This window comes from Magallana gigas, chromosome 4 (assembly GCF_963853765.1).
Source record: "Magallana gigas chromosome 4, xbMagGiga1.1, whole genome shotgun sequence".
Taxonomy (NCBI): domain Eukaryota; kingdom Metazoa; phylum Mollusca; class Bivalvia; order Ostreida; family Ostreidae; genus Magallana; species Magallana gigas.
The window spans coordinates 22199489-22271577 of record NC_088856.1 but is presented as its reverse complement, the minus strand read 5'-3'; the positions used below and the strand labels follow the sequence as shown (position 1 = coordinate 22271577).

At 33.7% G+C, this 72089-nt stretch overlaps 2 protein-coding genes and 2 long non-coding RNA genes across 5 annotated transcripts; 1 reads left to right on the top strand and 3 right to left on the bottom strand.

Moving 5' to 3' along the window:
* Positions 1-105: 105 nt before the first annotated feature.
* Positions 106-6063, bottom strand: LOC105339365 (uncharacterized). Its single transcript, XR_004596935.2, has 4 exons — positions 2125-6063; positions 1895-1972; positions 1157-1568; positions 106-318 (listed from the first exon to the last, which is right to left on the bottom strand). It is a non-coding gene; the product is annotated as an uncharacterized lncRNA (long non-coding RNA).
* Positions 6064-10375: 4312 nt separating this feature from the next.
* Positions 10376-11737, bottom strand: LOC117683083 (uncharacterized). The gene is made up of 5 exons (XR_010713659.1): positions 11644-11737; positions 11416-11482; positions 11225-11322; positions 10587-10808; positions 10376-10496 (listed from the first exon to the last, which is right to left on the bottom strand). It is a non-coding gene; the product is annotated as an uncharacterized lncRNA (long non-coding RNA).
* A 32920-nt stretch (positions 11738-44657) lies between these two features.
* Positions 44658-46436, top strand: LOC136274556 (uncharacterized). The gene is made up of 2 exons (XM_066081636.1): positions 44658-45014; positions 45206-46436. The coding sequence occupies exon 2, from the start codon at positions 45249-45251 to the stop codon at positions 46434-46436; it is 1188 nt and encodes a 395-aa protein (XP_065937708.1). The 5' UTR covers positions 44658-45014; positions 45206-45248.
* Positions 46437-63794: 17358 nt separating this feature from the next.
* Positions 63795-71819, bottom strand: LOC117682604 (methyl-accepting chemotaxis protein TlpB-like). 2 transcript variants are annotated; one of them, XM_066081634.1, is made up of 10 exons: positions 71407-71819; positions 70667-70772; positions 70381-70447; positions 70182-70279; positions 69879-70094; positions 69735-69779; positions 69496-69648; positions 67014-67155; positions 66713-66827; positions 63795-66477 (listed from the first exon to the last, which is right to left on the bottom strand). In XM_066081634.1, the coding sequence occupies exons 2-10, from the start codon at positions 70695-70697 to the stop codon at positions 65992-65994; spliced, it is 1353 nt and encodes a 450-aa protein (XP_065937706.1). In that variant the 5' UTR covers positions 70698-70772; positions 71407-71819; the 3' UTR covers positions 63795-65991. The 2 variants fall into 2 exon arrangements, with proteins under 2 accessions (XP_065937706.1, XP_065937707.1); XM_066081635.1 differs by lacking the exon at positions 71407-71819 and adding an exon at positions 70881-70908.
* Between the last annotated feature and the right edge of the window lie 270 nt (positions 71820-72089).

Below are 72089 nucleotides of genomic sequence, written 5' to 3'. Positions count from 1 at the left end.
CTTATTGTTGTTGAACCTGTAAGAAGATTTTTTTCTATTTGTCACGACAGCCGTCGTGACTGTTCAGTCAAACACAAGATTCGATTGTTATTAACACTTTTTTTTATATAAAATAAAACCAAACAAATATACATAATATATACACATCATGGACAATAAAAATGTTAAGTTCTCTCCTAAGTCTCCCTCACGGGCATGTAGGACAATAGAAAAACCATCCTGTGAGGAAACGGACGAGATGGATGTAAATGGCATGGCGTGAGACAGTGGCGGACAGGTATCACCATGGCGATAGATTGCCAGAAACTGGATAAGGACCTTATTAAATTAAACAATGAACATATTTTGAGTTATATGATTAATATATCTTATATTAACATAGGCTATGTCACGCGGACTTAAATGTAACATTATAGCAACAACAGCGCGCCATACAGCAGCACGAAACCACAGTGAATACGAACACTGCATAACGTTAAGAGAATCACTAACACACTGCTTAACAAAGAAAGAAAAAACCCACCTCTAAACGATAGAAAAAATACCCCGTACTACACGGCAAATATACAAGTATATCATGCATTTATATCCCAGTATAAGGCACATACATATCCTGAAAATGTCAATGAAATTGGTTAATTATTATCGACTTAAATTGAAAAATCTCGATCTGCCCAGCTTTTATTTTGTCCCGGCCCGGGTTTGTCTACTCATTTTACAAAGACTCGTATGGAATACCGAACCCAAAGCTATAAACTGATTGAAACACGCCTTAATTCCTTTATTATTATTTTCTTAATAACTCAGATTTGAAACATAATTACCCTATAATTTTTGCAATTTATATGTTCCTTTCCATAAGTATGATTTATGCTAAATTCATTGAATTCGACTGAGTTCTTGAGAATAAGGTTTTTAAAAATGCATCCCCATTTTTTCTACAGTTTTGAGGTTTTCTCTGCTTTGAATAAAGATCGGTCTTTCATTTCTTCAATTTGTATTCGCCTTCCCATAAGGGTGCTTAATACATGTAGTGCCAAATTTGGCCGGTTATTTAATCAAAGTTTGTCTTTGTTGTTCTACAATATCACAGCTAGCCTTTGCTCACCATTTAGGCCAAGGATGGTTTGAAGAAATTTAAGGGAAAAGTACTCACTGCTACAGTCAGAAAATTGGCTTGCATTGCACCGATTTTCTGTGTGACTTTCCAAATCTGTAAGAAAACGTTGCTTTGTAGAATTCTAAAACAAACAAATGACATTGTTATTAATAGTATCAAATCATCATTTAATGTTGATTTTATACTTTTAATATTTCCAATCTGAGTAAATTCAGATCCTCGATCCGCTCCTTCTTAATTTCAGTGTCGCTACACGAGTTGTCACGTAGTGACAATAAAAAAAGTTAAGAGCGTACGGAGGATCTAAAATTAAAAAAATAAATTATAATTGTTAATATTTCCATTGATCATTTAACAAAATGACTATCTTAACAGGCTCTTCTCGAATTGCAGCTGTTTGCAGAGGGGATGATTTCTGAACGGTCGTTTGTAGTGCTTTGAACTCCAGCTAAAATATATGAAGTTATAATTAAGTATAGACAGACAGAAAAAAAGATCAATTCTGGTAGACAATAGCTTATTCAAATAGTTGGAGGCTTAAGTCAATTGACAATCCAGTGTTTGATGAAATACAGGTAATTTTACTTATGCCAGTTTCACTACATACATGAATTTAATTTTTGAAGATCGACTACCTATATTATATTTATTATCTTAGTTTATATCATGCTACCATCACATACACTCTTCTACGTTTCATTTTATATGTCTTGGCATTGAACATGTTTAGATTATAGATTTGAGTTAATAATTCCATAAACATTATTGTTTTACCTTCTCTTTTATTGGTTCATCTGTTGCCTCTTGATGCAAGTGCTTTTTAGTGACTTATCCTACATAGTTTACAAATTCCTAAAACAAAAGCTCATAAAATATTATAATCAAGCTGCTTTTAATTCATGAAAAAATCTTACATTCTTTCAGGTATTTTCATTACCCTATTGAATCAGGCTCTATAAAAGCTATTTTACAAAATATCAGAGGAAATTCGAATTGAGACTTACCACTTCCAACAGGAAGAATGACTTGAAAAGGAAAGCATATCTCCTTGGAAACATTGAACTGCTTTACAACTTCCATTGTTACGTAGCGAATATTTGCACTTATTCTTGGCACGTGGTTTCCAGTAGATCCCAAGTGAATCGCGATGACCCCAGCATATCAAGAGTAATCGTCCGCATGATTTTTCGACATCAAACAAACCCGATCTGCACAAAACAAGATCTGTCTCTTTTGCACAAATCCTGTCACCCCCAACTTTCCAATATCTTCAGTGACTTGTAATATCGTTTTGGCAATTGTAAAGAGTTAGCAATTTAATATTAAATATACCAAGATAAATTATATGTATCTTCATGCATATTAGTTATATCTGAAAACAATTATGTAAGTTTAATGCAATTACATGTAAGATATGTTTTCTACAAAGGGATAAAACTCAACCAACTGGATTTTAACCTTCGTTAATTAGCATGTATTGCATGTTATCGTCGTTTTCCCACTTATTTTTTTTTTTTCAAATTCAGTATTTATTATCTTTTTAATAGTACTTTCAAGCATTCATTTTATTACAAAACACAATGTATTAGAAATTTAAAAGAAAATTAGCTTTCAATTTTTTTAAAAGATCACACGAACTCTTTTGTTAGCATGAAAAAAAAATTCTTGAGAAATTGATGAGCGAGCACGACTATGACAACTGCCTGACATTTGCCAGCCTCTTAAATGATAAATCAGGTCGATCAGTCATATATTTGGGAACTTGTTTATATCCCAGCTATTATTATGTCTTGGATTACGAATGTCGTATTAAATATACGTTCAATGTGAAGCTCAAAGATCAGACAACAAAAAATGCAAAATTATAAAGTCTTCTTACAGATTTCACGTTCGTCAAATTATATATTGGAATTAGGTTTTGGGCATCATATTGATGCTCATTTTCATAAGCCGAATCAATTAGAAAAATATAAATTGGGATTAAGAATGATATCAGGTTAAAAGCATCTACCAAATAAATGCATGTGCCTACTTTATCATGCCATAAACAGTAATAATAAACATTGTTAAGTGAAGGAATATCAACATTGTTTCGAAGGAAAATTTAGCTATAAATGGGTGGGACGGATCAAAAGGCAGTTACACAACATCATGCAAAATCCTCCTTGAATTTACAATTGATTATTCAAGCAATACTGTAGGGATACCTAACCAGTTAGACAAAACAAAACTTATTAAATCGACAATAATATTAAAACTCAATTTCAAAATTTTCAAAATTGGATGTTTATACAAAAAATATATATAATTCAGATGTTGATGCCCTGTTATCATAAATATAATATTTGATTTCCTGAAAAAAAATATACTCATTATGCATATCTATTGATCATATTTGATAAATCAATTTATCAAAATCGAACAAAATTGACAATAAAGATAAAAAAACAACAATGACACCTATTTCCAGAAACAATTGGAAACATTTTAAAGTAAATGTATCCATACCTGTTTCCATTCTGATTTGAATGTTCTCATTCATAAATACATTTGAATTTGAAAGTGTGATTTTTTACATGCGCGATGGTGTTGTTTTCTTATGTCGATTGTCATTAACTACACTAGCTGCAGGACTGTAGCTTCCGGTCTGAAAAAATTCGGATGGACGACCTGGGAGTTAGTTTTGCGCTAGTTTTGGACTGATTTATCTCATTTACGAACACATTCTGTACAAATCTTTGATCCCAAAATATTCCTCGGACATTTTACTACAGACATCGTCACTTCACTTGCTTCTGATAGTCTTTTAAACACCATCACCAGCCCTGTAAATTAAAGTGGTGCAAGTTTGTTTACATTTAAAAATGGCGACTCTCGATCTCGACGTAAATTAACATACTTCTTTTTCTGAGGTCGGTTATCATGTTTAAGAGAAAATCTGAGGCAAGTAAAGTGACGATATCAGTAGTAAATTTGCTGAAGAATATAATGGTACTAATTATATTTACAGAATTTGTGTGAAAATAAGGTTAATAAGTCCAAAACTAGCGCAATTTTTTGTGCACCGTAAATTGCAGTTTTTTTCTATGGGAGGCACTGTAGTTCCCAGGTCGTCCATCCGAATTTTTTCAGACCGGCAGCTACAGTCCTGCAGCTATAACTACACATATTGCTCTCTCTCTCTCTCTCAGAATATTATTTCATTTGATTTGAGTGATTTCATTAGATGTTCTAGATAATGTCAAAGTTCTTGTTTATTTTCCCATTATTGTGAAAGCCATGGTGAACATTAGATGTTAGTTTTCGTTTTTAACCGTACAAAGTTGACCGAGCAATGATAAATGACTTATCGTCCCAAGGTTTTGTGGCATTCGACAAACTAACAGGTTCTTCATATGCAGCACATTGATAGATTGATTGATTTTCTTTTTTCGAAAAGCTCCGCATCTTGTGTGCTTGACAAAGCAACTTTGTTCATGCTCGACAAATTATGGTACGTGTCTGAGTGCTCATTTCTTGATATAAACTCTGTTGGTGATTGAACGTTTTTTTTCCTTTGGCCATTGGGACAACTTACACTCCTTTTCAAATGTCGTTGTACTATTTTTTTAACTTTTACTATAACGCTGCTCGGAGAGACAGTGACAGAATACGTTAACACAATGTATTTTTGGTTTGGTCCTACAACAGTAGTTTTTTTGAATTTGAAATAATCACGTCACTTTGATCAAAGAATTCTTCGACAAAAATGGAGAGAGAGAGAGAGAGAGAGAGAGAGAGAGAGAGAGAAAGCCGACAAAGATACTTATTTCATTAAAATGTTTCTATAAAAAATTATGGCAAGTGGTATGTAATAATCATGTGATTTAGTCCCGGAAAGGGAGAAAGTAATAAACCAAGACTATGTATAAATATATGCTGTTCTCAATATTAAATTCTAATAAGATAAGATTATAATGAACGACAGTAACAAACCCTCGGACGTTAACATTAGAGAAAAGAACATTGTAATGAGGAATAAATGTGTATGCACAATGCGATTGGCTGAATTCGGGTATGTAATAATTCTGAATTTGAAACAAAAATATCAGTTTTTAAATCAAATGATGGAATGAGGAAATATTTAAGAAATTATAAAGACTCTAGGAAAATTGTAGGGTCGGGGATGATTGCTTTTTTATATCTAAAATGTCATTTACTGCCGATCTCTATAAATTGTAAACGCCACACGGGACCATATATTTTGTCATTTCTGAAATGGCTTGGAATGAAATTTCAAATGCTACCAAATATTTGGCTGATCTGATTATTGTAAAACACTGAGAGGGCATTCGGTTTGTATAGAGTTCTGTGGGAAAATAATTGGTACACTTTTCCAATGCAATTGACACTTACAAGTATCAATGTACTTTACGTTTAAAAAGGTAATGGACGTTGAATGTTCATATAGGTTTTGTTACTTAATATGGAATGATAGATAGAAAAACTCCACTTTTCAAACATTATGGTTAATATGTGAACGTTAAGATGCTCCTTTTAATTAAGTTTATAAATAGATTTAACATATTATATTGTTAGAAAGGCATACTCTTTATCTGAAAGGTGTTTATACTTTGCCCTTTAACGAAGGATGATTCATAGCAAATTTGATTGATCTTTGATGTATGAAGATGATGAATTTGTCAAATCTTGTCGATAATTTTAATATATCGGACACTTTTCCATTTCTCTCATTACAAGATGAACCTCTGCAACCAACTGTGACTGTTAACTACATGAAACTGGTCGGGAAAAATCATTGAATGGCAGAGCTCTGACAAACAAAACTCTGTCATTCAGTAACCTTTAAGTGACCTATTAGTCGCCTTTCTGATGTCAGAATGACGTTTAACATCACAAGCTACGATGTACCAAAATGATAACAAGCGCTTCAAGAAATGTTATCTGATTTTCAAGATTTACTAATAGCCAAGAGAGAGACGTCAAAAATATCAAAAATATTAAATTAAGAGTTACCTAAATACGCAGTGTTTACTTAAGCTTTATCTTTGTCATAACATGTATCCTTTATATTCACCTGTATCGCTTTATGTGTAATAATGACAATACAAACATTCAGCAATAATTATTCAAAAATGTGCTATAATTGTTAAGTTTACTTTATTTATTTTTTTTTAACGTTCGATTTTTTCTGATTAGACATGCTTTGAAATCTCAAGTGCTAATACAAAAATGATATAAATCATAATAAGATAGAATCATAAAAGCATTTAGCAAAGGCCAAAATGAAACACACAAAAAAAAAAAAAAAAGATTCATGAACATAAAAAAGCAGTTGAAAATCAACAAGCACATTTATTTCGCACTTATATTTAATCGTAAAAATATGTGATTGCAAGAATAAAATGAAATCATATTTGTGTAAATATGCAGCATTAAATTAACATTGCAATCAATCGTATAGGCATTTTAATGTTAAACAAGTCAGTGTTTAGATGAATATCGAATCGATACAATTTTTGATATAACACCACTAATGCATGTTGATATTTGGCAATATATTATTCTAGGTAAAAAATTATGACATAACGCATTTCATTTAACATATTTTGATTATTTGTTCCGTATGCTTTCCTATTTCATTGCTACGGAAGTTTTAGTCATCGCACGAAATATAATATATTTTATAAAAACAGACAATGTATATTGAATAAAAATTATCTAATATCTGATCCATTTTTTTCATCCGTGTTTCATATTGCTTACCATTTTATGATTATATTTCTCGCTACACTAAAATTATGCTTATGGAACATATGGAAGTTTTGTGAAGGTTCACTATATAATTTACACTTTTCTGTTAGGTATATCCTTGAATGTTCTATTTCATACATTTATTCACATTGATGTAATGGTAGCCTTACGTCATCTATTATTGAAGTATACCATTCGATATAATAACAAAATCATAAATCACAATCGACAATAAAACAAACAGCTTCATGTTACGGCAGAATGTATAAAATATTTAAGATAAAATTAAATAAAAAAACTGTGACATTGTATACTTCTAGTTTACGACGAATGTTTTAAAATTGATATTTCGGTAGGTTTTGTAAAAATAGCAGCTCATCTTTTTGTAAAATCCTGTACAAAAGCTACAAATTATATTTTTTTTTTTTTTCATCAAACGTACAGGTATAGTTTTGAATTTATGTTTTGATTACTTTTAAAGCAAATTGATTTAAATCACTACTTACCGTCTTGATGAAATGCCATTATGTACATATTTCTTTTCATGTATATACTTTTCAAACCGCAAAGCAACTCATTTTTTTAATATCCATAGGTACGTGCTTTGTAAACTTGTTTTATTTACAGTCAAAACTGCCGTAGCGGTCAACCCTATTAAGCAGTCACCTTTCGTATGCGGTCATTTTATTTCCTACCGATTAAAAATCCTATATAATTGCCCTCTAAAGAGCGGTCACCTGTCTAATGCGGTCAGCGTATTTTGATCCGAAACTGTACAGTCGACATGCATTAGGCGGCCATCTTGACCGGTCACATGATTTACACCCGGGGATTTTAAACATGGCTTCCGAATGTCGGGTATAAAATGTAAACAATAATTATTCGCTTGAAGCGAGAGAAACCAAATTAATCAATGTATTTATAATACATAATTGGCAGATCAGATACGAATGGGAATCAAGTGAATTGTTTAAACAAGTATTAACAATATGTTTGTTTTAGAAACATGAATGATATACAGGTGTCAAAAATGTCCGCGGCGAGGCAAGAGAAAATTGCTTAATTGATTTAATATGATTTTGAGTTCTGATACGGTCGGTTAAAAACGTGATTTTTGATTTGTATTTAAAGTGTTTGTTTTCTATATATACGTAGTCATGAAAATAGTGTTAGTGTTATAGTTGTGAAAATGTCGGCGACACGGTTTTCACGTAATGACTTTTTGAATAATTTAAAGAAATATAAAAATTGCATGCACAATGCATTGTAATGTATTTCTACTTATTTGTAAATATAATAGATACTGTAAAAACATCAAATCAATTACTTTATCTATCATTTTGATACATTATGCTAAATATCAAGTATATAATTGAAATGAAATTGAATAATTGTTCTAAAAATGGATTTGATGTTGGGAAATTCACAAGTCTCTATTCAAAGGTCACCTCTCTTAAGAGGTCACTTTGGGTGCCTCCCACAGGTGACTGCTTAATACAAGTTTGACTGTATCTAGACATTTGTCTATACAACGCTTTACAGATATTCATCTTTATAATTTATCATTTAGTATTAAAAATGACTTCAGGTTATTCTTATTTTTTGACTTAGGTTTATGATCATTTCGATACAAACTTATGCATTTTTAATCTAATACACGCGAGTAAGTTTCTGTTGAAATAAAGGGAATGAAAATGTTATTATAAATTTGTTCCGTGGTTATCTTTAGTAATACATTATTCAAAGGGAGTAATCATTTAATGAATTGTAAGCTCTTCCGAGAGATCACGTTTACTGTTTGCATATTTAATCTATATGAAAAACGATTTAAACATCCTAACTTTTGTGAAATTCAATAAACGTACAAAGACAGGTGTATTGAATATGTATGTTCAAATCAAATTTCAAATATCATTAAAGTTCCATTCCAAATATAAACTAGAACTTTTTTTGTCTTCAACAAAAAGTAAGGGCTTTTCGACATCCCCTTTCCCTTTTTTGATTGTAAATGTCGTGTAAAATCGTATCTATTTTTTGTTTTAAAATTCTTCACCGCCTTGGTATAATCAGTTGCCTATTAGAAATATAACCTTATAAATAATGCAATGTCAAAAAAAGATAACCTCAGCACTTTAAAAGTAAATATACTTTTAATTTCCAAAAGAATATTTCCAAAAAATCATAGAAAAGTAATTATTTCTTTCTCAAATAGAAAACGTGGTATGCCTAGAGTATTAATGTTCTACGTTCATTGAGCAAAGCGAAATAACTCTTTCTAAATCACTTTTTCAACTTTTAAAAAGTTGCAATATTCAAAACCTTAATACTCCTATAAGAAGTCAAAAAATGGCCCTACGGACCATAATTTTTAAATTGTACTCTTTACTCAAAACTTAAAACCGAAAAGATTTTAAAAATCAGATGAAAAATAAAAAAAATACAGCTAAAGGGTTGTTTTTAGCTTTGACCCCTCTAGATCCCTTATCTTTCAAATTTTTTATCTCAAAACATTTTCCGGTCTGCAAATTAGATCCCTCAATATGAATATTAAATATGGAAATATTTACTTGAAAACTGTTTGAGAAAAAGTGGCACGCGTGAATTCAGTTTAACATTAAAACACCCATAGACGATTTGTTATCAACTTATAAAACCGGAAGTTCTCAATTGTTTCAAACGAAACTTTAAATATATGATAATTTTGACAGTTTTAACATTTTCCATTCTTCATTTAAAAAAATTGGTGGTTATTTCAATTTTTAGTTTTTCATCCCCCCTTTTTTCATAGTTTGAAGTCTGATATCTCAAAAACAGCAAGAGATACAAAAAAGTTGTCGCTTACGATTTTGTATATCGTACTATGAAGTATCTAAATCCAAAATTTCTTAGTTTATAATCAAAAAATAAAATACATACAAAAGTCCCTTTAATATTTTGTTTTTTGCATGTGTAAACCGGAAGTATATAGACCGGAAGTCCAAAAAAGGACATACGGGAGAACTAAACAATTGCTAAAAGAATCTAACATTAAATTTTTATTTTTCTGTTCCGTTTTCAAAAAATCCATGACGAAACTTTGTCGAGAAGAATAATAATAATAAAACAGAACGAAAACAATAGGTCTTTTCGACCGAAAGTCGAAAAGCCCTAAAAATGGTCGAAAACAAATTATCTAATGTTGCATGCACTCATCATCTTCACATTTCGAATTCTATTCCAGCTGAATTAATTAACATTTGCAATCAAATTGAATCTTTTATTTTTCGTTAATACGAGAAAGTTAATATTAGAAAGAAAAAATGACTTCTGATGTGTTTGAACATTTCAAAGTGCTGGTACTAGTACCTCTTGATATATCTGTTGAACACTCCTCTGGTTTGCATTCCTTCATACTGCAATGAGCCCTTGGGAATTCATATTCTCGTCCTTGTTTACCCCTCATTTGCTTTGGAAATCTTGACATCGTTATAGCTCCCAGTTATATAATATAAAGAAAGAATGGAAATTTATTGACACCTTTTAAATAAATGATATTGTTTTGTATATTACTGATGTTATTGACCTATTGTCTTACCTGTTGCTTTAGGTTCTTCGTCCCCGCTCGTATTGGTTACCATACACTCTGTAAAATTGTTTTAAGTCGTTCAGTTTTCATCAAACTATAAATTTTAAAGTCATTACTATCACACAATTATTACTTTCAATATTGTACCTTGAAAAAATATGTTTGCTTTATATTCATCTAGATGTTGGCAATAATATTCCAAGTGTACTATGGTTTTTTCACACTGTTCTCTACTCATAGACACGGTTAATTTGGTTCTACATAGAGGCCTCCGATGGTCGTTGTGGATTATGTATTTTCGTATCTCTGTTAATGTAGTGTTCTCCAAATTGCAGGACGAACTCGTGTTGTCGATAACCCGTGATATCGCTATGAAGTAGATGTAAGTCAATATCATATAATATCATATAATAGATAGCAAAGTATTTATTTAAAAAATAAATTCACTTTCTTTTACCTTATAGAAATAAATAGAAATAGAGTTTGTTGGATGTATCGCTCAAAAGTTGAATCTTGGTTTTCAGCAATTCAGATGTACATAGTATCAACAAAATTTCATATTTCAAATAAAGGCATCCTTTTCACAAAGAAAGCAAGAATGCTAATGCTTTTTGCGAAACTATTGTATTGATAACGTTTACCGCTCTTGTTCACCACTACGATAAATTGTACATATATTAAAAGTAATAAAATATTTAGATACCCTTTACCTTTTCCATGGATCGGCATATAGAAAATATGATTAAGATTTCAAATAAAATAGAAATATATTTTGAAATAATTACCTAAATGCATCTTGCTCACAGATGTGTTATCTATATCAAAACAGGTATCCTCCAAATCATCTGGACTTTTTGGGTCAGTATATATGAATGATATAAAACTGCAAAACAGAACAGAAATGAAAGTACAATGGGTTTTTTTTCAATAAAAGAATATGAATTTCCATTTGACTCTAAAAGTATGATTTCATTACCTGAGAGTTTTAACTGCAAACGCATTTTCTGGTTTATATAGGAACATAACGAAAATGTAATACAAACCTAAAACAAGAACATAATCAAATAAAACGGGTTACGTGAATCGGAAAAAGTCGCCATGATATGAGAAAAAAAATAAACATCCGCGTTTACAAAACTGAAAATAAAATGGGAAGAGTTTAAAACACAAAGTTCCGTAAGTTGTCAATTATAAAAATACTTACACATACTCCAGGGGTTAGCTGTCTGTGAAAAAAGCATTTTACTTCGAACAATGAATGGTTTGTCTTCGTTAAGATTGTTCCACGTAACACACATTGAGTGAATTCCCCATTTTTATAAATAAGGATAAGTACTCTGGTTCAGTGTAAATGAATGATGCATTTCCTGATAAAAAATATAGTTCATGCCATAAAAACTGACAAATATAATTCCAATAATTGTTAAACTATTTCCTGGAAGAAATGTTTTATGTTTTTTCAACCATCAGTTCTTTATTAATGAAAAAGAAAATGTTACTACACATTACTAGATACATGTTTATACCAACATTTTTTAATGTACATATTTTATAATATTAGATAAATATATAATAGAAATGTCAAGGACCCTTTTGAATATCAGACATATATCATCCTATATGGAATTGATATCTCGGATGATCACCAAAAAATGCATAACATGTGCCTTTCACTTTCACCTTAACATGACTTTTTTTCCCTTTACAGTAATTTATTTTTTTTAACAAAAATATTGCTAATAAAGTCCTTCGTTCTTACAATATTCATAAAATACGATTTGACACAAAATAAAGTAATTTACGTGATACAAATAATGTAAAAACTGTATATTTGTTATTGTTTACTCCAGTTACCATAAATACTCTTTAAGCATAAATATGATTATCATAAATCAATATACAATGTTGTTCGATTTCTTAATTACATCTGAGAGGTTAACTACATTTTCTACGATGACATTGTCCATCTTTACTTCATAGTGCTCTATGATCACAAGAACAACAAGTATCGATTTTTTAAGTAATTATTACATGTTTCTATTTTGTACATGAGGTTTTATGTAATGATTGAATAAAGTAGCATCTCTTCCGTGTAAAGCTACGAAAGAAAAATATCAAGAAATGTTCCTGTTTTATCGCGATTTCTTTCTTTATTGATATTTCTTTACAACGGTCAGAGATAGCAAGAAAAAGCCTTTTTACTCTTCAAAGCAGCTTAGATAGGGAAAACACAATGAAATCTGAGTGAACTTTATAAAATGGCGGAGTTACAAAACGAAATCTTAGAATGTAGACAATGTAGACTGTTCGGGCGTAAAAAAGTAAAATATATGGCATTAAAATGTTTTTGGAGCTATATGTAATGACTTAGTTAAAACACTTACTTCCTTCGTTGTATCAAATAAGAAAAGATTGACAATGTATGTCTCTTGACCATCATTTTTCAGATTGCAAGAACGCAATAGCATAGTGTTTCTGTGCAATTTGCTGATATAAATACCAAACATATATCTCTAACATATCGCACTTCTTATTGGCATGATGATTTAAAGAACACCAATGATCACGTGTTTGTAAAATGCGCCTCGTATTTTCTTGTACTCATTAATATTTGATGATTTCCAGAAAAAATCTCTATTGATATTAGAACAAGGATTCGGTTTTATGGCAGGAACTTTATTTCAAATCAATTACATGGGTAAAATCAGAAAATCTATCCAGAAATAAAAAAAAAACCAGCCGCTCAATATTTTTATGGCATAGGAAGAAACAAATGTCAGTCTTCTTTTATCAGTATGTGCATGTACAACAGTACTTGTTATGTTTTTATGTCATCTACTTAGGAATTTTTAAAAACCTTTCGAAAACAATTGGCACAGTGTTATACTATTGCATAACACATGCTGCTGAATCATTTTATTCATGCCAGAATAATTCTGATGATTTCTTAACTAACAACCAACATTTGGATATCTAACTTGAGCACGTCTAATTATACTATACCCCAACGCGGAAGAAGAAAAGGGTATACTGTTTTAACCTTGTGTGTCTATCTCGCAGTCTATCTGTTCGAACAAAACATTTTCACATTTTCTAAGCAACTATTCATCGCAAGTGCTTGAAAATAATACAACTCTTTGTTTGAGCATGTCATATGGTTGGATCTAAAATGTTAAATGACGTCGACTTTGTTTATTTTGAGGCTTAATTTTCAAACAATTTTTTTTATGTTCTGAGCATTTCTTAACTGCCGATGTTTAAAATTCTAAAACACTTTTTGTTAAGGCATGCTACTGTTGGCTCAATTTTTGTTGAACGCGTGGATACCTCTCATCCATGAATTAGCATCCTCCACGAATATTTAAACTAGGGTAATTAAGTCATATTTTCTTTTGTAGATATAAGAGAATATACAAATTTACGTCCACGCGAACTTGTAAAATATGACCAATCCACAAAAATTGGCCTCAGCGGATTTCAATTCTCCCTCAGTATTTAATAGGATATTTTTGTACTAACTGATATCAATATTCTGTTAAATATTGGCTTTGCTTATTTTGTTAATTCACATCAGAGCATGAGTATTACTAGAGGGCAATGACACACAAATATCGTGTTTGAGTATTCTTAACATTACACACCTCTGATTTGTCTACCAATATCGATCGTATCTCCGGTTATTTGTGTATCGTTATCAATGAAAATCAATGAAAATAATACATGTACGTAACGCAGCACTTGAAAAGAAATATGTATTAATTATTTAGAAGAATAGCCTGACTGATTGTATCTAATGTAGTTTTTAATAATTTGGAATATATATATATATATATATATATATATATATATATATATATATATATATATATATATATATATATATATATATATATATATATATATATGTGTGTGTGCGTGTGTGTGTGTGTGTGTGTGTGTGTGTGTGTGTGTGTGTGTGTGTGTGATAGTATCAAACATATTTCTATATGTATTTATTCGTTTTATCTATCTTATTATCCGTTTGTGTTAAACACAGTCTTAAATTCTAAATAACCGCCAGTTACACTGCGCAACCGGATTGAGTTGGCTGAGTAAAGTCTTTTGTTTTTCATTGGTTCTCTAATTTCATTAGTCTTTCTTATTTTCATTATCCAATAAATTTAATTCTCTATTTGATATAAGTAACCGTTCAAACTAAGTAAAATTAGGCAGTATTTCATTTTCAACATCATCGGTCAATCCAGCGTATATCTGCTGCATCTTATGGTATGTTAATATTATATTTACTTATATATTTCTTTACTACCATGTTAGTGATTAGGGTATTTTATTTTAATTGCAAAGTTTATACTTTATCGTATTTTTGCAGTTAAACTTGTCATAGTAATTTCTAAAACTTGTTTGTAGGTTCAAATGTAAAATTGTTATAAAACATGTTTTTAAATTATAAATGAATACTGAAGTAACGGTTGCTTATTGTCAAAGATTTCAGAAACAAAACATAGTAAATGTACATGTAAAACTCTATTTTATGTCTAATGTATTATTTCTTTGTTTATAGGTCAATGCTCTATTTATATATTTAATAAATCAACTGAAATCACCATCTGCCTCCTTTCTGCTCGGTTACATCATGGCGCTGCGAGAAAACATATCCAAGCATTGACCACCGTAGGAATTTATTTTCCAAATATGCAGCTAAGTTTCTAATTAAAGTGAATTTTATATCGGAAAGAACTTGTTCGACTTGCTATTGTGTCAGTGAGTTGATATCACGCCGATCGATTCCCTGTCTGTGTTAAAGCCCTAATACTTTCCGCTTTGTGAATCGTTTTCATGAGTACTGTTGATACTACCATGAAGAATGCTGAATTACAACACCGTGTCCATGAATTGGAAATGGAATTACTAGAAGCAAAATATAGATCACAATCGAAACAAGTCATTGAAAAGCAAACCTTAATCCTAGAAACGAAGAAAAATAAAGACATTTTGTGGCCGCCCAAAATCAAAATTTGACATATCTGTTGATGACTGGATTGATGACATAGAAATTGCGTTTTCAGCAAGAAAATATTCAGATACTCAAAAAGGTTGACTTGATATATTCACATTTAGAGGGTCAAGCAAAAGAAGAAGTCAAATTCCGACCAGATATACGACAGGATCCGCACGCCATATTGGACTGTCTTAGTGTGGCATTCGGCAATCCGGAATCTGTGACGTCACTTCAGCAGAAATTCTTTGAACGAAATCAGCTAGAATCGGAAAATATTCGACACTATACATACGCATTGCTGGATTTATATCAAAACGTTATCAGAAAAGACAGAAGTGTATTTCCAAATAAACACATTATGCTGTGCGAGAAGTTTGCGAATGGTCTACGGGATTCGTTGTTAAGAAAGGAAGCAAAGAAATTATTACGTAATGAACCTACAGACTTCCACAAGTTCCGAGACGAAATTATACTGTTTAGCGAGGAAGAGGAAATGATAGACAAGGATTCTGCTAATTCAACCCATTCGAACACGATCAGCGTAATTTAAACACCCAGCCGAGCGACTCTCCTACAACAGAACAGCTTTTGAAAATCATCGGAGCACAGCAAAAGCAGATCGACTTTCTAACCGGTTTGATCAGATATCGCGGAACCAGTCAGCATACAAAGGAAAACCGGGATTTTTATCGTTCACTACCTGTGTGCTATGAGTGCGGTAAAGTTGGTCATATGCAGAGAAATTGTCGTTCTAAACCAAGTGAAACAACAGCCGGGTCATCGGAAAACAAGTCACATCTATTAAAGGGAGTCCGTTAATAGATGGGGGTTTACAGGACTCTACATTTTCGTGTCGTATCATATGACAGTGTCCAGTGGTTAACATTTGTGGGATGGATTTGAATATCAGATGCCTAGTTGATACTGGTTCGATGGTTTCTACAATAACCGAAACATTTTATCGAAAGTATATCGAGCCGCTTGGAAAGATGTTGAACCCAACATGTCATTTACAACTAAAAGCTGCCAACGGACTAGTTATTCCTTACATTGGTTACATTGAGCTTGACGTAAATTATAACGGGAATATCATACCTCAACGTGGATTCCTAATAGTGAAAGACTCGAGTGATGACGCCACGCGTAAACGTAAAGAATCTGTTTCCGAATAATTGGAATGAATATTCTTGGTGCCTGCACGGACATTTTAGGTGATGTTCGTAGAGACGGAAATTTAAGTGAAGTTTTTGTGACAAGTGATTTAAAACAGAAGTTTGTTTGTGGGTTTGCCAGAGTATTCGGAACTGTACCAGTGTGCATTCCTGCAAATAACGCCATTGTTATTCCATGTACCGGACCGCATGTTAAGGGCGATGTTATTGCTAATCATTTGACCAATGGTGCCTATTTACATAGGAATGTCCGTACTGTGAATACTTGTGTCAACATTTATAACGGTCGTATGTGGGTTCGTGGAGCTAACATTGGTGATGAAGATATTTATCTTAAACCACGCAGTATGATACGTACAGTGTCTTTTTGTGATGTTGAAGGTGATAATTCAGATATTGGATTTAATCGCGTGGGGAACACTAAGTAAATCTTCATTCAACCAAGTCATGCAATCAACGAAATTACTCTCTCTGAGACACCGTTTGAGTTACCTGAAGATATATTCCAGCTTGACTGTAGTGAAGAAGAGAAGTCCTTGATCACATCTTTATTCCGAAAGCACAGAGAAGTCTTCTCGAAGGATGATGACGATATTGGATGTACAAGTACAGTTACACATCAGATTCGCCTCACGGACAACAAGCCTATCGCTCAACAGTACCGACGAATTCCTCCGTCCCAGTTTGAAGAAGTCAAATAGCATATACGCAAGTTACTGAAGAATGGTGTCATTCGCGAAGTACAAGTCCGTTTGCTTCACCGATAGTGCTAGTTCGCAAGAAGGATAACTCTTTACGTCTTTGTGTGGATTACCGCAAACTGAATGAGAAGACCATCAAAGATAAGTTTCCGTTACCAAGAGTAGAAGAAACGTTTGATGTTTTACACGGATCGTGTATGTTCTCAACTATGGACCTTACCTCGGGCTATAACCAAATAGCAGTTGCCGACGATGACAAAGAGAAAACTGCGTTAACCACCCCATTCGGACTTTATGAGTTCAACAGAATGCCGTTCGGACTTACCAACGCACCTGCAACATTCCAGCGAATAATGCAGCATTGTTTCAGAGAGGAAGTGTTCAATACCTTATTAGTGTTCTTGGATGATATCATAGTGTATTCCAAAACATTGCGTGAACAAATAGACCGTCTCGACAAAGTGTTTCATATTCTTCGCAAGCATGGTTCAAAATTGAAAATGCGCAAGTGCAAATTTTTTCAGTCATCTGTGAAATACCTAGGTCATATAGTGAGTAAAGATGGAATATACACCGACAATGATAAGATCAAGTGTATCGAAAATTGGAAAGTACCCGAAACAGTCAAAGAGCTTAAATCATTCCTTGGATTTGCGGGATATTACCGGCGATTTATCCGAAGTTTTTCGCAGATTGCAGAACCTTTATTGGAACTTTCCAAGAACAATGGGAAACATCCGAAAACAAAGTTTGTTGATAAATGGAACAGTGAATGCCACAATTTGTTTGAGAAGTTAAAGACTGTCTTATCAACTGCACCGCCATTGGGATACGCCGATTTTACCATTCCGTTTATTGTGGAAACTGACGCCAGTGCGCATGGACTCGGTGCTGTGTCATCTCAGAATCAGAATGGACGTATTGTTGTGATTGCATACACCAGTAGAACTCTTAGACCAAATGAAAGATCCGCAAAGAACATGAGCAGTCTCAAACTGGAATTACTAGCCCTAAAGTGGAGTGTTACAGAAAAATTCAGGGAGTATTTACTGTGAAATAAGTTTGTAGTGCTGACGGATAACAATCCTCTGAAATACCTATCTACAGCAAAGCTTGGAGCATATGAACAAAAATGGGCAGCACAACTCGCTGATTTCGATTTCGAAATAAAATACAGACCAGGCAAAGAGAACACCAACGCTGATGCATTATCAAGGTTAAATGTGGATACTAGGGACATCATTAGTGAATGTATTCATGGATCAATGATTCCACCAGAAATTAAAGTTGCACAGTCTTCGACGATATTCATTGAAGCTACGGACATGTCAAGTGCAGAGACTTTCCCTACTTATTCCAATTTTGATTTGAAAAACATGCAGTTTAATGATAGAGTGATAAGTAGATGTGTTGAATTTGTGAAATCAAAGACTGTCCCAAAACAAAGTTTTCTAAAGAAACAGGGTAAGAGAACTCAAGTGTTATTACGGCAGTTAAAACACATGGACTTCATCGATGGTGTTATTCACAGAAAGATCAACGATCCGAAATTAGGTGACCTCACTCAGTTATTACTTCCGGAATGTCTAAAGGACATCGTTCTCGAAAGTCTACACGACCAAAATGGACATCAGGGAATAGAGAGAATATTTAATTTGATTAGACAACGATGTTATTGGCCAAAAAATGTTTATGGACATTAAGAACTACTGTAAGAAGTGTGAACGATGCGCTGTGTCAAAAATTCCCCCACCCAAAGTACATACGAGCATGGGACATTTTACAGCATCGGAACCTTTAGAGTGCATTGCTATTGACTTTTCCGTACTAGAAAAAACACAAGGGTACGAAATGTGTCGGTTATACTACTACTATCTACTTAGATCTCTACCCCCAGCGAGAAAACGAAAATGGCCAGAATACATCAGGGAACTGGTGTTTTCATATAATGTGACGACGCATGCATCCACTGGATATTCGCCATATTTCCTTATGTACGGACGCGACCCCTATCTACCTGTAGATTTCCTACTCGGGAGAGGCAACGCTACTTCAACAACCGATCTAAACATGGACCGATGGATCGAACTACACTCTGAGAAGTTACAGTTTGCGTACAGTCGGGCCAAAGCAGAAATCCAAAGCAATGAAGATAACCTGAAGAGAAGACACGAAGCGGGAAAAATTGACAGTGAATTACAGATTGGTGATCGGGTGTATTTACGCAACAAAGGAATCAAAGGACGCGACAAGATTCAGGATAAGTGGCGAAAGGAAGTGTACGTCATATTCGGAAAACCATATCCGTCAGTGTATAGTGTAAAGTTAAAACCAGTGATTCCGTAATTAAAAATGTGAACAGACTGGAGTTGAAGCCCGTGTTCTAGCGTGTGGTCATATTTTTCATGCATTTGCTTAAATGAACGTTTGTGTGTTTATAAATTTTGTGGTTTATTTATTTTGTGGTTTCTATATATATTTATTATTTATTAAAATGATACATTTATAATCTAAGGACAGATTAACAATTTTCCGGGGGCGTATGTGATAGTATCAAACATATTTCTATATGTATTTATTCGTTTTATCTATTTTATTATCCGTTTGTGTTAAACACAGTCTTAAATTTTAAATAACCGCCAGTTACACTGCGCAACTGGATTGAGTTGGCTGAGTAAAGTCTTTCGTTTTTCATTGGTTCTCCAATTTCATTAGTCTTTCTTATTTTCATTATCCAATAAATTTAATTCTCTATTTGATATAAGTAACCGTTCAAACTAAGTAAAATTAGGCAATATTTCATTTTCAACATCATCGGTCAATCCAGCGTATATCTGCTGCATCTTATGGTATGTTAATATTATATTTACTTATATATTTCTTTACTACCATGTTAGTGATTAGGGTATTTTATTTTAATTGCAAAGTTTATACTTTATCGTATTTTTGCAGTTAAACTTGTCATAGTAATTTCTAAAACTTGTTTGTAGGTTCAAATTTAAAATTGTTACAAAACATGTTTTTATATTATAAATGAATACTGATGCTTATTGTCAAAGATTTCAGAAACAAAACATATTAAATGTACATGTAAAACTCTATTTTATGTCTAATGTATTATTTCTTTGTTTATAGGTCAATGATCTATATATTAAATAAATCAACTGAAATCAACATCTGCCTCCTTTCTGTTCGGTTATATATATATATATATATATATATATATATATATATATATATATATATATATATATAGAAACACAATAAAATCCACAGTGGTCGGCGAGTTAATGATAGAAATTAAATAAGAAAACACGAAAAACGTTCAATATAGCTTAAGCGCTTTCATTTTGAAAATGAAAAATGAAAGCGCTTAAGCTATATTGAACGTTTTTCGTGTTTTCTTATTTAATTTTTATCTCTCTCTCTCTCTCTCTCTCTCTCTCTCTCTCTATATATATATATATGAGTATTTTTAGTTAACATGATATGATGTAATTGTGACAAATTTTGTTGCTTCCCAAGACTTTCCTCTGTCGTTGTTGACGGTATACATGTAAACATTCGTCTAGAACAACACTGCTCAATATATATATGTTTGAAGCTTACATTTAACACGTATCATTGGTTTAACCAATTTCTAATGTGGTGTGGGACATCTGTCTATGTTAATGTAAATTTTTAAACATTTAAACATCCACAGCGAGATTCATACCTTAACTAGAAAATTGTTCATAGAATCTTTTTTTATGTGTCGCTTTGATACAGCATGCCATTTTCCGTGCAAACTGTAAAAAAGTTGAGACGATTTCAGAGAACTGGATGAATAACTATATAATGGAGAAGAATATAGGATTGACGCAGTTTATTTGTAAAACTGACATGTTTTTCCTATAGGCCTACTTGTCATGTGTTTTTTGTTTTTTTAATTTTTTTGGAAACCACGGGTTAGTGTTGTTCTATTTATCTTCAAATTAATAAATATACGAAAGCTATATATAGCTACTGTATCACGTGATAATTCACCGATGTGACATTAACCTACTACTTAAGTTTAGATTAAGATGCTAAATTCCTGTATGATTCCGTAACTTTCCCGCGTCGCTGATACTGAAACATCCGAGAACATGTGCCAATGCTCTGCCATACTACTCCAGTTTTGTTTGTTACCCGAACATACCGTTTCATGCATTTGCTCTGATTGGTTAAAAAAAACTCATGGACATTTCTAAATCAGAGTTCACCAGGAGTAACCTCAAACAAGGTTTCTTCAGTTCCTTGTGTGGCGATAAAAGGAAAAAAAGACAAGGAGATAAAAAAAGTGAAAAACAAGATGGTCTTCTTTGAAAGAGAAAGACCCTAATAATAGGAAGAAAGAAAACAACGAGAACAATAAGGTCACCCGTTAAAAACGGAAGACCTTAATTATAATGAAGATTAAATTGTTTTAAGTATTATTTTTTTCATCTTTTTTTTTTTTTTTACAGTTTCCAGCCTGAAAAAGACGATCTTTGTACAATAACGCTTTCACTTCTACTGCAATTATGCCATGGTCTAGCGATCAGAACGTATACGTGATCTCCAGTATTGACATGCGTGACCACAAATCCCGTTCCAAGAAAGTCTCTGTCGGAATATTGGGAGTGCATGAAAACAACCTATACTTTCGGCATTCACCATCAATTCTGTTGTGGAAAGACAATTGCCATTCTCTGTCGTTGTCCAGGTAAAAACATACGTCCCGGTCTCTGGAGTAATGAAATACCCGTCTTGAGCGTTGTATCCGTTTCCAATATTTATTGGTACGACATCGAAAACCAATTGATCACCTAACAATGGATAAGAGAGAACGTCTTTGGCTATATATGCATAAAAAGCTATTGATGATGAAGTGATCACAGTTTGTTGGGTAGTTGGGGGAAGAAATCTTTCTGAAAAAAAGTAAAATATAACAGCGCTGGCGCTCTATGCTTTCTCTCAAATGTAAACTAAACTAAACAAAAAGTCAACGTTAATATTACATACAATAGTTAATTTTTCAAAATTATATTTATTACGTAGAAAAAAAGTCTAAATTTAATATCAATATATAAATGTTATACGTAATTGCTTGGTTATAAACCACCAAAAAAAATATATATATACCTAATAAAAACTCCATAAAAAGATGGAAAATAATATCATTGGAAGTAATAAAATGTCTTACTTTTACGGGAGACCACATTTCGTAGATTAGCTGAGACATTAGTAGACTGAACTTTTTCGTATAGATTATAGACATCGTCTTCTGTCTTTTTATCTTTCTCGTTATTATCTTTAGGTGTCATAATGCCAGCTTTCTTGATTTGAATCAAATCCTTTTTTAAACTAAAAATATTTTTACCTTGGTCAGTAACAATAGCCTCGATCTTCTCAGTACGTTCGCTACAATGTACTTGTAGTTTTTTTTGCTTTGAAAGTTCCTGGACAGTTTCTTCCAAAGATTGAATCTTGTTGTCACATGTTTCTTGCAAGATTGCCTTTTCCAATGTTTTAATTCGATTGCCCATATCTGAAATCCATCTCTCATTTATTTCATCACCGATTTCATTTGATGATACATGTACTACTCCTACACCATGTGTTTGAGGATGTTCTCTTCTTAACTTCTGTTCCAGAAGGTCTAACTTTGTTGTTAGCTTTTTAATTGCATCAATATCCATCGTATTCGATGTTTGCAAAATTGCATATGAATTAACGCAGAGATAAAAAAGAATAAAACGAGTAGAAATACGTATGTTCATGATTTTTTCAAACACAATCATAAAAGGCAACCTTCCCAATAATCTCTCGATTCGTTTATATCCACATTTAACGCTTCCACGCCCCGCCCTCCGTAGGCGTTCGAAATCATGTGATTCTATAATTTTACAACCGTTACGATAAACACGTTTTACAACATCTCTCTCTCTCTCTCTCTCTCTCTCTCTCTCTCTCTCTCTCTCTTATATATATACCGTTATTTAGAGGGGCATGGTCACGATTTCGGTAAAAGAATTATTTTTCCAATCTAAATGTTAACAATGCTTCACTAAGGCATTGTTAAAAGGCAAGTTAAGTTAAAAGCGAGTTACTAAGCTTACAATTCTTTGCTATGTAAACAAAGCTTTTGTTTACATTTTTTATATTGAAGTGAAAATTCAGTTTTAGATCTAAAATGAATGTGTTGAACGTTAGGAACTATCTATTTATGCTCAAAACGAATTAGAAGATAGAGAAATCAGCTCGAAAAAGGCATATTGAACCTACGTAAACAAAAACATGACAAAGATTTGTAAGCCCTGTTTTTATTTCTAGCACATACATTTTTGTTCAATATATGTAATAAAATATTGGTCCTATATTCTCTTCAACTTTGTGGTAACGTTTTTGGTCACGATAAAGGCCATTGTATGTCGAGCATCTGTCGTTGTTATTGTATATTTAGCAACGGATTGATTAATTTTCAAAAATACTAAATCTGTAATATAATCTTAAGATAAAATCTGTTATATAATCCTAATCACGCGTTATTGAACATTTCATGGTCCTGGCAATTATATACGGTCCGCGCAACTGATGTTTCAAGTTAGCCCCTGCTCAAATTATTTGTTTGGGTTGATGTTATGGTCATTTAAGGTATTATATGATATAATTTGATTCGCTTTATATTTCCAGTTTGCTGCAGTTCATATAGCTTTAGAGAAACGATTTTGCATACACAAACCCATTTTAACATGTAAATTGCCATGGAAACTGACATCGTGTATCAATGCTTATACGTGTATCTCTTACATTTCTATACTTTCTTATCATGTACTCTGTATAAGGCAGTTGCATTTTCTTTCAATCTAGGTAGTAGATTTTTTGTTTGTTAAGTTCTCTCTTAAATGGCTGTCGGACGCTTGTTATTATTACTTCGGAAGGTACTTTACGTACAGTGGTAGTAACAATTCAACGTACTGTTGACTGCATGTAACGGCAAACTCAATGCTGATATATGATAAAGGAACGATTACACCGGATACACGTACAATTATTACTCACTAAGTGAATTTTCACGATAAAGAAACAATAACGATATGGAAAACAATCTAAAGATTTACACAATTTAACAAGTAAAATTAAAACAATTTTTAAAGGAGATTAAAAAAAGGATTGAATTAATTTGTACAACAATGCTTGTGTTTTATGAAAAAGGGGCATGTGCAGTATCGATGTAATATTTTATTTTTACGAGATAAACGATAACACAACAGATGCAAAGGGAATTTCTCGAGACATTTTCAAAAGCGAAAAAATCCCAATATAAATATACGGTAATGACTTTTCTGAGAGTTGAGCCACATCTCAGTATATTCAAAGATATATAATAATATTGACTATAATTTACTCTCTCTCTCTCTCTCTCTCTCTCTCTCTCTCTCTCTCTCTCTCTCTCTCTCTCTCTCTCAGCATAGTTTCAAATTAGCCTGTACCACCGGCAAAACTGGCAAATATTTCAAATGTCCGGTGATTTTCCTTATCTAATCGGTCAAAATTATCGGTATAATAAAAGCTACCAAATCAAGAATTTAGATCGTCAAAAGCAGGATTTAAATGTTTAAACGCCCTTAATTTAACAAAGCGAGTCATACTTGAAAATATCTTATATAGTTAGCGTATTGTAAGGGTAGGCTTATTAACGAACAATTTTAAGATGAGATACACTGTACTTACGATTAGGTCTTAGACAGTCATTCCTTGACATCTAGATCTATGATTTCCAATTTATTGTACACTGAAAAACTATGTTTTCATTTCATCAATACAAAATGGTAACAGATATACCTTAAATATCATACTTTTTTCCTTAATTTTTTATATTAAACATGGTCTATTTTAATAAAACAAAACTATGCATACATTTTAATTGAATAGGAATGAAAAGTAAAAGTGGTCATTCGGGAATTTTTTTCTACTTTTAAAGTGATTTTTAAATAATGTTTTGTATCTTTTATTTAAAAGCCAAATCTGGACCTGTGAATATTTCTTCAGACTAACAAATTTCATCAAATCACAGGTCCACTTGACAACTAGTTTTTTTCTTCAAAAACTATGTTTTTTGGTCTCTCTCTCTCTCTCTCTCTCTCTCTCTCTCTCTCTCTCTCTAATCTGAATATTTACTAAAAATGGCTAACGACACGAACAATAAATGTTGTAAAATTTTTGGGACAACCAGTCCCCTCTTCAGGACAAAAAATAAATTTAATGGGTAAAAACAAAGAAAACGAAATCTAGCGCTACTTCTAAAACCACCAAAGAAACTATAAAAAAGAACAACTACATTATATACAGTTTTTGTTCACATTCTTAAAGAAGGTGTTGACAATGCGTTAAATCGATCTCGTGAGCACATTTATTTGCTTTAATCAGTAGCAATGCTTGTACAACCCTTACCAAAATATTGACCTTCTGGCAACACATTCTGGCATTATTGCAGCAATACTGCAGCAAATTGTGGCAATACATTGCGGCAAAGTTGCTGCAGTAGCGTTTTTCGTATGCAAATGAGATTGCGGCAATATTGCCAGAAAGATGTTGCCGCAAAAGTTTTGCTGCAACATATTGTTGGGACAACACCTTTCTGGCAATACATTGCGGCAATGTTGCTGCAGTAACGTTTTCGTATGCAAATGAAATTGCGGCAATATTGCCAGAAAGATGTTGCCGCAAAAGTTTTGCTGCAACATATTGTTGCGACAACACCTTTCTGGCAATACATTGTGGCAATGTTGCTGCAGTAACGTTTTTCGTATGCAAATGAGATTGTGGCAATATTGCCAGAAAGATGCTGCCGCAAAAGTTTTGCTGCAACATATTGTTGCGACAACACCTTTCTGGAAAAACATTTGCTTAAGAAAAATGACACTGCAGAAATATCGGTTCAATGCATTTTCTGTGCTCTGGTATCAATGGTACAAAATATGCAATATTTATAAATAATAAATGTATACAGTAAAGCAGTCATGTATATTATATTAATCTACAACCAAAATGAAAAAAAAATCTTTAATTGCCATTACAGTTTTATTTTTTTAAAGATGCAAAAAGGTTACAACAAAACTAACATTTTGCATTACATTAAATTTGGACTTTTCAAATATAGAAAATAAAAAACGGTTTGTGATTACACAATACTAAAGAAGTAAAACAATTTTTTTTTTCAATGTAACATGCACAAAATAAGTATTGAATTAAAAATATAATGCATAATATTAAAGACCTGAAACTGGAATTTCAACATGTTTATAAAAGACACCAGTTAAAATTAATAATCTTTAAATTTAACACATTTTATAAATACAATAAACACAAATATGATGAACAAATCATGATGAAATTTGACTAAAAGTACTAAGCCAATCAGTGACAATCTATTGCTGCAGAATAACATGTATTGCAGTTTGATTGACACAACGCGCACAGACGGATTGACACAACACGCACAGACGGATATGGACAAAAGTTCACTGTTTACCGTATGCAAAGCTCAAACCATATAGTTCACAAGTCCTGCACAACCACTTGCTGTATTATGATTGATCAAGGCATTCGTCCTAGGCATTCCAAATGTCCTTTTTTTGACAGTCTCGTGGGCATTCTGATTTCACATATAAACAATCACAAAAACAGCATATCACAACAATATCCACATTGGAATTCAGCACTGTTGTGTATATGTTCCTCTCCATAATCTTAAACAAATTACGTCATCATTCTTTTTTGGTTGCCAGTTGCACCATTCATTTAATCAGTAAGGTGACAGCTTTTTTCATGGTTTTCTTCAGGTCTGTGTAACCCAGGGGAGACCTACTGGGAAGATAGATGGATTTCATATAAGCACATTGGCAATTGTTTTCAGATTTTGAGCAGTTTCAAGAGGGGTCAGGAGGGTCCAGACCCCCTCCCCCTTCAAATTATTTTAAATTACATTATAAAATTACCAAAAATATGCATCGTAGCCCCTTCCCCTGGTAAACTCAAATAACTGTCGGACCCCCCCCCCCGAATAAAATTCTAGATCCGCGCATGGTTCTTAAACAGTGTTGAACCCATTGGTATAATAGTAGATCGCAGTCTTTCGGTTTATATTCTTATAACAAACATGTTTAAACTGCCATTCAATGAATATAATTTTATTGCTAAACTTACTTTTTCAAAAACGTGCTCATGCAGATGGTGCAGGGGATGTCAACACTCGATTCGTTCATTCAGATTCGTCCTCAGTTCAGCCGTTGATTCTTTTTTTTTTTACAAATAAACACTCCATTGACAGTGTATTTTTTAACCTTGTTTACAGATAATTCCCATATTTCGGCATTTCACCATCTCCAGTGATGGCAGGAGGCTTGATGGCAGACAACATGGCAGCTTCGAATGTGAAAATTGGCGGCTAGCGATTTGATCGACCAATCAGCGCGCGCGTAACGAAAGTAAAAGTGGAAACAAACAGCATACGAAAATTCTTAATTCAACATACACCCAGCAGTTTCGATACTCAAATCTAAGACTTAAAGTAGACTGATATTTTTACTTAATAAAAAAGAATATACCGTTACAAATGAACAGACAGGTCGGTATTCACGTAAAACATGAGTTGGGGGGGGGGGGGGTGATTCAAACTGTCTTTTATAGTGAAACATCGTAATTAACCATGCATAACAGTTATATGCCATTGAAGGGAATATCACAGGATTTTTTTTAATTGAGACTTTCTTAGTATAAGACTTTTATCATAAAATATTTATTAGATTTAATTTTTTCGACTTATTATTATTTTTGGGGGGAAAACATGTATACAAAAGCAATCCATGCAATGATAATTGACAGTTTTAGACTTGTGCTGAATGTGTAAAATTTTATAAGTCTAAATTCTGCTAAAGCTTTTGCAAGCTCGGTAAGCATAATTAATTAGAGGAAAAAGAAAAGTTTGTGGTAAACTTCTGGCAAAATTTGAGGTGTTATAACTGAAATCATATCTAAATAATAATTTTTTAACCCCCCTCCACTGCTCGGCTTCTCCTTAAATTATAATCAAAGCAGAAATCAAATATGATGCCTAGGAGTATTACCAGATCGAATTATATATTATGTATAAATTAGTTCATGATTTAAATGATCAAATACATGTACACTGTAGATGTTACCAGAAAATTATTTCTGGCAGTATGATACTGAGTGTAGCCAGAATATTACCAGAAGTCGTTGCAGCTAGTGGCAATATTCTAGGTGCATGTTAATATAATTTTTTACAGAAATAACTCTAATAGTATTGCCAGAATGTTGCCAGAAGTTATTGCCGCTAGTGGCAACACTCCAGTAGTATTGCCAAAATGTTACCAGAAGTTGTTGCAGCTAGCGGCAACATTTCACTAGTGTCAAAATCTGGTTTCTGGTAACAAAAAATGTGTTGCTGCAATATTGCCGCAATATTGCGGCATTGTTGCAGCAATAATTTTAATTTGGTAAGGTAAGATTTTTTGTATTTGAACTTATTATTCCACACATTTACAAGTAAGTTCTTATATTAATGTCACTTGTTGGTATGGATGCTTTACGCGATGTGTTCCTTAATGTGGGAGGATAACGCAAAATTTGCAATCTTTTTTAAAACGTGCGTGATATTTTCTGAAGTACATGTAAATGTAAACATTGCGGTAAAGAAGTTGCTAATCCGGTTAGTGTTCATACATGTACGTCATTTTATAACTATTTTTTTTTTGGGGGGGGGGAGGGGATGTCATATTGAATTTCGGAAAATGGCACTGGTGTCAGAAATGCAAATTATAAAAAAAAACCTAGAAGTTGTGTCGATTCTGAAATGTAGCCCTAGAGCTTGAACATAATCATATAATAGAATATTGTCAGTTGCTCATTAACAAAAATTGCAATACTTGTTGTAATTTGTCTAACTGACATTCTTTTTTAAATCTGTAACCCTCCCTACCTCATTTTGGGCATAATATGTCACCAGTACACACGTTCTTTGCAAAGAATGAACTTCATCTACTTTGCACTACTTCTGTTCGTATGTACTTCTACTTGTGTAAAATACACAATTCTGAATAAAAAATAAAAATGCGTTTTTACAAAGAAAAAAGGTATGCCAACAGATGGATTCGAACCAGGACATAACAAGACTTCTGTGTTTTACAGCAAGCTGTTTAACCTTCTGAGCTAACTACATGTAAAAGTTCCTCAAAGTGATGTAAATATAAACCACTATAAAAATAGAAATCAGTTTTTGAAATTTTTGCGTTTTTCTTTTTGCAAAATTCAACCCCAGGGCCGAGGTGCCCCTAAATAAATTGTATCTAAAAAATCTTACAAGTGATTTTATCTGGTAAATCCATCTCCCCTATAGGTCGATTTAATTGTTATTTTCAATACATCCTTTGAGACTAAGAGGGGTCTTAAGTCCATAGATCTTTAATTTTCTCATGTAATATATGATTAGGGATTTAAGCAGGCTCAAAGTTCATAAGTTTGATCCTTTTTGTGGAGAAAAGAACCTCGTTGAAAAGCAATACAGAAACGTATTACGACTATGCCCATTTTTCCATTTCATATTGCGTTGTCGGAAATCAAGTTCAATGTCATATCGCCATCGAAAATCGGACGGAAGACCACTTCGTTGATCGCAACGAAATCGTGTCTAGTTTTGATTTTTGTTTTTTTAATAACTTTAACAATACCGCTTAATGAATTTTTAACTTTGTAAGGTACATGTAACAGTGATTGACTTTCCATTTATTTCTCGATAAACAGAAATTTATCATTAACATCTACACGTCTATATGATTTATTTTATTTATAGTGCCCTGTTGTTGAAGCGGGAAATGAAGAAAATTTTACAGTAACGTATAAGTCATATTAAATACGCATCACTGGTCTATTCGTATGTATGTAAATGTCCCGGAGGTCGGTCAGTACAGTTTATTTGTCAAATTTGAAAGATATTACAACAAGGATAGTCTAATATTAAATAGGCTGATAACAATAATGATGTGAAGTTTATTTATCAATTTTTTTACTGAAAACCGACGAAATACAATGTAAAGAAAGCTCCCGAGCACTCCGAATAAAACGAATATCTTTCGTTCGTATAGCGTTAACATGGTGTTCACAGTGCGTTCACCGTTTCATTTGTGCTCACGTTTCCACTCCGTTTGCATTCTGCGTTCGCTCACTGTTCATCGTTCAAAATTGATCACCAAATTCCGTTCTGCGTGCCACCACCGTTTTTTGAGCGGTGCATGCGCTCACCGTTTTTCGTATGACTGTTTATTTTAACAACTCAGTTAATCCTTTGATCAATCGAGTTAGTTTTGCATGATTTAATCAGTCAATATCAAGCATCCGTCGTATTTTGACACACAATTATAATCGTTTTAATGCCAAGCCAGAGGGACACGTTGAATAATGCAATCAATCTTACATTCCTTGATTAAAATACAAGAATAATTCCCTTATTTATTTTTTAATGCAAATACAATGCACATTCCTCTTCCGTTACATTATATAAACATTCCGTTACATTGTAATAATATTCATTAAAATTTTGAATTGTTAAAACCCTTTAGAATTTAGAAAATTGGAGTTCAATTATTGTAATAAGTAAAAAAAAATTCTTAAGAACTTAACTGTATTTCGCACAATTAAATCGTACATAGGAAAGTGGATTGCATTAACATCAACTTGTATGTAAATTTTGCAAATAAATTATGCATTATCTTCATTTTATTTACGCTAAATATTCTTTAACTAGTGATAGCACTTTATTACCTGTGGAGACAAAACAAAGAACATGGTACACTTGTGATCGAAATCGGCCTCGTCTCAAAATTTTATCATATATTTTGGAAACAGTCTCAAAAACGTCGCTTGAAAAACAGCTTATTTTTTATCCTAGCATTAATGGTTTTCAGAGAGCTTTCAGTATAGCTAGAGCTGTTGAAAAATACCATTGTTTTTCGTGTCAGGTGTACCAGGAGCGTCATGACGTCATTGTTATTTAAATTAACGTAGCATTTATACAAATTAGGCAGTATATATACTTGACACAGCGGGGAAACTTTTTCATTCTGCATTTGTTTTAAATTTGCGTATATAAATTGAATTTCATAAAGCTTAGCTAAAAATTAATAAATAAATAAAATTAAGCTAGTCATGATTAATACATCGTTCTTAAATCTAGACCTGATTAATCTAATTTCAAATATCATATGCTGGTGACATTCCTACTTGCTAGAATAAACCGTTTATCCGGTAATTTTGCGCGATGATCTTTTTTTCGCTTTTTTCACGATCTCTTTTTAATAGCAAATAATTCAAAACGCAGAAACTAATATTTTCTAAAAGAAACTGTTTAAATCGCAAAACATTACTGACACAAATAAAAAAATAAATGTAATAGATTTTCCCTATTTTCCCAAATTTTGTGACACGCAAAAAACCCCTCGGATATAGGTTGTATCACTTATGAAAATATTTTGATGAAATCAAATGCCTGTTAACGATATTGCAATGCTTTCGCATTACATGTAAAAGCAGACAACGAAGTATTTGCTTATGCTATCGATTAAACTACGCAACATCGGATGATTCGACGTATTCAAACAAAATAAAAACTGCAAGATATATCAGAGAAAAAATCGATTGCATTTCAAGCATAATATATGTTTCACAATAACCATATCTATTATTTACGTTAGGCTGCTTGTATCTACATATCGAAGACAATGCGGGGAGAAATGAGAAATGTTAATATATCCTTGTTTAAACATGTTTAGATGATTCAAAATGTCAGATCCATTTTTGCATTGTTAATAGTAAAATGTTAAACCAGCTTATATTCAGCAAGACTCTGCTCATGACTTGGCGATCTGAAGAGCAAGGCATTTAAATGAAGAAAAAAAAACCACACAAATAATAAAAAGTTTCTTTTGGTGTTGTTGTTTCAAAATAGGGTACCCTATATGACCGACAAATGGTAGAGAGCCAATTAATTTTTTTATGTTACTCTGCATTTCACCGGGGGAAATTATAAAAACTGAAAGAAAAACATATGCCTAAAGGAAAACATGAAAAATCTGTTGCACAGACCGATTATGAATGGCAGGAACATGAAATTTGAGAACATGCGTGGTTAAACATATATTACAGATATCTATATCCCCGTTGATAAAATTTTACGGAGTATAAAATCACGTGATTTTAATTGTCTTCGGTGGGGAGGTCCTTAAAGCGTTTAACATAGATAAGACGTGGCAGACATCACGAATACGTTACAACAGAGAATCATGAATATTTGTATCTCTACTCTTTTATGTCTTTCCTATCTGTGCGTTAAATCTTCTGCAGTTTCATCGATATGGAATACAATGGGTGTTGATGCAATCCAAATGCTAACCACAAAATTAGACTTTCTGGAACAGAAGTTGAAAATAGAGCATTCCCAAATACATCATGAAGAAGAAGTATCATCAATTGAAAATGGTGCAAAATTAAACGAGAGGTGGGTTAGAGATTTGGACAATCGAATGAAAACATTAGAATATACAATCTTGCAGAAAGAATGTGATAAAAAGATTCTACCTTTGGAAGAAACTGTTCAAGAACTTTCAAAGCATGAACAACAACAGGCACAATATACGGAACTTGCAGAAAAGCTAGAAGCTATTGTTGTTGAGCAAGAAAACAGTATTATTGAATTAAAAAAGGAATTAATTCAAATCAAGAAAGCTGGCATTATGTCACCTGAAGATAAAAACGACAAGGATAAAAAGACTGAAGATGATGTGCATAATCTATCTGAAATAGTGCAGTCTACGCATACCTCAACTGATATACAAAATGTGGTTTTCCGTAAAAGTAAGATATATTCAATATTTTAGATTTCTTGCTTGTTAATTTCCGAGAATGCACCTAATTTAGCATTCACAACATTATTTTAGGTTGAATGTTAATCAAAAAAAATAATGCATCGTTTACCTGTTGTGGCATATTATGAAGGATCATTTTTTTTCAGTTTAAATATGGAAGAAAGCTTATAACGTGCAAATATTTTAATATTTTTTTTTTATTTCCAGAAAGGTTTTATCCCGCCACTACCCAGAAACCTGTAGTCGCATCAACAATTATAGCGTTTTATGCACGTATGGCCAAAGACATTAACACCAGACCACTATACAATGTTGATTTGCTTTACGATGACGTACACATTAACAATGGTAGCGGTTATCACGCGACAACAGGTTATTTCATTGCTCCAGAGACTGGGGTATATGTATTTACCTGGACAACGAGAGAGAGGGGTGATTGTCTTCATTCAACCAGTTTGATGGTAAATGGTACAGGAATAGGATATCTTCCCCTGTACTCCGCATTTCACGAGGAAGACTATCTTGCAACGGGAGTCGTGGTGGAACGTATAAATGCTGGAGATCATGTACACGTTTTTATCACTGGAATATCGAAGCCTTGCAATCTTGGTCGCAGCTTTATTGAAGGGTCGTCTTTTGGAGGCTGGAAAATTGCTTAAATAAATGATATGTAGAAAAGAACCTATTAAAATTGATATACTGGATGTTAGTTTTCTTTACATTAATGGTACCTTAATTTCCACTTGATCATAATCAAGCTAAATGACTTATATCGATTGATATTTGTGAAAGTGCAAACAGAAGTACTGTCTTTAATTAAAAAAAAAAACTATTTGGCAAATGCTATTCAGAAAACATAAGTCAACATCTGACATTGTTTTATTAATCTAAATGCACATGAAATAAATTTATAATCTTTTAGCTTCACTAACGTTAAAGTTTCTAATGTTTATGTTTTAATGCACCAACATACATATTGTTAGTTTGCCTTCACTTTAATCAGAGCGTTATATAAATTTAAAAATATTTTATAACTGGTTACACAGACAAGTGTAGCAGATTTCACGTTTTTAAGGGAAATCCTCATTGTTGTGAAAAAAAAAACAACAACTGCCTCCCTGAAACAAAATCAAATTTATCTCAACGTTTAGAGTAAGACAATGTTTTGAAAACTGCCATTTCGAATTTCTGTTTCATAGACTGAGGCAAATTAAAATCTTAGTTTCGAAAAAAACATTAATGCCTTTGAAATCTGAGTACGCTGTTTTAAATTCCCTGCTCAAGGCCAAGTCTACATTGGTCGGGTGGTAACGCAGTCTAGAATAAACTGTATCCGTATCTGACTTTTTTTAATAGACATCTTCACGATTTGTAAGAATATACTGCGAACATACAATTCGCTTCACATACCCACATGCGCTTTTTAAATTACTCAATAATGTTTTATGTATTATCACTAGTGATATCCTGTGGAAGCGCTAAAATGAACAATGAACACATTAAAATGATACAAGGCTCAATATATAGAAACATATTATTTGTTCATTTTTTAGTACACTGTGTCTAAAATTTTACTTAATCGCTGTCTTTACATACTCTTTGAAATTGAAAAAAAAATCGAAAAACAACTGCAATGCTGTATACTTAGAGCAGCTGGCAGGAATAAAAATTCTTAACTGAAATGGATGATACAATCTGTATATACATGTACTGTTGCTACATATGTTTTTCAACTTTCCCATTTAATGCATGCATATCATTTTTTTTTTAATTTCAACGTTGTATCATAACGCTACACCACTATATCATAACCTCCATCACTACAAAATAAAGTCATACCTTTGACATGTGGAGCTTTATGACATTTAGTTTATATAGATTTTTGAGATTTTTTTCCAACATGCCCTAGCCAAGGTTTTACTGGAAAGTCTCCTACTCTACCTGGGGAGTAGCCCGTGTCCCAGTCTGTATAAAAAGAAGAAGCAGAAAGACAACTTCCAAAAGACTATTTTTCCTTTAAAATATAACATTTTAATTTGATATTTTAGCAATAAATATTAATGTTAATTTCAATTTCATTAATTAACATTAATATTCATTGCAAATGTCTCTGAATTTAACTTATTAGGTGTGTTACTGTCTATTTACAGAATATGTGGACCCCACCAGTTTCTGTAAACAGTAAGTAACAGACCTAATACATGTAAGTGCTTTGTTTTGTCAAAGACATAAAGTTTGATATGTAAGCAAACAAATGATAATATATGACAGGTAAATTCTTAGCCTTATTCTCTTATCGTAGGTTCGTAATATTACGTCATCGGCAAAGGGAGGGGGGGTCACTTTAAATATTTTGGGACTTGAAAATTAAAGGTATGGCTGAACGTTTGTGTAAAATAATCAGATAAAATAACAATTACTGTGGAATCATTAAAACTCGTGGGGGCCAATTTTCGTGGATTGCTTCAATTTTACAGGTTCATGTGGACGTGATTTCGTGTATTCTCTGATACTTACAAATGGAAATATGACTTTACAGTCCTAATTTATTTATTCGTGGAGGATGTTAATTCGTGGGTGAGAGGTACCCACGAATTCCATGAAAATTGAGCCACAACGAAATCTAATGATTTCACAGTATTTTCTTTTCGAATTTTCTCAGTAATTTTGTGATTTTTCCTTATTGACTACTGGCTTCAGTCAGACTGCTGACACCAAACTGATGGTAGCTACTGGCACAATAAGAAACGACCTATGTGCGAAATTGAAGGTTTCAATGATTATTTTGAGAAAAATCTTGCTGCAGATTGCAACTCTCTACTAGTCTTTCTACTAGATTCGATAATTTCAAGGTAACTAAATAGCTATCATAATTACAAACGCCTTGGTATTTTTTTTTGTACGACTCTCGTCAAATTAAAATCATTTCTAAATATCATGAGTAAGATCTGTTACGCGGTTGTAGAATATTGCATTTACATGTAAAATTTATTATTTCCTTGTTTAAACTTGTTAAAATCGCTGTGTCTGAACATGCTTTAATTTCCTTGTGTAATATACACTTTATTCTTTTATTACTTCCTCTTAAGAAACACCATGGAACAAACTAAATTATATATACACAATAAGCTCGTTTTTTTTATCCGGAATTACGGTTATATTTTTCTACTTGAAATAAAACTTTATATACCGATTAAATATATTTATCCGTTGATCAAAATTGATAAACTTGTCATACAGTTAGTGGGTTTATTTTTTGTAAATTATCTTACTATTGATAAAAGACTGGTACATGCATGATATAAACAATAACTTGATTAAATTTGGCTTAAGACGATTGGGCTTTAAGTATTTATGTTGTCTTTAAAGGTTGATGAAATGTTGCCTAAAGATTGTCTTTAATGAAATATCGTGATAATGATAATTTTTCAAAATAAAAAAAATACAAAACACGAGCAAAGCAAACAAGACCCTCTTTAAAATATTAGAGATAGGGTCAGGTGATATGGAGAAGTGAGAATCCTCTGTCCACCGGTCACACCTGTCGTGTGCTCTATGTCATAATCGGGAAACCGGAAAAAGACTATTCGCTGAATCATAATGGCTTAACACCAAGCATTAAAAACGTCAGTCACCATTTGACCTAGATTGTATTGCTAAAACGGTAATGGTGTCGGCAATAGAACTATAGAAATGATGAATTCAATCGAAACTGCTGGTAATCTTGTTTTATGAGCTGTCAATTACTGTAGGGCATGCGTATAGAATCAACTGAGATATAAAAACTTCATCTGCAGCTGATGGAGATTTCTTGCTACATAGGTAAGGAAGGTTGACGATGGAACAATTGAAGTCATCACGTTTATCACGAAGTTTTGTATTTATTTTACCATTAAATTTAAATGTCTTTTTCTGGTAAAATGTGTAAGTATGGAACTGATAACTCAAACTCTGTGGTGCCAATTATTCTAAGTTGACTGGGATATTTCGGGTCGACCTTATAATGGAATCAACGAATATTAATTGATAATACATCGTCAACATACCTAAGTGTCAAAAAAAAGTTTTTAAAAAATTCTTCTTCATATGAATATAAAAATGGGTCTGCTAATTGAAAGCTGAACAATGATTTATTTATTTATTTGCAAATTCAAAATCAAAACTTTGCAAATTTGCTATCATTTAAAAAAAATATGACTTTGTAATAGAAAAGTTGATTACAAGAATCAATGTTCAATGCAAAAATATTGCAACTCAAATGAAAATTCATTTAGAATAAAGAAATGTTCAAATTCAAATTTAGATCTAAAAAAATAAACTATTGCATTTAAGAAATTAAGAAAAATATATATCAATTAGAACATGCTGTTAATTACATGTACCTGATTGTATAAAATCAATGTATGTATTGTATGGTATGTATGTACTTCACCAGAGGAAATTTACGTAACATGAAACAAATATTTGAGAACAGGTTAGCTTGAAAAATCTGTTGCACAGACCAATGCAAACGCCAGGACCTTGGAAATAGAAAACACTCGTGATTGAGATTATAACGGACACTTTATTTTGGTATAATCAATACTGTGCAATACAATAACCACGACATATGGCGATTATGTCTTTTTTAGTGACCAAAAAATTACCACAAAGTTAGTAAACTTGCATTTTGACCTTTTATGATGAAATTTTAAAATTATAATTATATATTATTAGTGGATGGTATGGTAGTTCGTTTATGATAATATTATATCATAAACGGTCAGATGGCTGAACACTAATGCATCTTTATATCATAAGTGGATACTGTATCATTGGAGGTCGTAACAGTGCAATATTTGTTTTTCTTAACAGCTATATCGTGCATATTCTTTTCTTTAAAACAAATCTGTTGATATATGTCTCTCAGAAACCAATGTGAAATAACGACGACATTGAGAAGTTGTTGGGGATGAGTTCTAAGTCCCCTGCCATGCTGTTAGTGGGATAAAAGATCACGTGATTTTCATTGTCATAGGGGCGGGGCGTGGACTCAATAATTAGATAATAATTGCCAGGTCATCCGAACAACTACATTTCATGATTGTGTTTAAACAGGCCAACATGCACATCTGTATTTCTACCCTATTGTGTCTCTCTTATTTGTGCAGTAATTCTTTTGCAGTCTGGAATACGATGGATGTTGATGCTATTCAAAAGCTATCCACAAGGTTAGACTTTTTAACACAGAAGTTGATAAGAGAACATCATCAAATACATGATGTAAGAGACGCATCATCATATGTTAGAGATATGGAGAATAGAATTATAACATTGGAAAATACAATATTGCAGAAAAAATGTGGCAAAAAGATTCAATCTTTAGAAGAAACTATTCAGGAGCTTTCAAAACAACAAAAACAAAATGGACTATGTTATAAACGTGCCGAGAAGCTTGACGCTATTGTAAGTTACCAAGAAAATATTATTTCTAAATTAAAAGACGAAGTCATTCAAATCACAAAAATTAACAGTATTCGTCGGAATGCACTATTGTCATCTGAAGATAACAAAGATAAGGATAAAAAGACAGAACAGGATGTCCATAACCGAATAGGAAAAGTGCAATCTACTAATGTCTCCGCTGATCTACGGAATGTGGTTTCCCGTAAAAGTAAGATTTAACATTATATTCAATGACATTTAGATTTTTCTAGATTTAATGTATTAAACAAGTATAACTTATTTTATTTACTTTTTTACCAAGGAAGTACGTTTAACAGTTATATCATGCATATTTGTGACAAGTATCAGGCACGTAGCATCAGGGGGGGGGGGCAGGGGGGGCCTGGCCCCCCAACTTTTTCTCGCAGCAACGAATTTTTTAAAATTTACATATAAAAAAATGAATTATAATGGAGTTGGCCCCCCCACTTTTTTGGAAGTTAGTAAAAAAATTGATATGAAAATTAGGAAATGGGTAGTCAAATTGAAGGTACTCCCTCCCCCCCCCCCCCCCCCCCCCACGGATTAGGAATTTCATGATTTGGAGGGAAAAAAATTTTGGTAGGGAAGAATTTTTTTTGGAAGTATAGTTGAGTCTACCCCCCCCCCCCCCCCCCCCCCCCCCCCCCCCCCCACGGATTAGGATTTTGAAGATTTTTGGAAACTTTAAAATTCCCTTATTTTTTTTTTTATTTTTTTTTTGCTTGTTAAGATTTTTTGGATGGGTCTGGCCCCCCCCCACTTTCAAAAACGATGCTACGTGCCTGAGTATGATATGATAATATAGGAAATAGAAATAAAGGGCTAAATGACATGGTGTAATATGCTACGCTAGGATATACGGACAAAAACGCATACTTATACAAACGCGTTCCATACAGTTTGAAAGTAAAATGATAAATAGCTTAAATTTACCACTAATCTGCAATGCCAACATTTATTCTTCATAAAATAGAATAATACAAAACAAGTTAAAATCATGGTGTATGCTACGCTATGATAAGCTTTGGAATGCTATGACAAATGAGAATCAATGAGATTTGATCATATTGAATGAAATGAGATGAGCTATGGTATGATATTCAAATGATATGCTGTGAGATTAAAGTCTGTGTTGTGCAATGGTGTATGTTGTAAAAGATATGCTTGGTCTGACTGTACATTTACATATTGATGTTAAGATCTTTTTCAATGTGTAACGTGACTTTTAAAAGTTTAAGGAGGATGGACAGTCAACAGACAAGCCAAAAAAATGACGTAAAATTTGAAGATAAGGTTTTAAGCTATAAACTATTTTTAAACCACTTTAATTCGCAGCGACTTTAATTCGCGATTTACTGGAGATATAAACTGGTTCGCAAATTATAATTTTCGCGACCAAGCCTTATAAATATTCATATTGTGATAAGAATCAAACGACAAGGGCTGGTTTGTGGCGAGAAAGATTAGCGACAATTCGCACGCGAAGAAAAATTGGTTTCCGTATTTATTCAATAAAGAATAAATGAGAAAAAAATCCATATATTTTTTCTTTTAAATTTTGGTTTTTATTCGATATGAAACTCATTCTTTGAGGGATATCAATGCTGTCTAAAAATGGCCACGACCATCGATTCCTCTTAACATTAACAATAACTTTGACTATTTCATTGTGAATAATTTAAACAAATAATATATTGTTACTGAAACATCATTTCAAGATGAACTTAAGATATGAAGTAATGCATCGTTTAAATCCTGTAATATCTTATAAATGATCATTTTCTTTCTGTTAACTTGTTTCTGTTATGAATGAGAGAAAGCATAAAACGTGTGTATTTTTACTTTTTCAGAAAAAAATGTTCCCCAAACTACCCAAGAACCTGTGATCACTTCAACATTTAAAGCTTTTAATGCACATATGACCAAAGACTATAAATATACATCAAAGTATGATGTTCTGCTTTTCGATGCCGTAACGACTAATATTGGAAACGGTTATCACGCGGATAATGGGGATTTCATTGCTCAAGAGACCGGGGTTTATGTTTTTACCTGGACAACGAGAGAGAATGGCGATTGTCTTTCCACAACTGAGTTAATTGTAAATCATGAAAAACGAGGAGTTGTTCCCATGCACTCCCTACATTATGGGACACCCTTTCATGCCACGGGAGTCGTGGTCACGCGTGTCAATGCGGGAGATTCCATATACATTTCTAAAACTCCCAAATATGGTCCATGCAATTATAAGGAGAGCGTTACTGTACAATTATCGTCTTTTGCAGGATGGAAACTGTCTTAAGTAAATTACGGAAAAATTAAACAATCAAACTTTATGAATGTTATGTTTTCTCTGTATGAATGCTACTATGAAGTTGATATAAATCTATTTATATGATGTTTACATTATTAGCTTTTTAAAACGACAAGAAAGCCAGTCAGCGGAATATAAATGTTTGATCAAGAGTGAATTCACAATCTATCAAAATACAATATAGAAAATTTCCAGAAAAAAATTATATGCCGGTCTGCATTTGGTTTGCACACTATTTATTTAATTTTTATGTTTGTAGATTAGGAGACAGGCATGCAGCAGTGTATATACAATTAATGGCTGCACAAACCAACTTGATTATAAACATTTATTGCTCATTGAATTTCAGTGTCCCGTTGCAAACCACGCACGCACGCACGCACGCACGCACACACACACCCACACACACACACACGTGTAGTGAGCGACCAGCCCGCTAGGTTCCGTTCATCATGGAACGCAAGATTTTTTTTTTCTTGCCTAGATGGCCGAGTGGTTAGCGCGGTGGCGGCTCACTGCTAGGATATATATATATATATATATATATATATATATATATATATATAAGAAGCACTAACAAACCAACAACACTCGTTATCTATAGTGTCGGATCAAACGATACACGGTTATAAGATGAGATATAAAAAAGCACTAAAAATAACCAACGACACGAACAATAAGTAAAATATTGTCAAATTTTCGGGACGACCTGTCCCTTCTTCAGGACAACAAAATAAAAACTACATATGAAAGGAGAAAAACATCTACAAAACTAGCACTAAACTAAAAACTTAATTATATATAAAAAATAAAAAATGTATAAACACCGGATCGAAACGTGGCAGCTACATGTATATAAGATTTCAAGCCCTAGAAAGAAAAATCCCGTCCGACGCAGCGGACAGTCTGTGAAGAAGTGCTAGAAGATAATGCGAACGAATTAATTTGCTAATTGCTTATGTCACTCTGCCTTTCTTGGGACCATCACAAGTTAGAACAATACGAGAACAACATCACAGCTCTGAATTTATCTCTTACCCAAAACTAACTTTGACGCGGACTTGAGGGAAGCCAACAGTATCATACGTACTTACAATGAACCCCTCACTCAAAACTTACAAAATACACAGGAAAAGAAATTCGTCCGTGATAATATTAATTTAAAATCCAACAGCAGGACAAACAACATTACTAACGTGTCTTGGAAGAAAACCAAAGCAACTCGTTGCAGATGCTTTGTACGGAAAACTTTTCCAACCACAGACGGGGAAAGTTCTAACGCTAAGGTTTGTCCTGTACTTAACTTTTCTAGTGTATCTCTTACTGAATCTGAAACATCACTACTTTCCAAAGGCCTCAACTTTTGCCCTACACCCCGGGAAGTAAATGAAAGAGCTGTAAGAGAGGACACTAGGGCAATTTTCCGTTGACTTAGACTGAAAGAACATTTCTCTAGAAAAGACTCCAGTTCTGATGTAGGTGACAAGTCCCAAACTTCTTTACAAGACCTTGAAAACCATAAACTATACAGGCCTAAGAGCAACTGGGAACCAGCCCCTGGCAAATGTGGAGCCTTAGATTCATATATAGAAGCTGTCGTGTCAGACATCGAGAAACTCTTTTCCAAACAACACAGACACCCGGATAATCTAAATAAAGAAGAAAGATCAGCGCTACAAATCCTAAAGAACCGGGAAGACATCGTCATTAAAAAATTAAAAAAGCAGATAAAGGGTCAACATTTGTTGTGATGGATCAAGACAAATATCTTACAGAAGCATACAGACAATTGTCAGATAAACGTTTTTTACCAAAAGCTTGATACTGATCCTACAGATGACTTCTCAGATATTATTACCAAAACATTAGATACTATGTTTGAAAATAATGAAATTGGTTACAATGTTTATTCTACCCTTTTTCCTATCAACTGTAAGCCCGGCCAATTTTATGTTCTTCCAAAAATTCACAAACCTGGAATGCCTGGACGTCCAATAGTAAGTGCCATTGGACATCCCACTGAAAAAAAATTCAGAATTTATCGACCTTCATCTCCGTCCACATGTTGAAAATTTACCGTCATATCTTAAAGACAAAACAGAGTATCTTAACATGACACCATCTTAAAATCTTCCAGATAATACTATTCTCGTGACGATGGACGTTACATCCCTTTACACCAACATCCCGCATGACGAAGGTATTGCAGCCTGTAAAGAGGTTTGGGACGCTAGAGAGGTTCAGATCCCTTCAACTGAATCCCTCACCAAGCTCCTAGAGCATGTTCTTAAATTCAATAATTTCATGTTCAATGGAGAACACTACCTTCAAGTCAGTGGCACTGCTATGGGCACCAAAATGGCACCATCTTATGCCAATATATTCTACCTTCTAAGACAGTCACCTTTCAAACCTCTTAGTTGGTTGCGCTTCATAGACGACATCGAAATGAAGAGGGTTGACAGCAAAAACAACCTCGATGATTTTAATACCTTTGTCAATTCTTTCAATCATTCTATCAAATTTACGACTGGAATTTCCTCATTCAACAATACGTTTTTTGACTCTACTTCAACTTTAGTCGATGGTAAACTCGATTTAAATCTTCATGCTAAACCTACAGATTCCCACCTCTATTTAATGACGTCTAGCTGCCACCCACTTCATACGTTTAGAGGCATACCAAAAGGCCTAGCCACCAGAGTCAGACGTATTTGTTCAACTCATGAACTATACTCTGAGCAAAGTCAACTCCTAAAATCCCACTTATGTGCCAGGGGCTACAGCTCGCACTCTGTACAGAATGCAACTGATGATTTAGCTAAAGGGGATTGTTTATCCCTTTTGAAATACAAACCCAAAAACGAAGACAACAAAGTCCCATTTGTCAATACTTACCACCCTGTCCTTAGGGGTCTAAATGCAGTTCTAAAGAAGAACCTGCCAATCCTTCACAGCAATGATAAAATGGTTGAGGTTTTCAAAACAAAAAACCGATGGCAGCTTTCAAGCGCCCTAGAAACCTAAGGACATGGTGGTAAGAACCAAACTAAAGAACCCTCTACCTAATGGTGGCTTTAAAACTTGTGATGACACCAGATGTCTATTGTGCAAACACAGCTCTGATGCAGACGACTTCACTAGCCCCATCAATGGCCGTACTTACAAAATTTATGCAAATACTTCTTGTCGTACTGACAATTGTATATACCTCATCAATTGTAAATTTTGTCAGAAACAATACGTAGGGGAAACAGGAAACCTCCGCAGGCGCATCAATAATCATCGTTCCACCTGTGACGGGTAGTTATTGGGGGTTTCAGCCACCCCCCCCCCCCTTTTTTTGTTGATTGATATGTAATGTAGCAAGGGAGATAACTCCAGCGTGGAAGTCCGGAATACGGGGTGATGGGTTTTAACTCTTATATCTGCTGAAACCCGCCAAATAAATGTAACAACAGAATTCTCCTCTTCTTGTTTTTAGGTAAGAAACTGGTTTTATAACCTCAATCCATGTTCATTACTATTTTCTTGATTGACAATATGTTTATATGTAAACATGCATGTCAATAGAATGGTTGTAAAACATTTTGTACATTCTAAGATGCATTTTGCGAAGGTAGCACATGTATCTGTACCTAGTCACGTGTCTGTCGATCTAGTTAAAGAGCAGTAATTGGTTATTATAAAAGTATTTTCAATGAATATGTACATTATATCAATAGGGTAGATACGGGAAATTTAGTGGTAAAGATTACTTTAATATTTTCTTGAAATTGTACATGGTAAATATGTTCCGGAATTTAGTGAGTTTTATCGTGTAGGTTTAGGTTTTAGCTTGCGTAAACTGTTTCCGGTTTGAGATAAATGTACACAAACACGAGAGGCTCCATATTTTGTGTATTGCTACTAGTTTAAATCCTCAGACATAATGACACGATTGTTAAAATTGATTAAGACAGTTTATATGAATATATCAGTAAGTTATCCATTTATTCTAGTCTTTTATTCTAGTCTTTTATTCTAGTCAGTTTATTTTGTAAATCCCCTAGACAAATTGAGTTGATTGTTTACAAATTCAGTGATTGTTTGTGATAGGTTTTAACTCTTATATCTGCTGAAACCCGCCAAATAAATGTAACAACAGAATTCTCCTCTTCTTGTTTTTAGCATCAGGACTGGGGTAACATTTTGGGGGCTCGTCCGGGATCCCATGATGTCGGAAAACATAACAGAGGAGATGCTGGAGGTGCGAGCAAAGCTAATGATGGCGCCATTAGAAGTCCTGGCAGAAATTCTGAAGGAATTTGGGGAGCCAGTGGATTCTGCGAAGGGGCGTTTCAAGGTGGCGATGCAAGCCGACAGATTTTTTATGAAGGAAATGGAGGGTGACCAAGCACAAACAACATTGTTAGCTGTGAAATTTGCATTAGAGAGTCCTGGCACATCAACCGACAAAACCGTGAAAATAGAAGCCTCTAATGAACCAACAAGTACAAAGACTGAAAGTCCATCAGCAGTGAAATTACATAAGGATTTTAAGATCAGTGGGCAAGTGGATTGCAAATCAGGGATTTCGTATACCAGCTTAATTAGACAGATTGAAACTGGTAAACAGAAGGGATACTCGGATGTGGACATAATAGATGGTGTAATAAAGGCAGTAGTCCCATCGTCAAGCCTGCGTAGCTACTTAGACGGAAGGCCAGACATAAATTTGGCAACCCTTAGAAGCATCCTTAGGGGACACTATGCAGAAAAGAATGCAACCGAATTGTACAGTGAATTGGCTAGTGCCACCCAAAATCCAAAGGAAACTCCGAACGATTTTCTCTTGAGGGTTATGGATCTACGTAACCGAATCCTTTTTGCATCACAGGAGGATAGCCATGAACTCAAATACAGTCCAGAACTGGTGGCTGGACTCTTTAGACGGACCGTCTACACTGGACTAAGAGATACAACACTGCGTCATGAGATGAAAGCACATTTGGACAATGTGAAAATAACAGATGCAACGTTAATGCATGAACTGAACCAAATTACCATACAAGAGAGTGAAAGACATAACAAACTGCAAGCCAAACATTCAGTGTCTCAAATCAATTCTAACTCAGTGGAAATCAATGCTGTGAAAGAGGAAGTAAAGAATGATCTTGCCAGTGAAATTAAGTCACTAAGGATCGAAATGACAGCATTGAAGAAGATGGTTGAACAATCTCCGAACACAGCAAAGGCTCAACCAACACCTTCACGAAGCGGACCACGATCCTGTACAGATTGCCAGTCTGTCGGCAAGCGTTGCAATCATTGTTGGAACTGCGGTGGATCTGGACATCGTCGACAGGAGTGTCCAAGCAAGAAGTTCAAGCTCTCGGGAAACAGCAGCGGGTCGACCTAGAGGGACAAAGGGCGGCCCAACAAGAAAGTTGTCCCAACAATCGTCTAGAGCATCACCACAAATTTGAGAAATATGAAGTAAAGGAAATAAAAGGAAAAGTTAATAACATTGGGCCTAACCTTGTCAAACTTGTTAGTAAACCATGTCATGTATGTTTATTTTTGAATGAGAAACCTGTAAAAGTGTTATGGGATACAGGGGCTCAAGTCTCCCTTATGAACAAGTCATGGATTGGTAATCATTTTCCTGAATTGTATACGCATGTAAAGAATGTTGAAGACTTTTTGCAGTTAAAAGATGTTTCATTAGTGTCTGCATCTGGTTCAGATATACCTGTTGAAGGTGTTGTAACTGTTATGATGAAATTGTCAGAACATTGTAATGCTGTTCAGGTGCCTTTCCTTGTCACTAGTGTATCGAGCAATGAACCAATATTGGGATACAATGTCATACAACATTTGTTACAAACTGTCCATAGTAATAATGCAATTGATCTGCTCAGACTTACTCTTCCTGCAGCCAATGAAGCACAAGTCAACGCACTCTACAAAGAACTCAAAGACAATGAAGATGAAACGCTTGGTACGGTAAAAGTAGGACGTCGGAATATTGTCGTCCCACAGCAGTCATCCATAGTCGTTAGTGTACCATTCAAAGGCAGACAACTCCAGCCTGGTTGTGAGGCTCTTTTCGTCCCATCTCACCAACTCGATGCATTGGGAATATCGACTCAGGAAATGCTTGTGGAGGTAAAGCCAAACCACGCCGGACGTGTGAAATTACTGTTGTGTAATCCTTCCAAAAATGACTCTGTCTTGTCTAAAGGTACTTTGTTAGGACGTTTTGAAAAGATTTGTTCATCCATTCCCTTTGGAATAGCAGGCTCGAGTAGCGACCATGTTCAGACCACAGTAAACCAAGTGAGTGCTGAGAACGATGGGAAGTGGGATCCACCTGTTGATCTAACAGATTCCCCCCTAAATACAGAACAGAAAAGAAGAGTGGAGAGTTTATTAAGGGAGGAATGCAAAGCATTTTCAGTCAATGATGACGACATTGGATGTGCTATTGATTTAGAGCTTGGATTGGAGTTGATGGATAAGGCGCCAGTACATAGTTCTTACATGGCCGTCCCTAGACCTCTCTACCAAGAAGTCAAGGACTATATATCCAACTTACTGCAAAAGCACTGGATTCGCCGATCAACTTCACCATATTCCAGTCCAATTGTTTGTGTGAGAAAGAAAGATGGATCACTCCGACTATGTGTAGACTTTCGGAAGTTGAATGCCAAAACTGTCCAGAACCAGCACCCAATTCCACGAGTCCAGGATGCTCTTGATTCTTTGGGTGGAAGTCAATGGTTTTCTCTTCTTGATCAAAGCAAAGCATATCATCAGGGTTTTGTTAAGGAAGAGAGTCGGAAGTATACGTCGTTTGTGACCCCATGGGGACAGTACGAGTGGAATAGAATTCCATTTGGACTCACTGGTGCTCCAGGAATTTTCCAAGCCTACATGAATGAAGCTCTTGAGGGATTGAGGGACAAATGTTGTCTACCATATTTGGATGATATACTGGTTTACAGTAATTCATTTGAATCCCATTTGAATGACTTGAAGTGCGTGTTGACTCGTATAAGGGAAAAGGGTTTGAAACTGAAACCTAGTAAATGCCACCTGTTTCAAAAGCAGATACGTTACCTAGGTCACCTAGTCACCACGCAAGGACATACTGTAGACCCTACAGACCAAGAGGCAGTAATAAAGTTGAAGGATCAGAGACCTAAAACAGTTGGAGATGTAAGAAAAATAATGGGTTTTATTGGTTATTACAGGAGTTATATACCCAACTTCTCTCGCAGAGCTAAACCCATTTATGATTTGTTGAGGAATGAGAACGTCCCAACTCAATCCAATAAAAAACAGAAGAAAATGAAGTCACAGACATCCGGACAGAAGGGGTCATCAGTGCACATTACTTGGACGACTCAACATCAGAACATCTTGGAAGAGCTCATTGACATCCTACTCCACCCACCAGTGTTGACATACCCTGACTTTGATAGACCATACACTCTACATATTGATGCATCACAAATGGGCTTGGGAGCGATTCTCTACCAGAAGCAGGACCATGGAAAGTTAGCAGTAGTCGCATACGCATCCAGGACGTTGACGCCTGCTGAACAGAACTACCATCTCCACTCAGGGAAATTAGAATTCCTCGCACTCAAGTGGGCCGTCACTGAACGATTTCGTGATTATTTATATTACGCTCCTCACTTCGAAGTGTACAGTGACTATAACCCTTTACGATATATTTTTACGGCCCCAAAGTTGGATGCTACTAGATTAAGGTGGGTGTCCATGTTGGCAGATTTTCGATTTCACATCCATTATAAGCCAGGTGTGAGAAACTGTGACGCCGATGGACTCAGCCGCATGCCACTTGATGTATCTCAGTTTACCAGAGGTGTTCTCCAGATACAATTGATGCCATTGTGTCAGCAGTGAGACTAGATGAGCCTACCTGTAGCAGCATTAGCACACCTGTCAAGGAGGCTGAAGCAGTAGAAGAGCAGTTGATTCAGGGGGCATCCCTACCTATCATTGACAACAGTACTCTGGCAAAGGAACAGCGCAATGATGAAGACATAGGTACAGTCCTACTCTGGGTTCAGAAGGGGGAAAAACCTACCAAGCAAGTAACAAAGGGATGGAGCCCAGCTGCAAAGTGCCTACTGCGTGAATGGGCCAAATTGAAAGTAGAGAATGGACTGTTGAGAAGAGAAATTTCATACCCATGAGAGGGAATAATTCAACAGGTAGTGCTACCGAAATGTTTTCGGAAACTAGTTCTGAAGCATTTACATAATGATTTAGGACATTTAGGAGCTGAAAGAGTTTTGAGCTGTGTGAGGGATCGGTTCTATTGGGCTCATATGAGTTCCGAGATAGAGCGGTATGTCACTCAGGAGTGTCAGTGCATCAAGGACAAAAAGCCTCATGTCCAACGCAAAGCAGCACTGCAGCCAATTACCAGCACTTGTCCGTTAGAACTTGTGTCAATTGATTTTCTCCATTTAGAGCGCTGCAAGGGTGGTTTTGAGTATATACTTGTTGTGATGGACCATTATACCCGCTTTGCACAGGTGTATGCTACAAGGAACAAGTCGGGAAAAACTGCTGCAGAGAGGGTCTTCAACGACTTTGTGCTAAAATTTGGGATGCCAAGCAGATTACACCATGATCAAGGACGTGAATTTGAGAACAGATTTTTCTTTGAGATGCAAAGAATTTGTGGGGTCAAAGGCTCTCGTACCACACCGTACCACCCACAGGGGAATGGACAAGTGGAACGCTTTAATAGGACGCTATTACAGATGTTGAGGACTTTAGAGCCATCTTGGAAACTGGATTGGAAATCACGTCTGAATAAAGTTGTTAATGCCTACAACTGCACGAAGAATGAAACCACAGGTTATTCACCATTCTTTCTAATGTTTGGGCGACACCCCACATTACCCATTGACTTGGTATTTCCAGACCTGCAACAGCCGACTAGAAAACAGACCTATTCCCAATATGTGGCTCAGTGGAGAGACCGCATGGAAGAGGTTTACAAATTGGCATCGCAACAAGCAGGAAGAATGACTGAAAAAGGAAAACAACAACATGACAAAGGACTTTTGAGTGCACGGTTACATCCAGGAGACCACGTCTTAGTGAAGAACCTTTTAGAGAAGGGAGGTCCTGTAAAGTTAAGATCATTCTGGGAGCAGGATATATATGTTGTTGTGAAGCAGGTGAATGAGGAGACACCAGTTTATGAAGTGAGGAAGAGATCCGGACAGGGTGGAATAAGGCGACTTCACAGGAACCTCCTGAGACAGTGCAACTCTCTACCAATAGAGTCCATGGATAACGACAGGAAATCCTGCAGACCAAAAAAACCCAGCAAACAAGACGTCCCAGTCTATGACGCTGACAGTAGTTCCTCAGATTCTGATGGATTCATTGAGATTACTGAAATCCCTCTAAATCCGAATGCCAAACCATTCACTCCGCAGCAGTGCAGGACAGGAAGTGACTCTTCAGATTCAGTTGTTGAAGTGAGGAATCCTACAGACAACCCCGTGGAACCTGTGTTGATTTCACACAGTTCAGCGGATAGTTTCCAGTCAGCTCATAGTTCAAGTGGTCTGGATGGTGGGGAAGATCCATATTTGCATGACGAACTAGTGGAAACAAATACCCCGGGTAACAGCGGCTCCAGTGGAACCGAAGACCACAGGTACAGACCAAGAAGAGCAACTAAAGTTCCCAGGAAACTCACATATGACCAACTGGGAAAACCATCGTTTGTACAAACCCTGAAAGTGGACTGCGAGATATTTGTGTAAAGTTGTGTTTTAATTTTTCTGTTTATACAGAGACTGCACTTTGTGATGATAAAGACTGTTCAAGTAGTATTTACTACTATCAGTGTGTTTTAAAGAATTAACATGGTGATGAAAGAGACTGTTTTAAGTAGTATGTACTACTCTGAATTGTAACCTCAGTGTTTTAGTTTCATATCTTTGTTTCTTTAAAGTCTCCGTTTGCAATTTGGCCAATTGTAAACATATTTGGTGTGTAAACTAGAACATATGTTACAAATTGAATGACATAGGTCAGTTGAATAATTGTGATTTTGATTGTCATGACAACAAATTTGATTTTCAGTGTTTTATTTTGTAAATGTCGGGGCGACATTCAGTTTTGAAGGGGAGTGTGTGACGGGTAGTTATTGGGGGTTTCAGCCACCCCCCCCCTTTTTTTGTTGATTGATATGTAATGTAGCAAGGGAGATAACTCCAGCGTGGAAGTCCGGAATACGGGGTGATGGGTTTTAACTCTTATATCTGCTGAAACCCGCCAAATAAATGTAACAACAGAATTCTCCTCTTCTTGTTTTTAGGTAAGAAACTGGTTTTATAACCTCAATCCATGTTCATTACTATTTTCTTGATTGACAATATGTTTATATGTAAACATGCATGTCAATAGAATGGTTGTAAAACATTTTGTACATTCTAAGATGCATTTTGCGAAGGTAGCACATGTATCTGTACCTAGTCACGTGTCTGTCGATCTAGTTAAAGAGCAGTAATTGGTTATTATAAAAGTATTTTCAATGAATATGTACATTATATCAATAGGGTAGATACGGGAAATTTAGTGGTAAAGATTACTTTAATATTTTCTTGAAATTGTACATGGTAAATATGTTCCGGAATTTAGTGAGTTTTATCGTGTAGGTTTAGGTTTTAGCTTGCGTAAACTGTTTCCGGTTTGAGATAAATGTACACAAACACGAGAGGCTCCATATTTTGTGTATTGCTACTAGTTTAAATCCTCAGACATAATGACACGATTGTTAAAATTGATTAAGACAGTTTATATGAATATATCAGTAAGTTATCCATTTATTCTAGTCTTTTATTCTAGTCTTTTATTCTAGTCAGTTTATTTTGTAAATCCCCTAGACAAATTGAGTTGATTGTTTACAAATTCAGTGATTGTTTGTGATAGGTTTTAACTCTTATATCTGCTGAAACCCGCCAAATAAATGTAACAACAGAATTCTCCTCTTCTTGTTTTTAGCATCAGGACTGGGGTAACACACCATCAAAACTAAGAAAATTAAAGAACCCGTCGGGGAACATTTTAACTTAGATGGTCACAAATGGGAAGAAATGATGGTTTTGGTTATTGATCACAACCCAGACTGAACAGATGCGGAGAGAAAAAATAAAGAAAAATTTTGGAAGCATAGACTGAAGTCATTCCGCCCTAAGTGCATAAACAAATTAAGTGACTTCACCAAAATGAACATCAACTAAGCGTTTCAATATCACCATCATCATCATCCTTTTGAGTACATGTACAAACCTTCATTCATGTAATTTATTCAACTTATTAGCTCGTTCCTAGGTTTTGTTATTTTTGATTTTTTTTATCCATTTTATTTTCGTTATTTAACTCCCATTAGTTTTTACACTCTTATGTATATTTATGCGGTCTTTTACAGAGCCTATCTTCCCTACAAACCTTCACTACGAATACTCTTACTAGTACAACTTAATTAACAGCAACCCCCAATTAGCAAATTAATTCGTTCGCGTTATCTTCTAGCACTTCTTCACAGACCGTCCGCTGCGTCGGACGGGATTTTTCTTTCTCGGGCTTGAAATCTTAAATACAAAGATGTAGCTGCCACGTTTCTATCCGGTGTATATACATTTTTTATTTTTTATATATAATTTAGTTTTTAGTTTAGTACTAGTTTTGTAGATGTTTTTCTTCTTTCATATGTAGTTTTTATTTTGTTGTCCTGAAGAAGGAACGGGTATATATGTACACATATTATGTGTTAGAGAGAGTGTCACAGTTTTTGAAGGGAATAGTTATATACTAATATATTAATATATTTGTTGAAAATTTATATTTACATTCAGACAATAATATGAAGAAATTTTTACAGTTTTTTTTTACATATATGATACAGTTTGAATCAGATCCAGAATATATAAAATGTTCTTTTTGGTCGATGTACTAATAAATGGACTGGTAATGTCCCCCTATGGTAAGTTCTCCACTGGCCACTTCGTTGGCCTACTCAAGAAAACATCAATGTCTAGCAATGAGCACAACCGCCGATGAAAGTGTTTCACATACTGTTCGGAAAAGGGACCTGCGAAACAAAGTACACAAACACATTTAGTAAGTACATGACAAAAGCAGCTGTGTCGGTAACACAAATACACACCATGCTGTGCTTACACACTCTACGATCATGATTGACACACTTTAAAGCATAGCCGCTTTATAAACACAAAAAATCAATATAAGAAGACTTACTACATGTATAAATCAGGTTAGCTTTTACTCTCATAAAATATTGATAATAATTACTCAAATGCAGTATGACATAAAACTACTCATGAATTGAGAAGCTCTATAAAACAGCCCCTCTCTCTCTCTGTCTCTCTCTCTCTCTTTCTCTCTCTTTTTCTCTCTCTCTCTCTCTACATACCTGCTTTGTTCACGTCTGTCACTTGTTAATAAAAATCAAATTCATTGATGTGGAGGTCATAAGCCTTAGATTAAAACAGGAAAAAAATCTCTCTTTCGCTTCCGTTGAATGTCAAATATTACCAGGAAACGTCGAGAAACTATATCCATGTTGGCCTTTTGCATAATCTATTTCATCTTTTAGCGATCGATTCGCTTTAGCTAATATTCATTTTAATTAGGGAAATAATCATAAAAATGAAGTACATGAAATTTTTTCCACGTATGTTTGAGAAGTTATTGATTGTTGATGAGAACTGGAAACATCTGTCCTTACGTAAACCGTTTTCTCGTCTATATCCTCATTGCGCTAATACCTCTAATACTTGGTACCTCTGTTACAGGACGTCTTGGTTTCTTTTGATCCGTTTATCAAGCAATCATCCATCAGATATTTCTTCATTTTGCAGTGAACCCGTGTAATGTCCAAATGTACCTATTACTGGGTTTGGGAATGAGGACAAAATAATGACTGTTGCCTATAAAATGTGCATTAGAAATTTTTGTTTATTAGTAATTGTGCTTTTTGTTGAAAAAAATCGTGTTGACCTGTTCGTTCATGGTCATTACAAATTACCCTTTTATGTTATGTTCAGTGTTTCCATAGGTATTATCTTCTGTACATTCTGTAAAATGATTTACTTTCATAAATAACCCCATTTATAAAATAACATCTTTGAATGATTACATTACATTTCATTTTTTCCTCCATTATAAATAATATCATTCCTTGAAAATAAACTTTTAAATTTTGTTTTTCTTTTAAATTTTTGCACAGATATTTCAATTCTTTTTAAGTTGTATCACAGTGTCCACTGTCGATGAAGACGGTTACTTTCGTTCTACAAGGTGGCCTCTGGTGTTTGTCATAAATTATGAATTTTCTTTTCTCCGTTAAATCCATATATTCTGGTTTGCAGAGTGATCTCGTGTTTTTTAAAAAGAGTGATATGCCTGTAAGATAATTAAAATTAAAAAAAAAAATGTGTGATAGTTCTTCAATCTGCACCTTTATGAAATTAACATGGTATTCATTTTAAAGTCTAATAAGGATGTAACCAACGCCAATTGAACTTTTGTATTTTGAAAATAAAAACTTCCTTATTATAACAAAGTTCTTTAAGTAACACTTTCTTTTGATGACTTTCTTCACATTATTATTTTGGATGTGATTATTTTCTGAAATCCATGTGTTTGCTGTTATTTTTGGATTAAAAATTGTCTGAAGTAAGGCTATGGTCTTCTTGGGTCACGGTACTGTTTACAAAAGAATCTTAATACAAATCAAGTTGACAGAGTTGTCTCAGACTAATTCTGACCTTTTCTTAAATCGATTTATGAAAATGTTTTCTTCTCTGACGATTCTGCCTCAACATATCCATACATTAGAAAATTACTATGTCTTTAGTGATACCACGGTTTGCATCATTTATGTAAGCTGTACTGTTTTCGTTTATTTCATATCTGTCATATTACGTATGTTATAGTTTCCGGGATTATATTATAGTTTCCGGGACTTCATACATGTATACAATCTCTACATTTTATCCTTTTAAATTAACAGCTGTCTTCTTAGACCTTTAGTACTAATGACCACTATTAACAATTCTAATCTCTTTTAAATATCTGTAAATACCTTTTAAAACTGTAAAAATAGATTTTAAAAATTGAATTTGTTTATATTTTTTTACCACTTTCAAAATAAGTTTCTTTTAAATCAAGTCTAGTTTAAATCTTAAAAACTTCGGAAAACTTAAGAAATGAAGATGTTACTAAGATGTTACTAAGAATTTGTACAAAGATCTTTTCTTTCAATTTTCAAAAGATGATATTTGACTTCTAATAAATATATATACATGTATGTTGATATCAACTTAAGCCAATTAAAGGGAATTCATGGGAGGGGGACTGGATTCGCCTCTTAAAAAAACACAGGTAAATATAATCCATATTTTTTTTTTATCAATAAATATATGATTTTTAAAAAGTACATGGTAATATTTTGTTGGAATACCGTATACATTAATACTGCGGGTGACCAATTTCATAACTATGCTTTATCAACATCGTTTGAGCAACCATAAGGGTGGATTTTACTTTTGCTAACGTAAATTTTTAGGTCAATATTACCTGGGTCATTTTAAAGGATATTCAAAAACATCTATCAAATTTATTCCAATGCTTGATTTAAAGTGTTTATTTCCAGCATTTGCGAAGGATTTGTTCCAAGAATAATCTTCAGAATGTTGGTAAACATGCATGCCACGGTTGGAATATTCAGTAATTTGGCATAACTTCTAGTATTGAACAATTATTGTTTTAACAAGACCAAAATGGGATTGGACTTAAATTAACACTTGAATGATACGTAATCTATTTAACAAAGGTACGTGTATATTGACATATAACTGAATCTAAATGAACAGTGAATTCATTAACAAATTCAAAGTATTTGATTACTGGGCAAATATATTTGCTTCTGCTTCCACAAAGCTCTATATTCTTGAAAGAATTAATCGATTTGATTTAATGTTTTATTGTTTGTAACATTTTATAGTACAAGGATATATTATAAAACCTGATTGAAATTATATGGACAAAGCTCTTACCTGAGTACATTGTGTTTCATGAGGAGTTTTCAACATCAAAACAGGTATCCTCAAGTTGCTTGTTTTTTCAGTGTTGATAAATGAAAAATAACTACAAATTAAAGCAAATAAAGCAAAAAACATCATTGAAATTGAGCTTTTAAAGTTAAATTTTAACTTCAAAATAAACATTATAACCTTGGATTTCTCACTAAAGAATGGTCTAGTTTGCAGAGGATTTGTCCACAAAGCAAGTCTAAAACAATCATTAAGAGCAGATGACAACATTTTGTAAAAGTAGCGAATTTCAACGGTTGCAATACATAAACACATTTTACACAATCAAACATTTGAATAAATTCAAAAAAATATCCTTATTCTAATTTGAATTTTTGAAAATCAAAAAACAGTTTACAAAATTTCAAACTTACGCAAAATAGCAGCTGTCAACCAAAGTGATAGAGTTCTTGAATGATTGTTCCACGTTGTAGTTACCATGTTGCATGCTATCCGACGAACCTATGCTATGTTACATGAATAAGGATATAGTAAACTACATGAAAGCTTTTAAAAGGTGTTAACTCCTAGTGTTAAATCTAGGATTTGAAAAGGGCATATTAAATAATGATAAAAAGGGCACTTTTCTCCGCAGTAAATATTATAAAACCTTGAAAAGGGCACCTTTTTCTACGGTAATATTATAATTAAAATCATTAATCCTTGAAACAAGCATATTATAAGGAAAGTTTTGCATCGTAATTAAGTGTGACCTCGAGATCTGTAATGAAATGAGATAATTGAACAATAAATGATTTGCTTTTGCATTCACATAAGTCTTATTCAATATTTTATTTTCTGAATCAATCTTTTTTTTTCTTTCTTAAATTGATTTACATTCATTTATATCCCTTAGAACAGTCAGGCATTGTTTGACTAGTTTTAAAGTATAATGCATTAAAATGTCTTTATTTCATTTCGGCTTTATGTAATATGTGAACTTAAAGATATCTGTTTCCAGTAATGAATCATAGGACATGTATAATGTAGACAATATTATCTTTTGAGAAGTAGACAGGCATAGCTTTGATGTAGGCTATGCCTGTCCACTTCTCAGTCAAGAGAATATGTAGACAACTGATGGCAAAATTATTAAACCCTTTTTACCACACAAATTTGGATATTTAAATTGTTGTTTTAAGCTTTTTAAAAATCACAATCTTTATTGTGAATTAAGTTTATGCACCCTTCAAGAAGAAGAGTTACGTTTTTTGGGAAACAGAGAAAATTCTGGTTAATCTGACGATTGTTTAAAAGCTTAAAAAAGGATAAGAAAACTTCACATCTACATTTTTATTCAAATGTTTCATTAGTCAAAATATGGTTTTAGGTGTCTCAGTGTTAAAATTTCAAATTATCTTCATAAAATATATTCCTTTGTGTTAACTCTTATTATAGATAACCTTACGATGTCTCAATGATAAGCTAGCTTGCACAATTTATTAGCCTACTTATAATTTCAAGGAGATAATTCAGTTGTTATTTATCAAATTATTGTACCAGTAATTAGGTGTCAAAGCGCTCATTTATACAGGACAGCTGTGTATACCCCCTCAGTTTGGGCCTCTCTAGTTTACCTGTATCGTCTATTGTCTCAGGTCAGCCGTGCGTGAAGTCCAGCGAGTGCTGGTTTAACTTTGCAATCAAAACATAGGCTAGGGCAATGGTGGTTTTGATTTAAATTTACTTTCAATAAAAAGGGCATCACTTTTATTTATTATTAAAAGGGCATGGCGTTTAGAAAAAGGGCATGGCGCTGATAAAATGGGGCATGGCGCCGCGCCACGCTAGTTCGCTTTAGATTTAACACTAAACTCCAGATAACTTTTGAAATACCTTTGTCCAATTCAATCGAAGTAGGCGGGGTTAAGACTTTACCGCTCGTGACTTTGAGAGAGAGAGAGAGAGAGAGACAGAGAGAGAGAGAGAGAGACAGAGACAGAGAGATTATAGAATATTCAGATGACCATATTATTGTTAGATGTTGGCTTTTTTAATCAATTTTATGTTACATCGCTATCAAATAATGGTTTCTACGTTATATTGGTGATTTTTAACAAATAAATTAAAAAACAATCCAGGTAACTGATTTTATCAACTTAATGGTAAAGCGAAATTTGTTAAAAATATGTTTTTTAATTAAAAAAACCCGGAAAATCCTCGTTTGTTGAAATCTATATCTTCCTGAAATATTTGCATTCGGAATCAATGTTATCAAAATTAAACGTTAAGCGTTAATCTTTTTACACGTACACAATATTCATTCAGCGAATTGACAAGACCACACAATGACATCATTGCACCTCCAGAGGGGAATGATCAAGGTATGGCGGGTGGAAAGGACAAGGCAGTCTGTTTGCCGTCCAAGCAATGAGGAAAGTTCCACTTGTCCTGGAACTGTTGTGCTACTTCCCTCCAGGCATTTTCGGTCGATTAGGTCTTCCACACCACAGCCCTGTACTCTGGAAGATGGCATGGCAGACTTCTTGCACAAACAGCAAGGTGTTGTTGAGGGACTCAAAACGCTAATGCCAGGTCTTGATAACTCACGCCACAGGCACGTAGCATCGTTTTTGAAAGTGGGGGGGGGGGGGCCAGACCCATCCAAAAAATCTTGACAAGCAAAAAAAAAAAAAAAAAAAAAGAGGAAAAAAACGGAAATTTAAAGTTTTCCAAAAATCTTCAAAATCCTAATCCGGGGGGGGGGGGGGGGGGGGGGAGAACTCAACTATATTTCCAAAAAAATTCTTCCCTACCAAAATGTTTTTCCTCCAAATCTTGAAATTCCTAATCCGTGGGGGGGGGGGGGGGGAGTACCTTCAATTTGACTACTCATTTCCTTATTTTCATATCAATTTTTTGCTAACTTCCAAAAAAGTGGGGGGGGGGGGGGGGCCCTGGCCCCCCCTGATGCTACGTGCCTGCGCCACTGGTCAGAAAGCGGAACGTGATCGAAGTTGAGATCAGGTTCCAAGGAAGCTCTCTGCCTGAAAAATTGCCGAAACAGGCATCTTCTCAATTTCAAGTCTCAGACCCACCACCTTCTTCTTTGTCATGGGGCTCTTTTTTACTCTTTTTTACTCTTGTTTTGCTTCCTCTAACAACGCCGTCAGGATAGCGTGATGTTGAAGCCAAGCTTGTATGTGTTGTTGCTGCACTAAATTAAATCTCAGATGTTTCGGTGCCAAACCCATATAGTAAATTGACCATGTAAGGCAGGGTAATAACTTGATAATTCTTCGGCCGACCATCACCCGAACAGTCTACGATGTGTGTAAGGTGGCCGGATAATAACCATATGATGTTTGGTTCACTATCCGACCGCTGGTCGAGCATTATAGGATGATCGGTAAAGACTATCCCATGTTTGTTCGATTTTCGGCCGGCAACCGATGCTACGCCGATCAAGAAAATTTTTTATTTAGAGTCACTCGGCGTAATATCATCGGCAGGTGTATGCACGGCCTCTGTACGATGCCTGTCGCTGTGGTAGATGTGTTAACGACTACTTCGCCGATAAGGACCGATGTTGGGGCATTGCTCACATCACCGATTACCAATCATTATCACCAGTCTACGGTGACTGGTCGAGTAATGTGACTATAACTCGCATGAATCATCAAAGAAAGCATTTCAGGCACGTTGCATGAGTGAGGGGCGGGGGTTGGGGCAACTAATTTTCTGAACTTTACATATAAGAATTTAAATTATCATGGAGTTGCTCCCTCCCCAACTTTTTTCTCGGAGACTGTGGAAATTAAGAGTGAAATTGAAGTGATAGATAAACTACGGCAGCCCCCCCCCCACCCCCCCGGATTAGGATTTAGGATTTAGAAGATTTTGAACAGTGCTTTTTTTTAATTATTTTATTTGCTTGTCAGGACTTTTAGGATGAGTCCCTCTCTCTCTCTCTCTCTCTCCCCCCTCCCCCAAACCTTCAAAAACGTTGCTACGTGCCTGCATTTTTGGTTTATATTTACATCTTTTTTTTAACTGATTAATAAAGTGATTATAAAAAATAAGTCAAAATCATACTAAATTATTGCTAATGCACATAAGTACGTTAGCTAAAAAAACCCATTCGAATCTTCTCTTGTAAGACTTTGAGTCTTACATCAGCATAATTATTTCGTGCTGTTCATGATTTTTCTGAGGTCGCTGTAGATTTCGACCAAACGCTAAATTGGGTGTGTAGATTTCAGTCTAGCTGTTTATATAGAGCTATGAATTAACTGTAAGTTTACATAAGACATAGAGGGAATCATAAAGATTTACATTAGCTATTTTAGTTAAATAAGACCAAATGCTATTTATAACCATAATATATGAAGCCATCCTTCTGTGTAACGTAATACTGTGTAACTAATTATTGAAACAAATGTTACTTTTTCGAGGCATTAACAATTCTGCTTAAAAAAAAGTATAGTAAGTTGGTAACCGAAGTTTTCTACTGAATGACGATAACGTAAATTTGCTTTCCATAGTTTCTAAATAACTTTTATCACAAAAACTTGACAGAAGTCTATTATCTACATTATATAAATGTTTTTGACATGAAATGTTTAAAGACCAGTTAAGTGTCCGTGCTTCAAATTTTAAAAGATAAATTTTAATATTTTTAAAAGAACTAGTATGAATATGTAGAAAGTTAGCTGGTGCTTCAAAAATAGCTTGTCTGGCAAGTTTACGTAAAATGATTGTTGTAGAGTAGATTTAACAGAATCTGATGACGACTTGTGAGATAAAATATGTCAACTCTATTATTTTGCTAGGCAAATATCCTGACTTCGCAGATTTAAGCACAAGCAGCTAAAGTTAAACATCTTTCTCACACTTAAAATATATTCAGTTATAGTTATTACCCTCTTATTAGGTAGAGGGTATATATTCTTTATATGAAAACAATAAACAACGTCAGGTGCCTGCGGTACCGGTGGAATTAAGCTATGTCGTTTTGCCTGAAAAGTAACGTTACCGCCCTGTATTTGCTGGACATATATATCAGGAAATTAACAAATTTATATGATTAAGGGACGATCTTTTTTCCCGATCAAGGGAAGAGAGGGGGTTAATGTCAGTCTTTGAAAAAAAGAAACAATCATTATAGTTTGTATTCTGTTCAAGTTCACTCTATAAGTGCAATTTACATACTTTCTTTATTAATAAGCTTCAAAAAAGTTTTGAAAGAAAAAAAATTATAATTAATTTGTCCTTGATGACCTTTGAACATTCTATCACACAAGGGAATAAAAAATCAATTCGATGTCCAACAAATTGCCAGCCTGCCTCGCCTGCGAAGCAAAATGTCATCTTCTTCTATTGCTTTAATTACGTAGTAACACTAATGGATACCAAGTTTTCATTGAATGCTTGTAATTGGCAATCAACATGAAACAAATCAGTCATGTCAGCATATGTATCGGACAGTATGAAAGAATTAAAACTTTAAAACTGATACCTTTATGTATGTACACATGCATTTAAACCAGCAGAAGAAGTTCCAGTTTAGTTTAAAGTTGGTTGATGCCGTTAGAGTTTAGAAAAATCTTAAAATGCAATAATAACTCGCAGGTATATATTTCACGATTTTTATCAATTTTTTTTACCCGGCCAATATTCTTTGTTACACCTGCATACAACTGCAAGAACAATAGCTGGGATGACCGCGCACCATCGTTTCGCTACAACCACCACTAATATAAGCAGGAGTGAATGCACAATTATATTTATGCGACCCTAAGGAGAGATGACTGCACCCTCAGTATCACAAGTAACCGAGATCAAGTAATCGATCAATCCCATAGAATGAGTATTACTGATTGAAAATATACAGATGGTCCCATGATATCAGAAACCATTTACTCTTTGAATAAGTTTATCTAACAAAAGATCAAATGCATTTCTATGATTGTATATGACGTAAAATGTTACTCAACATACTTCACAAACATTTATATGTTTTTGACAAAATTGGCGTTGCTAATAAAACACAGCAAAATAGAAAGCTGTCCAAATGACGTCTTTTTTCTTATCAATGACGACGTGAAGTACATGAGTATAATTCTTCACAACAGTCACTGTACGTATCCCATTCAAATCTTCTCACATTTTAAAGAGGTTCGCTCCTTAGGTTTTGGGTAGCATTTTAGTCACCTCTAGTCTGACAATTCTGCATCACATATTAATTCTAGTAGTATATTTATATTTTACAGCTAGTGCCAAATAAACTATATTGAATAAAATTGTTTTTATAAAAGATACATTATTGCAGAATTTAGTAAGGGACTTTATTTTGTAGCTAAAAGTTATCAAAAAGGAAGTGAACAATTTTCATAACTCACTAGTTTTAGAGTACAGTTACTTTAGCTTCCTTTTCAGCGCACATTATACTTCGAGATAATTTGTGTATAACAACAGATTCATAATGTTCTGAAAAAAATATATTCAAACAAAATTTTGATATTTCTATTGATATATTTTGACATATTTAGCTTATATTTCATAGAAGTTAAAAAAAAATAAACTACAATGTTGACCTGAAATTAGCTTATTTCATTCGATATCTCAAATTTTTGAGGTGTTACCCCTAGCTGTTTTACCTATAAATGAGACATTAAATGTATGTCTATTTGTATTCAAAGTTTTGGAAATACGACATCACTATTATTCATTTTATTTGCGTCATAATTTGATTACTCCAAAATATTGTAACATATGTTGTTGTATTCATTATGCCCTGGCTTTTGAAGCTACATGTATTAATAAAGCAAAAAGTTAGATTTTACTTTTATGGTCAATACATGTGTTCAACTTCATACTGTATTAAATTCATAACTAAATAATAGTTCAAACTATAGATGTTTGTTTGATATCTTCAAATTTATATATTGTACAACTATGTCTGGAGTTTGTGTTTGCTTATATAGTTTTTAAACGCAAGATTCCTGCTCTTCTGTCCGATTCATCTTGATAAAAATTCACTTTAACCAGAGATATGTGATGCAACTTTGTGACATCATAATTGAAATAAAAGACGTTTTTCTCCCGAACGTTTTTTGTGGATCTTTATTTGAGTCACAATATACAAATTCTGACCGATTTTGTTTTTATCTATACGAAATTAAAATGGTATCAGATAATCTCGGACATCCCGTATAATGAAACTCATTTCAATATATTAAGTAATCATTAATCAATCAATCAAATAGGAGGTAACTCTCTCACAAAACCTACCGTAATAAGATGTCTGCTTTATGTCAGCTTAATGAAGTAATTGATTTTGCTGCAAATGTTTATGATCATAAAATGAGATCACACCATGTTATTAAAAATTTACCAAAAGCACACGTTATTGAAATAAAACTGTTTTTAACTGATAGGGGATGCTCCGTTTGACAAGTTACTTATTCGACATATTAACACAACACATTTATCAGGAATTAGAACCGTCATTTATTGATTAAATAAATGACAAAGAATAATTAACAGAAAGGAATTTAGCAAAAAAAACTATGCCACACTATTCTAAAAAAATACATGTATACACGCAAAATATATACACAAATGAAATGTAATTAGAAGAGATTCTACCTCATCAAGCAAAAACATGTAACTATAAACAATAGTACTGTTAAAAATGTATATAGTCGAAATGTTTAATAACAGTCAAAAATTATATGATCAAAAAGACACAAATGTAAATTGTTAAAAAAAATGTCAAAGATAGGGTCATTGCCGCCACATATCAAGAATACATGGTATTATCAGATACAGATTTAAGTGACATATGTTGATACATGTAAGCCCCACCCATCACCCTAGCAGTATTCGATACATGGTATTATCAGATACAGATTTAAGTAAATAACAAATCATTATCCATAAACCTTTAATGTTCATACGTGTCTTTTAATGATCGAGGAATATATATCAATAGTAATAACAGTCTGAAAGTTATATGTCGCAGAATAGGTTAACATATTTTTTAAGTATATATATTGTCACATAAATTAGTTTAATAGTAATGTAACACAATCATGATGAGTTGATACAAAAATTAAAGTAAGCACGTTCGTTCCTACATATATGCATCTAAATTGCATATTGGTCTGAGTACTTTCCCAAAATGTTACATGAATGACCATTGAAAACGTCCTGTGTTTCTATATGAATATCCTAATGGTTAGATATCTTTTTTTTAAATACCAAGTCCAAATTGACTTTTAAAACTAGTGCAAAATATTGTGTTGCATTTTGAATTTGCATAGAATGAATTATAGCTCTTCGGCATATCCGTTAAGTCACAGAATTGTATCTAAACTATATTTATTTCAAAATTGTAATCTTGTCTATACATAACAATTTGACTTCTTAAAAAAAATGCATAATTACTGTGGAATCATTTTAATTCGTGTGTGTCAATGTTTATGGTTAGCCAACATTTTCCTTGCTCGCTGGGATGTAATTTCGTTGGTAGGGTATTCGGGATAATTTTATTGAATATAAAACAAATGATTGTATATAAGTTCGTGGGAATTGAAATTATTGGGCGTGGGTTACCCACGAAAGCCGTGAATATTGGTTCTGAATGAACAATGATGATTCCACAGTACTTAATGGATATACATATAACATACTGCACATCATATACATTCACCACGATACTCTTTTAATATACATTTATGAATATGAAGAACACGTTTAAGGCTCTCTGATTATTTAGATTGAATGGTGAAGCTAAAGGTTGTTTTTTTTTTGTTTCATATGCGTACCTTCCAATTTACATAAACTTTGATAATTCTACCTCGCAGGTTACATACATGCACCATTTTAACCAAAACAAAATCGAATATTGTGCCGAGTACTATAGCTTAAAGGACACTCCTACATTTCTCACTGTGGATTTTCCCATTACCGTCCCACGTTATATTTAGTTTGGAAACCTGACAGGAAATAACGGCCGGCGTTTTTATTACATCAACACATAGGGTAAAAATTGTGTCCAGGAAACATTTATATTGCATTTTATATTTAGAGATCGCTTCATCAGATTAACGAAGTGCATTAGATTAACAAAGTGAGAACCACGTGACCTGGTTCATACATTGTTATATATGTAATGAAATCTTGACCCTTTCTTCATGCCAAGGCCTAAGGTACACTGTAATTATTTGTTCTGTATCAATGATTATAAGACACAGTTAAAAATGTATATAGTCGAAATGTTTAATAACAGTCAAAAATTATATGTTATATCAAATTTATAATTAGCTTATGGGTGTTGTGAACTCGGGTTTTGTCTTATTTGGATTGTTAATAAGTTCAATGTAATAAGTAAAATATGTTCTAAACTCAATACACAAAGTTATGGAATACTTCAAAATAAATAGGTTTTTTTCTCCCTTTTAAATAAAATTATAAAAAAAACCCACATTACCACAAAGCAGAAAAAATGAGATAACATGTACTAGTATTTTGAAAATTTTAAAAGCTACCTTTCAATGTTGTTCATTTCATTTTGAGCAAATAAGCAATATATCATTACATCATGTGTAGTTTGGGGTTATTTTACTGTAGAAAATGACAACTGCTTATCACAACAATGATTTATTAGAACATACCATTTCAAACATATTTTGGTGTGTTAAAGTAACAAAAATTTGATATCACGCCAGTCTAAAAATAAGTAAATGCACATGTTTTTACTTAACTAATTATTCTGTTTATCGAAAACAAATTTGTCATTTCAATTGAGTGCTGACGTTGAATGCAAATTCAAGTCGCTGGATGCTTTTATTTTTCTAACACATGGTAAACAATAGTTGTTATATCTTCATTCCTACCGATTAAGGCCGACATAACGCTAGTTTTCGACCCAATGTTTTGAGAGATTTTGGCATTTGAATGACTTACAGGTACTTCATATGCAGCATATTGCTCATGGTGTTTTGATTTTAACGAACCTACCTCTGTTCTTCCTGTTGCTGTATTTTCAATGTCTACATATCTACTTTCAATAAGATCCTCGTTTTCTGTGTTTGTCAAAGGCGAATTGTTCTCTTTTGATAATTTATGGTACATGCTCGACATTTCTGTTCCTAATGTATGTTCTTTTGATGATTTTGTGGTTTTATGCACTGAACATTGGGATATGCTAACTTCGTTCTCAGATGTACTAGTACTGCTCTTTGGACTTCTACTATACCGCTGCTCTGGAGGGTCATAATGATAGTAAACGTCGTTCACACTATGCTGTGTATCCTTATTATTGGCCGTGTCCTACAACGATGCACATAAAAAATTGAGACTAAACTATTTTAATTATTACACAATATGTATGTGGGTGATGCAGCCTCTAACATAATATGCATATGTTGACAATTAATTCAGTTAAATGTTTACTTTACTATTATCAAATATTCCATTTGATTAATTTTGGAAGAACATTTATTTAAATGTTGATAGCTAATGACAATTATCTGAATATACGACAGGAATGAGGACGAAGCCAAACCTCGATGTCCATAATATCGTGATATCCAAATTCATCTTCTTCTGAATGGATCGAAAATATTTGTTCGGCGTCAGTCATGTGAGAAATTTTTGATTTTGAAATTAGGCCGTCATTTCTGAAAAAAAAAAACCAAATTGAAATCAAAGAATTAATTTGTTGTTCAAATCAATCAATGATATACAAGGTATTACATCGCAGAAAATGCACCGAAAAGGGGAACAAGAGAAAGAGAAATATATTTTTTACAGTAATGATTAGAATTACTCGACTTTATTTTGAATTAAAGAACAATAGCACATACCTGCTTCGATTATGCTTGTTAATACAAATGCATACAAATGATGTTAACACACCACCCAAGATAAGCCCTGCGCAGGCGGTCACTATTGCTTGATTTAAAACTATCTGCGCTGATCCTTTGTCTGCGTCCGGGTGAGAAGAATCTTAAATGATTTTTACTAAAGAAAATTATTCACTGGTCAATAAAAAAAGGAGTTTAGTTATTTTTTTCTTTTATTAACAAGAAGTCAACATGCCTTCACGTTCACCTAAATACCATAACCCGTAGACGCTCTGTCAGAGAGTCTCATGTTTGCACTTCTAGCTTTATGACGGTGTCTATATAAAAATCCGAGGATCTTGCGACTATTAAAACCGCTTTAATTCTTTTTTAACTAGATGATAACCCGTGCAAGTGCGAGAATTAACACTTTACACATTATTATGATAAAATGCTTAATATATTGAACCATTTTTTGTTCATTTTGTATATATTTGTCCGATTTTTTTCTTATCTTAGTCTTTAAAATTGAAACAAAAAATAAACTGCTTTGTTGGATATTTAGAGGAGCGGACAGGGATGAAAAAGTTCAAACTGAAATAGATAATATACGTATGTACGTGGCCTTTATTCTGTTTGTTGCAGCTGACTGAAAAAATAAACTTTTTTCTTGTATTTATTTCAAACCAGTGATTGGGTATTTAGTGTCTCTCTCTCTAAATTTGATTCTTTAGGTCAATTTCTAATCTAATTTATATTACTGTCCCAAATATATAAGAATTTCAGATAAAAGACTGTTTTGAAACCGATCTAGAGGGAAAGGGACATTCCCATTAAAAGTTCCCATTTTATGCACACCCATTTATCCATAAAGACGTAGAATAAAAATAATCTGTTCATTTATCATTAAATTGATGTTTACAAATTAATGTATAAGGTTTACAACCAATATATCGGGATATAAAAAACTATAAAATTAAAACACGCTAGTTTATGCATTATTATCCATTTGCATTCATATTTTAAACCAAAGTTGTCAGATCCAAAGGACCTACCCGACGGTTAAATCGCCCTACACTTTCCGCCATGATGTCAATTAGTCGAACAATTTCTGGGCACCCCGTTCTGGAAAATTCTTCCCATTAACACTAAAATCGCATTAATTGTTCCATTTTATTTATTAATTAACTTTTTGTATTAATCAAAGTCTGATCCAAGGTATCTGCCCGCGATGAATGATGAACTCCGTTAATAAGTCAATCCAGAAAGTTCTATTCCACTTCCTCACCAGACATCATGCTTCGCAAGCAAATGAGTATCAAAATAAAAATCGCCCACTGAAGATACGAATTGACTCATCTTAACTTCCATGTATTCTCTAAATATTTAGGCTCACATTAAAAATATTTACTCTTAGTATACGTGATCGTTTAATATCATTTCACTGCAAGTATATATTTTGATCGACATGCACTATCCATGACTCAGATCCGCCAAAGCGTGGACACTACCTTACTCTCATTTTTGCTATTTCAGGCTTGTTTATCGAAAATGAAAGTAGGTTTTTGATTAATTTTACAATAATAACTCCGTAGTTAAAATTCAATTATACCTTACGGACACCATCACACATTTGTTGAAATACTACAGGTTTAAGCAGGTACTCTGGTGCAGGCAGTTTATATTTTATTTGCAAAATGCCTTAATTTATAAGTATAGATATTCAATTAATCAATTCATCCATAAAAGAGGAAGGCAATAGTCTGAAGAATCTCGAATCATTAATTCCTAGTTTCAGAGGCCAAATATTGTCAACTTCTGATATAAAGAGACCCTTAATGGTCACTTGGCAATTAGTAAAATGAAAGTTTTCACTCGAAAATGTTGAGAGATTAAATAGTATTGATACATTTTGTGATTGAAGTTACACTCTCTGATCCTCTTCACCTATCAAAGTATTGTAAAGGCAAAGGAATTCAATGCAATAACTATGGATTACTGTGAGCAATAATGTAAAAAATCTTAATTTAAGATGTAGGAATATTTGTCCTACCAAATTTAGGTAGAAGGCTTCATGAAAATCATAACCATACATCAGTTTTTCTGTGTTTTGAACGTAGAGAAGATGATTTTCTAAGCTTTTATACATTTTTACTATGTGGTTATATTTGCCCCTCCCAAGGGCCTGAGAAACTGACCCAGAGGCTATGATTTTTACACCTTTGGCAACTTAAGCGTATTCTGCCCCGCCGCCCATGAGGCCCCATGAGGCAGGTATGGTAAGGTCATAAAATTTACAGTATATATTCCTCTGAACATAGAGGTGATACAAAGCAAAACGGTAACAATTGGCTTTGTAATTTCGATAAGAAAAGTAAAAGTTTTAACAAACGGCGGACGACGCAAATCTTAAAAAATTCATCATGTTTTAAAAGGGCTCACTAATGTCTTTTTGTTAATGCATGATATTGACAAGCAAGCCGAACCTCTATAATTCAAATACCTTTACAGGGTAAAATCCCGAATTCGTGCACTTTCTTTGCGTTCTTCAATTCACACTCTTTCATGCTACAATGAGCTGTTGGGATTTCGAATGTACGTCTTAGTTCACCCTTTTTTGGTTTTGGAAACGCCGAAATAATAATTGCTCCATATTCTGTAAAAATTCAAGAGACTTTTAGCTTCTCTTTCGAGAACCAAATATAGATTTTCATATTGTTATTGATTTTCTTATCCAATTACCTGTGATTGTTTCATTTTGTTCAAGGAAACTTGCAACCATACAATCTGTAAACACATCGCTGAGTAGTTAAGTTGTTTCAATACACAAATTATAAATATCGGTTCAAGCTAAGCAAAAAATTTATCATCATCACAGAAACTTACCCTGAAAGAAAATCGTTGACCTTTCGTCTAGATGTTGGCACATAAACCCTAAGTGCTCGATGGCTTTTTCACAATTTCTGCTGTTCATAAACACAGTTAATTTGGTTCTACAAAGTTGTCGCTGATGCTTGTCGTGAATTATATATTTCTGAACCTCTTTTAACCCAATGTTCTCAGGTTTGCATGCCGTATTTGTATTGATGAACATTGATATACCTGAAATACACATTTTTTCTAGCATCAAATATAATCTTTTTATATTCTTTAGTAATATGCTCTAGGATATAGACTATTTAGGGTTACCGAAATACATATTGTTCACTGAAGCTTGATCGATGTCAAAACAGGTATCCTCTATATCCATTGCGCTAGTTTTTCCAGTGTATAAAAATGAGACGAAACTGCAACACAAAATTATAGATTCGTATTTTATAAAAAAAAGAAGAAGATATATTTTGATTTGTTATCCTGTTGAGTTTACCATACGGAAATAACTCTTAACCTTTTAGTTTCTTCCGTTCTGACATTATCTGGCTTATCAAGCACCAAAATAAAAAGGATAATGAATTCTGTAAAATATAAAAAAAAAATTAAAAAGGCAGTAAACAAAATAGTGTAAAGAACATAAATAATCAATTTTCTAAAGCATTGAAACATTCGAAAAAACACAGAACCAAACTATTCAACTCGGCAAGGAACATCATAAAGTACGGGTTTAAAGTGACCTGAAACAAGAAAACACAAACTCGAATTCAATATTCTTTAAATCTTAAACAGTGCTAACTTACGGAGACAAGACATTGTCATCCAAAAGATCATAGGTCCTCAGCGTCACAGGAAGTTGGTTTTGCTTGAAGGTATTATTTTAGAAGAAAATCTAGTGACTGGTTAAACCTTAAAAAATAAGTAAAAAATTATTATATCTGATTATATTTCATTTTTCTTTGTAATTTTACATCTTCTAGTTAATTAATATGAGTTAATTTATAAATCAATACGTACATTAGTAAGATTTAATTTATAGTATCCTGTAAAAATATTTTTTTGTCTGTAATGTTATGTTTAAAACATATCGAGCTTCATATGTTAATTTAAAGATTTTTCTCAAACCAATTTTAATTAGTGATTTTGAGAGAGTATTTAATCTTAAAGTGTGTTCTGTTAATGAGTAAAAACAGAACATATATCGTGTTTTTCTTTCATAGCATATTTATATTGATAATGACTTTTTGAATCATTTTTATTGTTATGCGCATTTTTTTACCTTGCGTGTAAGAGAGAGAAAGAGAGAGAGAGAGAGAGAGAGAGAGAGAGAGAGAGAGAGACAGACAGACAGACAGACAGAGGGAGACACAGAGGGAGAGAGAAAGACAGACAGACAGAGGGAGAGAGAAAGACAGACAGACAGACAGAGGGAGAAAGAAGCTCAAGCAAGTATAGTTATGTCCTTTTTGTTAAAAAAAATCTTATAATCTAATAAATTGTCTTGATATTAGATATCGTCTCAGACTTTATTATGTTTACTCACCCTACATTGAAAACTTAAAAATGTTTCCTCCGTACGTAAACAGAAAAACCGCAACGTTAACTATGAAGAAAAATCCATTCGTGTGAACATTTCAGCAATTAGATTGTGTATTCGTATCATTTTTTTTTTTATCTATAAATGGTTTCCCGAAATTTTATTGAATTCCACATTAGTGCACTTATAAAGGTTCCAAAGGCTACGCAGCTTATTTATATCATTAAAAAAGTTGTCACGTGTTTTGTGCGTTTGGTTCGATAGGTTTCCTCTCATCTGCTTTGTTTGGGTCAAATAATGTCGTCCGTCAAATACAATTTTATCAATATACTCACTGTCAATTTCAACGTTAAACAACCTCTATTTGTTTTAATTATCTATAAGTGCATTTTTAACATGCACAAAAATACCATGCATCACTGAGAGCTGTAATCACTTTATTTCTAATATAAAACAATTATAGATTTAGCGTTTCATCAGGTTGATATTAGCATGTGCTTCTGTTATTTTGGTTCTAAGCAGTGCAGCTCGGTATCATGTATATTGAATTCAGTAATGGCTTGTAAGGATTGAATGTTTGCCAGAAATCATAAAAGTAACAAATTATAAACAAAATGATTTCCAAAAAGGCGGACATTTCATGTTCCCTCTGTATACTTGTAAATGTCAAAACAATTGAAATATTAACC

Bases quoted from the DNA above. Each gene is read 5' to 3' on its own strand.
- LOC117682604 (XM_066081634.1), bottom strand. From the start codon at position 70,697: ATGATCTTTTGGATGACAATGTCTTGTCTCC. The intron at 70,095-70,181 runs GTAACCCTAAAT...TGTGTATTTCAG, and splicing joins AGTGAACAATATGTATTTCG to GTATATCAATGTTCATCAAT. The intron at 66,828-67,013 runs GTATGTGCTATT...TTTTTTTTTCAG, and splicing joins AACAAGCATAATCGAAGCAG to AAATGACGGCCTAATTTCAA.
- LOC136274556 (XM_066081636.1), top strand. From the start codon at position 45,249: ATGATGTCGGAAAACATAACAGAGGAGATGCTGGAGGTGCGAGCAAAG.